The sequence below is a fragment of the Ascaphus truei genome, chromosome 7 (assembly GCF_040206685.1).
Source record: "Ascaphus truei isolate aAscTru1 chromosome 7, aAscTru1.hap1, whole genome shotgun sequence".
Classification (NCBI taxonomy): Eukaryota; Metazoa; Chordata; class Amphibia; order Anura; family Ascaphidae; genus Ascaphus; species Ascaphus truei.
The window spans coordinates 70,056,670-70,128,758 of record NC_134489.1 but is presented as its reverse complement, the minus strand read 5'-3'; the positions used below and the strand labels follow the sequence as shown (position 1 = coordinate 70,128,758).

General features: G+C 45.6%; 2 protein-coding genes across 8 annotated transcripts; one reads left to right on the top strand and one right to left on the bottom strand.

The window, feature by feature from the left end:
* Positions 1-15,435: 15,435 nt before the first annotated feature.
* LOC142498552 (cytochrome c, somatic A) lies at positions 15,436-28,819 on the bottom strand. 5 transcript variants are annotated; one of them, XM_075606777.1, is made up of 3 exons: positions 28,701-28,819; positions 19,647-19,834; positions 15,436-16,152 (listed from the first exon to the last, which is right to left on the bottom strand). In XM_075606777.1, exons 2-3 carry the CDS (start codon positions 19,813-19,815, stop codon positions 16,004-16,006), a joined length of 318 nt encoding a protein of 105 aa, XP_075462892.1. In that variant the 5' UTR covers positions 19,816-19,834; positions 28,701-28,819; the 3' UTR covers positions 15,436-16,003. The 5 variants fall into 5 exon arrangements, with proteins under 5 accessions (XP_075462892.1, XP_075462889.1, XP_075462890.1 ...); XM_075606774.1 differs by having other exon boundaries at positions 28,625-28,813; XM_075606775.1 differs by having other exon boundaries at positions 28,646-28,813.
* An 11,528-nt stretch (positions 28,820-40,347) lies between these two features.
* Positions 40,348-67,786, top strand: LOC142499516 (RNA-binding protein 45-like). 3 transcript variants are annotated; one of them, XM_075608982.1, is made up of 10 exons: positions 40,349-40,742; positions 44,090-44,212; positions 44,432-44,558; positions 46,515-46,637; positions 47,291-47,470; positions 56,500-56,629; positions 59,250-59,286; positions 62,358-62,524; positions 63,577-63,784; positions 67,502-67,786. In XM_075608982.1, exons 1-9 carry the CDS (start codon positions 40,452-40,454, stop codon positions 63,767-63,769), a joined length of 1,371 nt encoding a protein of 456 aa, XP_075465097.1. In that variant the 5' UTR covers positions 40,349-40,451; the 3' UTR covers positions 63,770-63,784; positions 67,502-67,786. The 3 variants fall into 3 exon arrangements, with proteins under 3 accessions (XP_075465099.1, XP_075465097.1, XP_075465098.1); XM_075608983.1 differs by having other exon boundaries at positions 64,997-67,786; XM_075608984.1 differs by lacking the exon at positions 44,090-44,212 and having other exon boundaries at positions 40,348-40,742.
* The last annotated feature ends 4,303 nt before the right edge of the window (positions 67,787-72,089 follow it).

Below are 72,089 nucleotides of genomic sequence, written 5' to 3'. Positions count from 1 at the left end.
GAAACGTTGGTGTTTTGTGCCTGCTTTACTAATACAATTCTTGTTGCTAATAAGTGTGCTGTCTCTTCCTTGCTGTGCCTACTTTGGATTCCCTGGATTCTCTGGTCTGCCTGGTAAGGAGCCTTTGATTATATTCATTCATATGGGACTAAGCACCTGTCTTCATCTGTATTTGTGTGCCATCTGCTCTGTTAGATAGATAGATAGATAGATAGATAGATAGATAGATAGATAGATATCTATCTGCAGAAGAGAGAGAGGAGAAAGCGCACGCCCCATAGTATAAAACCGTAAATTTATTGAGGGGAAGGGGGGGGGAAATGCACTCACAAGGGTACAAGGTTTAAAAGCATTTCGTGATCATAATCACCACCATCCGGTAACTGCACTTGATTCTTTAGAAGGCCCTCGATCTCGAAGATGGAGGAATCACAATCTAACAAGATGTCCAGGGTAAGTGGATAGTTCGGCAACAAGTTCCAGAGATCTCAAAGCATATCTCCTTGCTGGCAGGCCTCTGTGGCATCTAGCGCTCGAGTCGGTCTGCTCCTGCGCTCCGTGATGACGTAGAGTCTATGCGTATAACGTGATGACGCTCCCTGACGCGTTTCGTCACACACGGAGCGCAGGAGCAGACCGACTCGAGCGCTAAATGCCACAGAGGCCTGCCAGCAAGGAGATATGCTTTGAGATCTCTGGAACTTGTTGCCGAACTATCCACTTACCCTGGACATCTTGTTAGATTGTGATTCCTCCATCTTCGAGATTGAGGGCCTTCTAAAGAATCAAGTGCAGTTACCGGATGGTGGTGATTATGATCACGAAATGCTTTTAAACCTTGTACCCTTGTGAGTGCATTTTTTCCACCCCCTTCTCCCCTTCCCCTCAATAAATTTACGGTTTTATACTATGGGGCGTGCGCTCTCCTCTCTCTCTTCTGCAGATTCCTTACGGATGTGGTTAATCCTTTTGAGAGCAGCCGGAGACCCCTTGCACCAGCATCTATCTATATTATTGGACTATTGCCCTGAGGACTGGTTTTTACCTTCTTTATTGCTTTTTGCTTAATATTCCTGTCTATCACTGTTTATCACAGTGTATGTTATTCATAGGTTATTCACAGGTTGTTCATTTATTCATTTATATTCACTTTTTTGAAATGTTTGCACAGGCACTTAGTTAGTCATATTTGTTATATTCATCATTATTATATATAATTAGTACATTTATATTGACTATTATACATTTAGTACATTTACTATTCACCAATACATTTCATTTCTATTTTTACACTCTCACTTGTATTAATACCTTTATTAGGCGCTGCTTTATTGCTTTATTGCTTTTTTGTTTTTTATATATATATATATATATACTCAAACATAACCGCATCAAAACCAATATAACCTGAATATGATCAAAAACCACAAATATACTAAAATGCAGGTAAGTGGCGGTGCTATGGGAACATAGGTATTAGAACACAGAAAAAACAAAAAAATCCCAACACAAGCACTCTGATCGTGTTAAATAATTATATCAAAAAAGTTTATTAAACATGGACTAGGAAAACATTATGCACTTCTTTTTACCAGCCTCAGTATGTCTCTAACTCTATTCATATATCTCCATCTCTCCTTCCTTCATCACTTCCCTGTTCACATGAACTCCTTTCTTACCTGCATCCTCTGACACCACACAGCTATATCCCCTGCACTAAAAAACACCCCTACAAATCATCCTCACACATCCTTTCTATCCATGCTTCTCCTCCTTGCTTCTGGGGATATCTCTCCCAATCCTGGTCCCTGCCCTATTCCTACATGTGCTCGTCCTCGCCTGCCAATTGCAAACTCTACTCCCTCTGGTGTCAACCCCTCCAACCTCATACCCATCCCCTGCCACCCTCCCCTCTCCCTTTCTCCTGTGCCGTTTGGAATGCTCGCTCCCTTTCTAACAAGTTCCTCTCTGTACATGACTTTTTTCTCTTTCACTCTCTGCTCCTATTTGCTATACCTGAGACCTGGCTTACTCAGTCTGACTCTGCTCTGGAAGCTGCCCTCTCCTATGGTGGCCTTTCCTTCTCCCACACTCCGCACATTGATGTCAGGGGTGGAGGCGTGGGGCTCCTGCTCTCCTCTCTCTGCCGTTACCAAACCCTTCCTATTCCTCCATCTCTTGCTTTTCCCTCATTTGAGGCTCACACTGTCCAGATTTTCTCTCCTCGTCCTGTCCATGTGGCGGTCATCTATCGCCCACCTACCTCTACTCATCCCGCTTAAGCCTTTCTCTCTCATGTTGAATCCTAGCTCTCTTTCTTCCTCTCCTCAGACTCCCCTGTTCTTCTCCTTGGGGACTTCAATTGCCACATTGATGACCCCTCTCGCTTGGGCTTCCAGCTTTCTTTCTCTAACCTCTTCTTTTGGCCTTCAACAGTGGACTGCAGCCAGCACCCACAAGGATGGTCACTACTTAGATCTGGTTTTCACTAAAAACTTCTCTCTCTCCGATTTCTCCATTTCCCCTTTTCCTCTCTCTGACCATCACCTCATTCTCTCTATCTCGCTTCTCCCCTTCTCCACCTGCATCTACCCCCCGGTTCTGCAGAAACCTGCGCTCTATTCACTTACCTGACTTTGAGTCCACTATACGCTCCTCCCTCTACTCTCTCAGCTCTGCTACAGACCCTGACAACCTGGTCAGGAACTACAACTCTGCCTTGTCCTCCTCTCTTGATCTACATGCCCTGCTTTCTCTCTGCCGCCCTCGCCCTTCTAACCCTAGAACTTGGCTAAATTCCCACACGCGCATGCTGCGTTCCTCCACTCGTTCCTCTGAATGCCTCTGGAGGAAATCTCATACTCTCGCAGACTTCCTTCACTACAAATTTATGCTATCCTGTTTAACTCTGCCCTCTTGCAAGCTAAACAAGCCTACTTTTCTTCACTAATCAACATGCTCAAGTCTAATCCACGCCGACTGCTCTCTGTCTTTGATACTCTACTCAAACCACCCACAGCTGCCTCTTCTTCCTCCATCTTCGCTCAGGACTTTACGGACTATTTTAAGGAAAAAGTGGAATCCATACGGCAGAACAAGCCTGTGACGATAGCTTATCACAGGTTGTAATTTACACAAATAACTGGGTTTGAACTGAACGAGGGTTAGATATAATAAAGTATATTTATTCCTTTGGATAGGTGAACACACGAAAAATACAGTAACAGACAAGAAGTACACTTACTTTGGGGTTGGGGGATGAGAAGTATGTAGCATAGCAATTCTCTCGCAATCAGGTAACAATTCAGATGATATCAGAAGACAAAGGATAAAGGGTGGACAACAGTTTATAAACCTTTTGTGCCCTATCCTTAACATTAAGTACAGGTGATTGGTCTTCAATTACCTCTAGCCAGTCATTAACGTGGGAACACATTTTGATACATGCCCCCCTGCTAGCTGGTACATGCGCATTAGAGCTCTGGGGTCTCATTTCTGTAGCCCCTCATCTGCATCAGGAATGCCAGCTAGTCTACCAGATTGGATTCCTGGCAGGATATTCTTTGTTGTAAGGTGTTAAATGGGACACTTAAAGACTGCTCTGGTTTGAGTAATCTCCGCCCTCATGTAAACAGTGGAGGTGACAAAATCCTTTGAACAATACTTACGTCCTAGACATTGGGTCGCCTCTCTGGCCATATGCTACCCTGGTATGCAAAGGAATTTCCTCTGGGTTTTACCCATACCTTGGAACACAGCATTAAAGATAAAACACAACCATATTAAAATATCCGGTTCCGTTGGGTCCAGCCAGTCCAAACTTCCCAGTTCTCAATGCCGGAACTGGGATACCCTATGGTCCAATTTGCGACTGGCTACGACCTTTGGAACCGGAGATACACAAATACACTTAAAACCGTTTCTCATTTTAATACAAAAATCTCCGCTGTAAATTAAATCACGGTTTTTCACTAAATCCCCATTGAAAACAACGGGCTCCGCCGCCATAGACTTTCAATGGCAAACCGCCGCCGCTGGCGGCTATGGGAATCCGCCGCCATAGACTTTCAACGGGGCGACGCCGCCGTTGAAGTCAATGGGGGTTTTCCGCCATAGCCGGTCAACGGAGATTGGCCGCCATTGGAGTCTATGGGAAAAGTGCCGAACTTTCAAGGGGGTCCATACTCCGTCGGGTTGGTCCAAGAGGGTCAAGGATGGTTCTGCAGTGATGCCGGAGCAGTGACTACAAATACCCCCAACCCTGATCCTCTGGACCCTCCGGAACCGGAGCTATGGATTCCCAAATTTCAGCTTTTGACACTTAGCCGTTTTCCTGAGCCGTTTCTGCCGCCGCCATTGGAACCTATGGCGCGACCCGCTCTTCTCGGTTCGACCCTTATCGGGGGTCCAGGATACGGGGACCCGGTTGTGGTCGAGTGGGGGGAGGTCTAGGAACTAGGGGCAAAAAGAATTTTATTTCTATGTGCTCTAGAACTGTTTATTCCCACGCCACTTGTCGTTGAACTTGACTGTTAAGTGATCAAAGCTCTCCTATTGAAAATGTATCCTTTTTGCGGTTTAGCGGTTTGGACGGCAGCCAACTCGTTCCTGGAAAGCTCTTTCGAGGATTCTCCATTGAAGTCAATGGGCCCATTGACTTACAATGGGAAACCGCCGCTCCTCCTCTCGGACGCCATCTGCTGGTCTTCTCAGGAAACAGGACCCAACAGCAAGATTCGCCATTGAAACACATGGAACCTCAATGGCGGCTTATGGGACCCTGCAAAATGGTGCCTGAAAAGGCGGGAAAATTACACAAAGGGCTATAATCACTAAACAACTATTAACCCTTGTGCTCCCTGATGGATCCTAGTGTGTGTGTGATGCAGACACTGATTAAACCAGATATTACAATAAACATGGGAACAGGGGAATACACATTTACATGTCATAACAAGGGTTAAATCACATTTCTGGACCTCAGCCCAGTTAACCCCTTGTCTCCCTGGTGAGGTCAGAAATGGCCAAATGGGGTGCAACCCCTTTAATACCGGGCCACCCCTTTCTCCCTCTACAATCCCCCTCTGTTTCTTCCTCCCATCCTACACCTCTTCCTAAATCTCCTCCTGCCTTCCTTGACTCTTTTTCCACTGTCTCAGAGGAGGATGTGTCGCTGTTGATCGCCTCTTCTCCCTCTACCACTTTACCTCTTGACCCCATTCCCTCCCATCTCCTAAAACTTCTTGCTCCTACTATAACTCCTCCCTCTGCTCTGGAACCTTTCCATCCTCCTTCAAACATGCAACAGTCATACCATTACTCAAAAACAGCAAGCTTGACCTTTCTAACTATCGACCTGTCTCCCTCCTGCCTTTTGCCTCTAAACTTCTTGAACGTCTTGTATTCTCTCGCTTGCTCCATTTTCTCAACACCTATTCTCTCCTAGACCCTCTAAATCTGGCTAGCGCACTGCTCACTCCACGGAAACAGCCCTCACTAAAATAACTGACGACCTCCATGCTGCCAAAGACAGAGGTCATTACACTCTGCTCATATTACTCGACCTCTCTACAGCATTTGATACCGTGGACCACCCTCTTCTCCTTCACATTCTCCATACTCTTGGTATTCGGAACAAAGCTCTATCCTGGATCTCATCCTACCTCTCCCATCGTACTTTCAGTGTCTCTTCTCCTAACACCTCCTCCTCTTCTATTGATCTCTCTGAGGGGGGCTCTGTCCTGGGACCTCTTCTCTTTTCTCTGTATACAATCGCTCTAGGTGACTGTGGCAGGACGGCCTGTAGCCGAGGTCAGGGAACAGTCCACACGTGTAGTTTCAGGATAAATGAAAACGTTCAGTGGCTTTATTTCTCCACAGCAACATAACATGCGGGTACACTGTCCCTTTAAGCAAATAAATCCTGCTCCACGTTGGGAGAAAACTGACTAACACAGCAGTCCTAGCTAGCAGGCTGGCTGGCTAAACCATACCCAAACCGTAAGAGTCTTTTTAAGCAGTCATGCAAACAAATGAAATAAATCTTACTTTGGCTGCAGTAAGTAGTGTACAGTATCCTTCTGGCTAGTAGCACATCTATCCATGTGCTCTCATCTGACACGGGCCGCTACTGCTGGTAACAAGATCCTTTATGTACCTTGCTGGCTCTCAGGTGTCAGCTTACATCATGATTAGCTAGCTTCCACCTGAGTTAACCCTTATGAGTGCTGGATGAAGCACTCAGACATGTTTCCCAGGCATAACTGATAGGGGTTGACTTCACCCTGTCACATACCTCCCCTGTTTGTGTGTGGCTAGTGTCCCACACGGCTGAAGCCCAACCCTCCACTCCTTCTCTTGACAAAAAATCAGCATTTCCATGGTCTTTTCCAGGTCTATGCTGAATATCAAAAGAGAAGGGTTGGAGGGCCATATACCACCTGGTCAACCTTGGATTTGTGTCCTTCATGGTGTTTAACCACTTCAAGGGCGCATGGTCAGTGACCAGGGTGAAGTGTACTCCGGCGACATAATGTCTCAAGGCCTCAATTGCCCATTTTACAGCGAGGCACTCCTTCTCAATAACAGAATACCTCACTTCCCTTGGGAACAGCTTCCGGCTGATGAACAGTATGGGGTGTTCAACACCATCAAATTGCTGAGACAGCACTGCTCCCAGTCCTACCTCTGAGGCATCCGTCTGGATGATGAAGGGCTCTTTAAAATCTGGGCTCCGAAGAGCAGGGCCCTCTGACAGGCACTTTTTTAGCATGTCAAAGGCGTCTTGGCACTCCCAAGACCATTTAACTTGGGTCGGGGCACTCTTTTTTTGTCAGATCTGTTAGGGGTGCAGATATTTCTGAAAAATTGGGGATAAACCGCCGGTAATACCCTGCTAACCCCAAAAGGGAGCGGACCTGTGGCTTTGTCTGTGGGGTCGGGACTTCCTTTATGGCGGCCACCTTGCTAGCTAGTGGCCTTACTATCCCTCCCCAAATGGCATAGCCCAAGTACTTTCTAGTGGATTTACCCAGGGCACATTTTTCTGGATTTGCAGTGAGCCCTGCTTCTCTTAAGGACGTTAGGACTGCCCTTAACCTTTTTATATGAGACTGCCAGTGTCTGCTATAGATGACAATGTCATCCAAGTAGGCTGCGGCATATGCCCTATGGGGTCGTAGTACCTTGTCCATTAACCTTTGGAATGTGGCTGGAGCCCCATGTAACCCAAATGGCATAGTGACGAATTGGTATAAACCGAGAGGGGTGGCGAAGGCAGTTTTGCATTTGGATTCTTCCGCTAGAGGTATCTGCCAATATCCTTTCGTGAGATCTAGGGTAGAGATATACTCTGCTTTCCCAAGCGAGTCAAGCAATTCATCCACCCTAGGCATTGGATATGCATCAAATCTGAATACAGCATTTACCTTTCGCAGATCCACGCAAAACCTCACCTTCCCATCTGGTTTAGGGACCAACACGATAGGGCTACACCATTCGCTGTGGGACTCCTCGATCACGCCCAATTCCAACATGTCTATTATCTCCCTCTCTACCAGGTCTTTTCGGCACTCTGGCAATCTATAGGGACAGGACCATACTTTTACGCCAGGTTATGTCTCAATCCTATGGGACACTAAATTAGTCTGCCCTTGCAGCTCCGAAAAAACATCTGGGAACTGGTCACATAATTCTAGTAGGTCTGACCTTTGTTCCGTTGTTAACTGCCCTCCCATGGGAACCTGATGGTCATTGTACGTACTACCCTTTGGAAGCTGCGGACCCAAATCCGTCTCTCCTTCCCGAGGGTGGATGAACAGCGATCTCATCGTTTTCCAGGGTTTCAGGAGGTTCACGTGGTAGATTTGTTTACCCTTCCTGGACCCTGGTTGAGAGATCTCATAGTTCACCTCCCCGGTGCGGCGGAGAACTTGGAAAGGACCCTGCCACTTCGCAAGGAGTTTACTCTCTGATGTCGGTAGTAGTAGCATCACTTGGTCCCCAGGTTGGAAGACCCTCAAGCGAGCATTTTGGTTGTACTGCCTCTCTTGACGTTCTTGGGCAGATTTGAGGTTTTCCTTAGCAAACCGACCTATCATGTCTAGGCGGTTTCTAAGGTCTATGACATACTGAAGGGTATTCTTGGAGGGGGAAGGCTCCTCCTCCCAGGATTCCTTCAGTAGGTCGAGAATACCCCGAGGTTGGCGTCCATATAGGAGCTCAAACGGGGAGAAGCCTGTGGATGATTGGGGAACTTTTCGTACCGCAAACAACAGGAAAGGGAGAAGTTCATCCCAAGCTCGCTTTTCAGTGTCCACAAACTTCCTAAGCATGGTTTTTAAAGTACGGTTAAACCTCTCTACCAATCCATCAGTCTGATGATGGTAGACTGAGGTCTGGACGGATTTTACCTCCAATAACTTCAGGACATCCTGCATTAACTTTGCCATGAAATTTGTTCCCTGGTCAGTTAACATTACTTGGGGAAGTCCTACCCTAGAGAACAGTTCTAACAGCCTGTGAGCAACCTGTTTAGCAGTGGCTGATCTCAGAGGGAAGGCCTCAGGATATCTGGTGGCATAATCTACAACAACAAGTATAAATTTATGTCCCTTCGCAGAGGGTTCTAAAGGCCCGACCAGATCTACCGCAATTCTCTCGAATGGGACGGCTACCAAGGGCAGAGGAACCAAGGGAGCCGGCTTCTGTCCTTTTTGGCTAGTTAACTGGCATTCAGGACATGTCTCACATAGTTTCATGATGTCACCATGTATGCCTGGCCAGTAAAACCGGGACGAGATGCGGTCCGTGGTTTTATCTCTGCCCAAATGACCACCCCATGGGAGAGTATGGGCTAGGGTGAACACCGTTTTAATCAACCCTTTAGGGACTAGCATCTGTCGAATGACCTCCCCTGTTTGTGTAACCTTATTCACACGATATAGAATGTCATTTAACAGTTCAAAATGTGGAAATACTCTTACACCTTGTTCGTCCATTATCTTGTTGTTGACCTGTACCACCTTCTCATATTGTCTAGCCAGAGCTGGGTCCTCCCTCTGCCTCTGACGGAAGTCAGGAAGATCCACGTCTGGCAAAATTCCCGTATCTATCTGTTCCCCACCCTGGTCATCCCCGGCCATGACCGGCAGTCCTTTGGGCTGACTAATGTTACCAAGAGTCCCAGCCTTTCTTAACCAGTCCTCTTTTTCCGCACGTCTCTGTTTACGTGTCTTTGGGACATGGTGTCTACGGGGAAAAATCTCTGGGGAAAAAGGGAACAAGTCTCCGGGCTTCTCCGGTACCAGAGAAGTAGGCTCCGTAGGAGTAGGGGCCAACAATGTTTCGAGGTAGGGCCAGTCTCGGCCAAGTAGAACAGGAGCAGGTAGCCAGGGAGCAACTCCCACTAGTAGGCTAGCCTCTTGATCCTGGATACGCAGTAGAACGTTCGCCGTTGGGTATCTCTTTGTGTCCCCATGGATACACTCGATATTCCAAGGAGAGTCATAAGATAGTCTATTGCTTGGAATTAGGCCCTCTAGGATCAGGGTTTTTCCAGAGCCCGAGTCCAGCATGGCGTTTACTTTTGTCCCCTCCAGAGATGCTGGGACTAACCACGGATTGTGGTCCCCTCGGAGACAAGCTGTGGCAGTGGTTCTGCCATATGAACAGTCCATCTCATCTCCTGAATCCGCAACCTCGGTCGTCAGCGGAAGCTCTCGACGGGGCTCGGTGTTTGGACCTCTCCGCTGTTGGATGTGGTCCTCCCTTCTGGTTGGTGGGGTTATCCTCTCCACCGGGTGGGTGACAGGAGTCCAGGTTCTCGGGGAATACTGTGGGTGGCGGCCTCCCTTGAGTGATCCAGTGGCCTCGGACCCAGGATGGGCGTCTCTGCGGGAGTTTGTACCAAGAACCCTCCGAGATGGGAAAGGGTCTTCCGAACGGGTTGACTGGATCTCCTGAGCTGGCGGGTTGTAGACCCCTCGATTGTCTGCTCTCCTGCCTCTAGCATCACCGGAAGCAACTGGTGTTTGCACCGGCCGTTCCCAGCTATCCTGTTGGGTGTCGTCGCCCAGGACGTTTTCCACCAAGCGGACCGCTGAATTCAGGGAAAATGCAGCGTGTCTTTTTACCCAGGAGCGGGAGGAGGGGGGCAGTATCTGTATGAACTGCTCGAACACAAACTGTTCAAGGATCTCTGCCTTGTCATGTTTTTCCGGTTGTATCCACCTGGTACATAAGTCTACTAAGCGGTGGGCTACGACCCGGGGTCTGTCTCTGTTTGTATATTTGACTGTCCGGAACCGCTGTCGGTAGGTCTCTGGAGTGAGGCCTAGGCGATCCAGAAAAGCAGCCTTTAGTTGCTGATAGTCCATGGCCTCTTCTGCTGGAAGAGCCTGGTAGGCTGCCTGAGCTTCCCCTATGAGGAGTGGAGCCAGAGTCGTTACCCAGCGATCAACTGTCCAGCCGTGGGCCGTGGCTACCCTTTCAAAAGTGAGGAGAAATGCCTCTGGGTCTTCGTTTGGCTTCATTTTATGCAGCATCACCGGTGGGTTATTTGGAATCCCTGGTCTGCCTGGGGCTGGGCCTTCGGCCAACAATTGGAGTAGCTTTTCCTCTCGCCGGGCCTGTCACTCATCTTGCTGGGCCTGTCGCTCATCTTGCTGGGCCTGTCGCTCAGCTTGCTGGGCCTGTTGCTCAGCTTGTTTCTCTGCTAGCTGGAGCTGTTGCTCAAGGAACTGAGAAAAAATTGTCTCCATTTTTTTTTTATTATTATTTTTTCGTCTGTGTGTGTGTGGCCCTTCAGATACAGGGCCCGTCCAACATCCCACTTCTGACACACCTGTGGCAGGACGGCCTGTAGCCGAGGTCAGGGAACAGTCCACACGTGTAGTTTCAGGATAAATGAAAACGTTCAGTGGCTTTATTTCTCCACAGCAACATAACATGCAGGTACACTGTCCCTTTAAGCAAATAAATCCTGCTCCACATTGGGAGAAAACTGACTAACACAGCAGTCCTAGCTAGCAGGCTGGCTGGCTAAACCATACCCAAACCGTAAGAGTCTTTTTAAGCAGTCATGCAAACAAATGAAAGAAATCTTACCTTGGCTGCAGTAAGTAGTATACTGTATCCTTCTGGCTAGCAGCACATCTATCCATGTGCTCTCATCTGACACAGGCCGCTACTGCTGGTAACAAGATCCTTTATGTACCTTGCTGGCTCTCAGGTGTCAGCTTACATCATGATTAGCTAGCTTCCACCTGAGTTAACCCTTATGAGTGCTGGATGAAGCACTCAGACATATGTTTCCCAGGCATAACTGATAGGGGTTGACTTCACCCTGTCACAGTGACCTAATAACATCTTTTGGGTTTAATTATCACCTCTATGCTGATGACACACAAATATACTTTTCAACACCTGACCTTACACCTGCAGTACAAACCAAAGTTTCTGAATGTCTCTCTGCTATATCATCCTGGATGGCCCTCCGCCGCCTTAAACTCAACATGGCTAAAACAGAGCTCCTCATACATCCTCCCAAACCTGGCCCTACTACCTCCTTTCACATTACTGTTGGAACTACGATCATTCACCCAGTAGCCCAAGCACACTGCCTAGGGGTCACACTCGACCCCTCTCTCACATTCGTCCCTCACATTCAAAACATTTCTAAAACCTGTCGCTTTTTCATCCGCAATATAACAAAGATACGCCCTTTCCTCTGTTGCTCGACTGCTAAAACTCTGACTCAGGCCCTCATTCTCTCCCGTCTTGATTACTGTAACCTCCTGCTGTCTGGCCTTCCTGCCTCTCACCTGTCTCCCCTACAATCTATCCTAAACGCTGCTGCCAGAATCACTCTACGCTTTCCTATATCTGTCTCAGCATCTCCCCTCATGAAATCCCTCTCCTGGCTTCTGATCAAATCCCGCATCTCACACTCCATTCCTCTCCTCACTTTTAAAGCTTTACACTCTTCTGCCCCTCCTTACATCTCAACCCTAATTTCTCGTTATGCACCATCCAGACTCTTGCGTTCTTCTCAAGGATGTCTTCTTTCTACCCCCTTTGTATCTAAAGCCCTCTCCCGCCTTAAACCTTTTTCACTGACTGCCCCACACCTCTGGAATGCCCTTCCCCTCAGTACCCGACTAGTGTGTGTGGGGGGGGGCAAGCGTGTGTGGGGGTGGGGCGAGCGTGTGTGGGTGGGGGGCGAGCGTGTGTGGGGGGCGAGCGTGTGTGGGGGTGGGGCAAGCGTGTGTGGGCGGGGGGCGAGCGTGTGTGGGCGGGGGGCGATCGTGTGAGGGGGGGTGAGCGTGTGTGGGGGGCGAGCGTGTGTGGGCGGGGGGCGATCGTGTGAGGGGGGGTGAGCGTGTGTGGGGGGGCGAGCGTGTGTGGGGGCGAGCATGTGTGGGAGGTGTGGCGTGTGTGTGGGGGGCGGAGCGTGTGGGGGGGCGGAGCGTGTGTGGAGGGGGTGGGCGAGCGTGTGTGGAGGGGGGCGAGCGTGTAGGGAGGGCGAGCGCGGCAGATGCATGCTGGTCTGAGCCTGCAGCTATTAACCTGAGGATGGTGACCGTCATCCTGCACTCGTGCTGCCTGTCGAGTGAAGGTGTGAACAGCGAGGGCGGAGCCAGAGATGTCTCCTGGAAATAAGGTAAGGACAATTTTTTTTTCTTTGGGGGGGGGTTGGTACATGGGGTCCAGCCTGCCAGTTTGGGGAGATAAAAATGATGGGGGGGATAAGAAGGGGCATGGGGGCCAGCCTGGGGAGATAAAAATGATGGGGGGGGAATAAGATGGGGCATGGGGGCCAGCCTGGGGAGATAAAAATGATGGGGGGGATAAGAATGGGCATGGGGGCCAGCCTGGGGAGATAAAAATGATGGGGGGGCATGGGGGCCAGCCTGCCAGCCTGGGGAGATAAAAATGATGGGGGGGGGGAGAGATAAGATGGGGCATTGGGGCCACGTGGAATTTTAGTTGTCTGACATTAGTCAGCCTTTCTATAATGGCGCCGCGCGCGCACGGCAGGGAGCGGGAAGCCGACAGACAGCGGCAAGGACGGGGAAAAGATGATTTTGCGCCGCTACTGGCACTTAAATGTATGTGTGTGTATGTATGCATGTATGTATGTGTAGCCCTTTTTGTGAACCGGCCTGACCCACCCAATCTCACATTGGCCCCTTGTGGTCTAACCGGTCCCTTTCCTTGCGACACACCTCTTCTAAGGGACTACTGGTAACTGTATCACACCTGTGGCTCCAGGAGATCTGAGCCTCCGCTAGCTGGGAGCCTGGGGAAACCCTTACCATTTACCTGGTGCAGCGCCTCCACTTACCCAGGATCCCCATTATGAAAGATAGCCCTGGGTAAGAAATACAATAACACACGTATACGATAAAACAATAACTAACACTTTACTTGAGAACATATAACACATTACATAACATCATGCTCTATCCGCATCACCTTAACCATATCACCTCAGCCCAATGTCTGGTGTTCCCACCCAGTGTCCAGTGATCCCCCACACCCAATGTCCCGTACTCCTACGGAGGTCGTGGGTGACTGCGCAGTCACTAAATTATCTATTAGGCCTGTTGGTGCACATGTGTAGAAATACCTTCCGAGCACTCCGATGCTCGGGCCTGCTACACTCTTCTAAAAGGGTCAGACGTGCGAAGCCTCCGTCTGATCCTATCCAGGTACTTCTCCAGGACCCCAACGAGGGTCCCACCGCTTCACGGGAACACAACCGTCTCTCGGTAACACACCGTCTCACGGGAACAGCAACCGCCGCTATCCCTATCTATCCCTAACGTGACAGGAACCCTAACCTAGGGCCTGTCCCTGATGAACCGCAACCTGGGGTGGCTTGTGGAAAACTCCTAGGGCCTGCGGAGTAATAACCTGCCCCCCTCCCCTAGCTACCCAGTCCTATCTGTAACTTACTACCAACTAACTCCCAGATACTAATCGCCTGCAGCAGACACACCGCTCTCACCGTCAGCCTGCAGACATTCACACACGCTGCACACACTGCGCCCAGCACATGCAGCGACACACACACACAGCTGCAATCGTACACAGCCACCTGAATCCCGCATCAAATCCACTGTACACACTCTGTGCCTATTTGCCAGTGCGCACAGCACTACCCGCTGTGGCACTGCCAAACCTGCACCTTTCACTCCTAAGGGTGACCTCCTTATCTAGGGCCGTCCCTCTTCAGTTACCCCCTGCCCTTACCGGGAATTGGGGCCTGCCTGGGGACCTAAGGAGAACCCTTACCTGGTGCAGGAGCCACTCGCTCCCTGCACCCTTCCTTCTCCTTCCTCCTCCTCAGCCTGACTGCCGTGTGCAAAGCCCGGGAAATGTATCTCTTTTCCCGGGCTGAGCTTCCTCCAGCCCTATTGGCCGCAATGGAGCACCTGACCTCTGTCCCCCTATGCCTCCTGGGAGTTGTAGTTCCCAGGGGGCTGCCTAAGCATTGGGGCCGCGTGCGCGCTTCTCCCACGCATGCGCGAACGCCTAATGGCCGCCTCAACCTCCCTCTACACTTCCCTACTCTCGCGCGATCTCTCCCTAGCCCTGGGGTCCTATCTCGCGCTTGCCGCCTACTGCGCATGCGCAAGCTAACGCGCAATGGCGGCGCCCTCTGCACAAGCCGCCGGGCCGGTGGCAACGCGATCGCGGCCTTAGCGACGGCCCGATCGCGTCCCCGGCAACCGGCCTGCGCCTCACAGCAACGCTCTGCTCCCTGCACTGGCCCCCACCCTCGCGATGTGCCGGCGGGTCCGTCGCAGACTCCGGCGGCACCCGCTACCGCACGGCACTCGCGGAGGGGGGCCAGAACACGAAAATATACCTCGGGGCTACATATGTATGGATGTGTGTGTGTATGTGTCAATGATTGCAGAAATAAAATAAAAATATATTTATTAAACTTTTTTTTTCTTTAAAAAAAATCGTTTTTAGGGCTTTCTTCACTCACACAACCCATGCACACACATATACTCACACACACACACACACACACATACACATCTCTCCGTTGTGTTTCCATCTCGAGCGAGAGCTCTCCTGTGTTCCTGTTTGCCTTGTTCCCCGATTCATGCTGACTTTTCACTTACTTCTTGTAAGTAGGCAATTTGTACGAGCCAAGTTTTGTTCCACCATCCTTATGTGATTTTATTGCACCATCGTATTTTTTCTTGGTTTTTGGGGGTGTTCCTGACTTATTGCTCCCTTCATACCCTGGATGTATACTTCAAGAGTGGAGACATCTATTGGAGGGTACCGAAAACACAATTTCGGTGATAGGACAAAGATTAATAAGGGCGGAGATGTTAGCAAGGTTGATTGGATTTGGAATAAAACCCTAAGTAAAAATTGCACCTTGTTAGGTTTTTAGAAAAACTCTGCATCTGCACTCACAAACTTTTATTGTAGGTCGTGGCTTAATAAGATAAATTGTCCACACACTGTGAACAATTAATGGGTGATAGATTGTGATTCACAATAGTTACATGTTCTTAGTAAGACTATATCCACAACTTTATTGTATACCTAACAATATGGTTTATATGAAAAACAATATTCTGGATTTTGGTTGCTAGAATGGAAGATCTGCAGTTATTCCTTTATTAGGTGCAGGAGCCTGCAATAAATTAATGGCAAATTTGCACCAATATATATGCAATTCTTAAATACAGTACTATGTTTTTGTGCTATAGCCCTGTTAACTCATCCATAAGTTGCAGGGCACTTAAACAGAAATGTAGTTTAAAGAATACCCGTGTATGCTAAACACATAACAGAATAAACAGTTACAGTACAAACCAACTTTCCCTAAAAACAGCCAGCTTTATTTAACTTTTTAGTCTAGTAGATGCACACGAAAAGACCTAACACTCAGTATTCTTCTTGAGAATTTAGCAATTCATTTTTACAAGGCTGACATCTTGTTTCATGATACGAAACATTGTTCAACATGTCACTTCGATGTTGATTTCTTTAAATAGGCAATTAGATCTAATCGCTCATTCTTATTTTTAATACCAGCAAAAATCATTTTGGTTCCTGGTATAAATTTCTTGGGGTTCTCCAAATATTCTAGCAGGGTATTATCTCCCCAAACAATACCTGGAAAATAAAGAACAAATGATGTATGCATGTTTGATCACTTATTCATGAAATAAATAAGCTACACTTCATTTCACTAAACTAATTTAATTAAACTTTCATTCTCATTTTCTTGCTTCAGGTTATCTCAAACTAGAATACATGCAACTAAAAGATTTATTTTTTAGCAATATTACCTCCTTCTAAAGTTTATTCAAACTTATTACCTGTATTATTTATTAGGATAAAGTAGTACTGGCTCATTCCAATAATATATATTTAGAAAACATGTTGGTAGATTAAAAGTTTTGGTGCAATGTTACTTCAATAAAAAATAATTATAATTTTCATTCATGATGTTTCCTCAGCTAATTAAAGCTGCTTTATCAATATCGGAGTCTTTAAACTCAATTTTGGTGTTGGACATTAGTTTAAAATGTAAGCTAATTTCTTCTTCTACACACAGAATCTATTCCACAAATTAAATATTATATTTTAAGTTATGAAATATGATTTGTAAGCAGCACCATGTGAAAATGCTATCACCTTAAAACAACTTACTATTCCAGGGGTGGCCAACTCTGGTCCCCCAGGGTCATCAACAGGCCAGGTTTTCAGGATATTCCTGCTTCGGCACAGGTGGCTCATCTGTGGCTCAGTTATGACCGTGCCACCTGTGCTGAATCATGAATATCCTGAAAACCTGACCTGTTGGTGGCTTTTGAAGACTGGAGTTGGCCACCCCTGTACTATTCTAAACAAATCAGGAAAAGATATTGCACATAGTTATATAAAGACAATTCAGAGCAGGTTACATCTGGGATTTCTCATAAAAATAAAAAAAACATGCAGCAGTATAGAAGAAGATTAGACTGAATTAAATCCAAGTGAGTTATTGGTCCACCTAACATCTTTTTGTAACAATGTTTTTCAGGCATTTGATATATCAGTGAGACTGTGACGAGCTCAACAATTGTGTCATATTTTGTAAAAATTGGAGCAGTAGAGCAGGGGTGTTAAAGTCCAGTCCTCAAGGGCCACCAACATGTCCGGTTGTAATGATATCCTGGCTTCAGCACAGGTGTTCAATCAAAATGACTGAGCCACTTGTGCTGAAGTAGGGATATACTTAAAACCCAACGTGTTGGTGGCTCCTGAGGACTGGAGTTGGGCACCCCTGCAGTAGAGCATCAACTCTACGGCTCTCTGCCCCCATAGTATAATGCAAAAGCATACAACATAACTGTGACAGCTTTGATGCATAGTATTTATTTATAAAATGTTTTACCAGGAAATAATACATTGAGTTACCTCTCTTTCACAAGTATGGCCTGGGCACAGAGTTATGATAACAATACATGGTTACGTTAAATGAACAGGGTTATACGTTATATATAAAGATATTTAATGAACAGTTAAAGATAATGTTATTGGCGTATGCAACAGTTACAGACCAGATTCAAATGTGAGACAGCCTTAGGCCCTTATTCTGTAAGGTGTTAAAAATGCAGGTGATGTGTTATTGCCTGAAAAGCCCCATTAAAGTCAAAGGGACTTTTCATGCACTAGCACGGCATCTATACTATACTATCCCACCTTACAGAATAAGCCCCTTTGTCTTGAAAGAATTAAGAACAGTGGCGGATTTGAGTCTCAGGTAGGTTTTTCCAGTTGTGAGGTGCATGGTAAAAGAAGGAGCGACCGGATTCCTTGTTAAACGTTGGGGCCGTGAACAGTCTTTTGGAGTCAGATCTCAGGTGATAAGAGATGCGTGTAGTAGGGGCGATGAGGAGTTTGTTCAGATAGGCGGGTAGCTTGCCCAGAAAGTATAAGGCAAGACAGGAAAAATTAACTTTGCGCCTAGACTCAAGTGATGGCCCATCTAGTTCTTTGAGCATTTCACTGTGATATAGTTACATTGTAGGACAAAACAGCATATTGAGTTATAGAGGGGGTCTGGTTTTGCCATGTGAGAAAGGGGTTATGTACAATATACTATGTCCCCACAGTCTATAATTATATTCAACCTGGATGAAATCACATTAAAAACAAATAAATCAGGAATTCCTATTTTCAGATTTCATTACAGAAATGCCGATATTTGTATAAATATAATATTATTCACTGCTTTTAAATTACGTAATTAGTTTTATGCTTATTTTGTATTTCTTAAAGATTGTGACGTGAGCCAATTATAGAGCAATATGACTTTGCTTGAGTTGACAATCTCCACCGTTTGTCTGTTCTGTGTTTTACAGGAACTGCTTTAAGTAAAGCAATAATGTTTAACCAAAATAAATACCAGGAAAAAATATTAGGTAGATTGTTAAACAAGTATAAATCACTAAAAACTGAATTTCCTTAATAAATAAAAAAAACTAGTAATTTATTAGTAAAAATCTGTAAATACTGAAAATGCAGAACAGTACTTATGGAGTGGCACCATTTACAGCACACATGTGCTGCTAAAAAAGGCCTGAGAGTGACACACGGGAAGACATTTGTAAGAAAAACTAAGATCAAGTAAGGGCTACATTTTCAGATGAAGCAAAATGGTGGTGAATAGTCCTTTATCTTCCATACGTGTATTTAAAAAATACATTTTCCAGGAAAGATTCATTGATATGTGCATCTCATTTACATGCCTCTATGTTAGAAGTGATTGAATCTATTTTTCAGCTGTAAGAAAAATGTGCTTTATTAAAATATGATGAATAACGGTAGTTATCAACCGTTTTGTGTTCTGCACCCCTAACTATATACATGTGTCAATGTATCCGACTACCTATACTTAACATCTACATTTTCACCCTTTATCATACATATACATACATACCATACAATAAACACAGTATATTGCAGTTTAACACTATAAATACCTTTTAGTTTAAATGTTTATTTTTACTTTGCTTCTGATTTTCTGTCACAAAGGACTGTGGTGTCCCACTGTATAGGACCTTTATGTGCCAAAGATTGGCAGTACATAATGTAAACAGGTCATAAGGTGTAAACTTGTGTCTGTTAGACAGATACTTTACATTTAAGGTATTGTATTCCATGGTATGGAATACCCATTTTATTCCTGCATGGCTACTTGCTACCAGCCATCCGGATATGCCTCATGAATAATTAGCCTTATTCGGTTGGAAGCCCCCACATTTTTAACCCTGGTTGTGAATTCATTTTTTTTGTTGCTATTGTGCTTATTCAGTCAGTCATACAAAGATAACATTGTAGGTTCATGGAAATTAAATTACCATATTGTAATTGTATATTGTGCCAAATCAATGGGTTTATGTTGTGACAATCCTTTTTGAAACTGCTCTCAACTGCAAAGAGAGGGGAAATAATGACCCACGTGCTGGTTTCCCAGCTGAAAGTCTTGCATAGTTTAAGAAGCAAAACAAGGATTTGCCCAACAGCATGTGGCAAACTGGTAATGTAAGAAATCCCTATGGGACCTATTTGACTGTTTCTGCAGTCCTGTTTTACAATATACATCTTCTCCATTTTACCTTTGTTTTTATTTGCATCAGTGTAGGAAAATCCGGGAGCTTGGCCAGTTTTACGACCAAAGAAACCCCATAGGTTTGGTCCCACTTTATGTTTTCCATTCTTTTCAACTGTGTGACACTGGGCACATTTCTGAATAAATATCTTCTTTCCTTTTTCAACATCGCCCATTTTGTAATCTGGTACAGCACTATTGAAAAATAAGATTTTTTTTAATTACAGCTTAATATTAAATTGTTTATTTTATGAAGGTCTTCAAGTGTGCACACTCTACAAGATCACACAAGAACAAACTTAATATTGAACTTCCAACAAAGCCCTAGACTCTTATTCCAAATTCAAGTTACAAATATGTCATACAGAGACCGTCTTGCATTAGCATAGTTTACAATCTGATAACAGGGACGGCCATTTATTTTGGCTGGAGGGCCTCTTAACAAGCTTTGGTAAGCTTTGCGGGCCACATGCTTAATGTAGACTCTACATTAAGTCTGTGACATGCAAAGCTTACCAAAGCTATCCTCCTCACCTGAATCTCCCCTACCCTTTCTCTCTTACCCCCCCTCTGCCTCTGTCTCACTAACTCCCACCCCTTCTTTTGTCTCCCCCCTTCTCCCTCTCTCCTCCCTTCTCTCATTTTCTCCTTCACGCACCTTCTCTCCCTCCCTCACTCTCCTTCTCCCTCAGTCCCTACCTGTGGTGCGGTCAGAAGCAGAGAAGGGAGTAGTGCGTCTGGAGTCCACCAAGGCAGTGATTATGGATGTTGGGCCGGACTCCTGATCAGTCCTAATTTCCGTGATAGAACCACCTGGGTGGGTTCCCGCCTGTAACGCTTGCGCTCACCACGCACAAGACGGGACCCGGGTACTGAGGTGGGAAAGTATTAAACTATGCATCCACAGCAGCGGAGGCACGCCTGGAGGATGGATAGTCAAGATCGCCGGGTCTGGATTGGAGAGTTGGTTAGTGCTAATACTTGCCAAGGTCGTAGGTAAGTGCCAGTAGAATAGTCAGAGTTCGGAGTGCTGTGGTCTAGGGTTGGAGCCAGGGAGGATAGTAGATTGTCCGTTAGCCGTGATCAGGGATGGAGAAGAACGTAAAGTCCGAGGTAAGTCGGGGTCAGTATTCCAGAGAGTGGTCCAAATTCTAGCTTGGTCGGTACACAGAGAGCCAAGCAGGAAAAAGGCAGGCACAGGGAAGTGGGAACACAGGGACACCTATGACTATGCTCAGCCAAAGAGTGAATGCACTAGCTGAGCATATATAACAGGGAGCGACCAATAGAACAGAGGGGAAGAGCACAAGTGCGAGCACAGCAGAGGCAGGGATAGGCTGAAACGGTGCAGGAGACAGGTGAGGGAGATTAGTTGACACGCGGCTGGGGAGCGGTGCACGCGCGTCACATGTGCGCGCCACGCATCACAAGCGGAGGGGCGGAGCAAAGCTCCGTGGAAACCTTGAAAGCCCTCCGTGGGCGCGCGTGCTCTGCAAGGTGCACGGAAGACTGCACAGCAAGAGGCAAAGAGGCAGAACGCCGCGGGGGACGCACTTTCAGATTATTTGCATGAGAAGGCTGTGCAGCAGCAGGTAAGGATGGAGTGCGCCGCGGGGGACGCGTTCCCCGATTCCTTACACTGCCTCCTCCTCCACGCTGCCTCTTCTTCTGCCACCACCACCCGCACCACAATTTCTTTTATGTGTATGCATTTTTTAGCTTCCTTGTGCCATCTCCACATCTGCTAAAAGCCAATTTTCTACAGTTTTAATACATCCCTTTCTAAGATAAATGTGGACACTTTAGTATGTTACATTAAATTAAATTGGTAAGAACGTGGATCTGACTTACATGTATGGAAATACCTACTGTATGTGGTTAGATCCCTGCATGAAAACAAATCTATTTAGATTTTCGTACCTCCGACACAGAAAAAAAAAGCTGTGTGTGCTATGCACGCGCATAGTAAGTGAAACTTCTTTGACTTTTGTCACAGAAATTGACTTATAACGCGCGTGCTTGGCACACATGTGTCAGTCAGTGTATGTGTCAGTCAGTGAGTATGTATGTGTGTCAGTCAGAGAGTATGTGTGTGTTTGTTTGTGTGTGTGTCAGTCAGCGTGTGTATGTGTGTCGGTCAGTGTGTGTATGTGTGTCAGTCAGTGTGTGCATGTGTGTCGGTCAGTGTGTGCATGTGTGTCAGTCAGTGTGTGCATGTGTGTCAGCCAGTGTGTGCATGTGTGTCAGCCAGTGTGTGCATGTGTGTCAGTCAGTGTGTGCATGTGTGTCAGTCAGTGTGTGCATGTGTGTCAGCCAGTGTGTGCATGTGTGTCAGCCAGTGTGTGCATGTGTGTCAGCCAGTGTGTGCATGTGTGTCAGTCAGTGTGTGCGTGTGTCAGTCAGTGTGTGAGTCAGTGTGTGTGTGTGTGAGTCAGTGTGTGTGTCAGTCAGTGTGTGTGTCAGTCAGTGTGTGAGTGTGTGTGTGTCAGTCAGTGTATGTCTCTCTCTCTGTGTTGTGTGAATGTCTCTCTGTGTCGGTCAGTGTGTGTATGTGTGTCAGTCAGTGTGTGTATGTGTGTCAGTCAGTGTGTGAGTATGTATTTGTGTCAGTCAGTGTGTGTGTGCGTGTGTCAGTCAGTGTGTGTGCGTGTGTGTCAGTCAGAGTGTGTGCGTGTGTGTCAGTCAGTGTGTGTGAGTGTGTGTCAGTCAGTGTGTGTGCGTGTGTGTCAGTCAGAGTGTGTATGTGTGTCAGTGTGTGTATGTGTGTCAGCCAGTGTGTGTATGTGTGTCAGTCAGTGTGTTGGGGAATGACAGCCAATCACCGGTTGCCTCGCAGCAGCGCCCTCTGCCAATCACACCCCCACGAAACCTGCCATCCACAACATGGCTATGGACAGAGCCTCTACGCATGCATTGAGGGGGACGGCTGCCGGTGTGGAGGAGCGTTAAGGTGTTCAGCGGTTGGGGGGGGGAGCGGCACCACCAGTGTGGGACACGCACACACGCACAGTCACACGCACAGTCACACGCACACACACACACTGACTGACCCACCCACACCCCCACACACACTGACTGACCCACCCACACACTCCCACACACTGACTGACCCACCCACACACCCCACACACTGACTGACCCACCCACACCCCCACACACACTGACTGACCCACCCACACACTCCCACACACTGACTGACCCACCCACACCCCCACACAGCGCAGTGTCAGTCAGTGTGCGTATGTGTGTCAGTCAGTGTGTGTGTGTGTCTGTGTGTGTGTGTCTGTGTGTGTCAGTCAGTGTGGGTCAGTCAGTGTGTGTATGTGAGTCAGTGTGTGGGTGTGTGTGTGTGGGGTGTGTGTGTGGGGTGGGGGTGTGTGTGGGGTGGGGGTGTGTGTGTGGGGGGTGGTGTGTGTGGGGGTGGTGTGTGTGTGTGGTGTGGGGGGGTGTGGTGTGGGGGGTGTGGGGGGGGAGTGGAGGAGGGTGTGTGGTGTGGAGGGGGTGGTGTGGGGGTGTGTGGGAGGGGGGTGTGTGTGTGTGGGGGCGGTGTGTGGTGGGGGGGGGGGTCAGTCAGTGTGTGTGAGGGGGTCAGTCAGTGTGTGTGGGGGTGTGGGTGGGTCAGTCAGTGTGTGTGGGTGGGTCAGTCAGTGTGTGTGGGGGTGTGGGTGGGTCAGTCAGTGTGTGTGTGTGTGTGTGGGTGGGTCAGTCAGTGTGTGTGGGGGTGTGGGTGGGTCAGTCAGTGTGTGTGGGGGTGTGGGTGGGTCAGTCAGTGTGTGTGGGGGTGTGGGTGGGTCAGTCAGTGTGTGTGGGGGTGTGGGTGGGTCAGTCAGTGTGTATGTGTCCAGCTGCAGCCAGGGGCGGGGTGTAACATTGCGCACCACCTCTCTCCCCCTCTCTCTCCCCCCCCCTGCACGCAAATTCAGCACACACACACCCCCGCGGGGTACATGCGCCCGGCACGGGCATGAGTGACCGAGCCCCTGTGCCGCGCGGGTTGCGCCGTGTGCCACCGTTTCCTGCGGGCCCAGGGGGCCCGCGAACGCCCGCGTCAGTGGAGGGCTGAATGGCGTCACTGCCAATGGGCGTTAGGAGCGTGTGGGTGGAACGACGCCGTTGCCAGACGCTTCTGCGCATGTGTGGCGTCCGTCAGCGGCGCCATCACACCTGCGCATGCGCGGCATGGCAGCGGTCGTGGAACAGTTAGGCGGGCCGTTAGGAGCGGCGGCGGCTATCGCCGCCACATATTTCAGCAGCCGGGTGTGTGTGGGGGTGCCGCCGCATGTGACAGGGGACGTGTAAGCGGAGCGGCGTCCATTACGTGACGTCACTTCCGTTTCACATTTCGCCCCCCATCTATCCAGTTTTGTTCTATCAGGACTAGGTGCCACGAAAGAAGTTTCACTTCAAAAAAGTGAATCTCGCAAACAGGCGTAACTAACAGCTGAGATACTGCTCGCTGTGTAAATTGTGAGGGATGACAATCTTTCAGAAAATACAATCCATAACAAAATGTTGGTGACAGCATTCTATTTACTAACATGCTATGTGAAAGAGAAATCAAATCCCTGAGGAAGCCATTCATTTGGTAAAACGTGTAGGATTTGTGAACTACTGAGGACACCATATCCAGTGTGGGCGGCCATTTTGTTTCTCTGGAACAGCTGGACTAGCGAGAACCTGTAGTATACAAGCTGTTCTCCGACAGCGTCCATATTCCATTCAGATGACCTATCACCCTAATCCAAGATTATGTAGAACAAAAATTCAAAATGTGCATCTGTGATATTAGGATATAGCCTTATCTATTTACATCTCACTTAGGTCTATTGCATTCTTTTGAAGTTTTCTACAATTGTAGTTATTATTGTGCAATGTGATAATTATGTATTCTATGATGCCACCATGCTAATGTTATGAATTTGAGTTTCAGTGATAGATGGGTCATCTGAGGCAAACAAGGGATTAACGGGCTACAGCAGAGTATTTATATCCTGGCAAATCAAGAGAGGCTAAAACCCTGAGGAAGTTACCAGGAAGTTATGAAACATGTTGGTTAGAGCTTAAGCACATTGCAACACGTATGACACGAGAGCTGGTGAATCAGTGACGTCATTGGGGAAGGAGAGGCATCAGTCGCGGCCGCGAGGAGAGAGAAACTGACAACCCCAGCTGGAAACGTCAAGGCTCAAAATTATACACACTGGTGACGGCAATTCTTTTAAAAGCCACCAAACACTGGGAAATCTAAGTGTGATTCCGGGTTAAGTGTGCACATTGCATGTGGTTAAGTTTTTACAGTATATGTACTTTATTTATGGTGATTTGTGAGCTACACTATTAGGAGTGCAAGGGATATAAGCAAGAAAGAGGAGTCGAGTTTGCTTGAAGAGCTCATTTTATTTGTACATGCTTAAATGAAAGATACACAAAGAGCAAACAGTTCCTGTTGAAGAATAGACATATTGCGCTATATTCTTTCGTCTCCTTTTGTTTATCCTGTAGGACAACATTCCTGAGAGGATCATCTCGGAACAATGCACCATTCATAGAACGAAAGGAACGAATTGGACTTTAAGACCAAAGAAAACATCTGTATATATTAGTGATGTACCGAGTACCCGGAAATTACCCGTACTCTGCGCTTTTTCAGCTACCCGGAAATTACCCGGACCGGCCAGCAGGGGCTGGGACCAATAGCGGGTCGGAACCGGCGCCGGGTAATTTCAGTGCAGCTGAAAATAGTTCAACACTTACCTGCAGTCGGTGACGAAAAGGTGAGGAAGACCGGTGAGGAAGACCGGTGTGACATCTGGGTGCAGCAGCAGACGCTCTGGTGGCGGATGCAGCAGCCGAAGTCCTTGTTGAGCCGGCGGGAGCAGAAGGAACAGAGCAGACAGCTGATGCCTGTGGGAGTCGGGGAAACCATGTGACCGGAGCAGGAGCTCCTGCTCCGGTCACATGGTTTCCCGGCTCCCACAGGCATCAGCTGTCTGCTCTGTTCCTGCAGTTCCCGCTGGCTCAACAAGGACTTTGGCTGCTGAATCCGCCACCAAGACGTCTGCTGCTGCACCCAGATGTTGCTGCAACCGCCCACACCCTCCGCAGTGGTCTTCCTCATCCTGCAGGTAAGGGCCTTCCGGGTAACCAGGTACCTGTCCTGGTAAAATTATTCATTTTGCCAGGTACCCGTTACCCAGGTTTTAGAAAAATATAGGACCCAGTACAACACTAGTATATATCTTTCTTCAACAATCCTGCGCCAAGGAGAATCATTTTTTCGTTAAGTATTGCATGAATTGGCTTTTGAGAAGAACCTGTGGGTGACCCAGACTGGTGACCCAGGCTGCCCTTTCCTATCAGAAACATTTTACAACTGACTACTTTAAGGACATTTTAATTGGATGCAAATGTCAAACATTCTGTATTAAGTATCACAGGGTGATCACATCACTAATTGTAGTAGGTTACGTGCTGAGTGTATATATTAATTGCTCTCTTTGCTTCATCTAATTAAACGGCTACTTAAATTACACCTTTTGAAAAGGTGCGGACTTGCAGGTGCTCTAAATAACACGCACAGATACCTTTTCCAGCGATATTGCCATTTATCGTTCTAAAAGTCTATTCTCGCACTTTGATAAATAGGTCCCAGAAATGGTTTTGATTTGGGCTGTAATGGTAATGTAGCAGAGAATATCTCATTATTTTCAAAAACATATAGGATTAGTGTGTATCTGCCATCACAGATATTTTACAATGTCTAATTGGGATCCGTATCACATAATGTATTCAAATACTTTTGCTTCTGATATAGGCACTAGAGACAGAGCAACAGACTTCATGTGATGCGTAAGATAATCTCCATTAGGCTGAAGAGCGTGGAAGGGGAACAAGAGCATATGTGTGCTTAGAATGCGAACTAGGTCTGCTATTTCTGCATTCTGTCCATACCATAGTCCATCCTACTCCTAACCCAGAATGCAACTTTCAGTTACAAAACTGTTAGGAATCACCTTATTCAGGCCTTATAGGATCCACATATCCGTCACTTGTGTCCCACAGATTAGCCACCTTCCCTTATCGCTGCTGATTCATTGACCAATTTTGCCTGCAGCCCTTGTCTTCTATTCACAGACTAGCCTGCAGTCCCCATCTTCTCTGCCTCATCCGTAGGTATTCATCTCTTCTCAACCTTGCCTTCAGATCTCTTCTCTGCCTCACCTGGAGACTCCTCAACTCTTTCTGCCTCGGACTCACCCTTCCCCGCCTCACTTCCATGCTCAACTCTTCCCCACCTCAACTCTTCACTGCCTTCAGAACCCTCAACTTTTCTCTGCCACAACTGCAACCGACTCATTTCTTCTACGTCTCACGTCCAGATCTCTTCTCTACCTCACCTGCAAGGATAGAAAGTTCAGTGGAATTTGAGGCTCCAAAATATTCCTAGCAATAAGGAATGTTGAGGTCTCCTTAAACTTGAACAACTTCTTATAGAATTGGATAAGATCAGGCCCATAAATGTGTATATGGAGTATATGTTCGGGGGTGTCCAGTTTAGTAACAAATAGGATATAGCCTAATTGGCCCCACTCATATCAGAGTGTGCAGCATCCAGGGAGATGAATGGTGTAAAGTATTCCCATGTATCCTTAAAATTCAGAGTAAGCACTCCCCCAGACATCCATATGTCGTCTCCAGCAAGGCAAATGACTATTACTGCACAAAGTCAATATACGTTGTGATTCCTTGACTTCCAGGCCTGATCAATGTCCTCCGGTGTGCTGTCCGCAAGAATGGATGAACAAAAATGAAGAGGTTGCTACACACTACCAAAAATGAACGCGGGTAGCTTGGATACAAAAATAACTTTAATAGATCATAGGCATGTAGACCTGGTCTACCAGCCTATGATCTATTAAAGTTATTTTTGTATCCAAACTACCCTCCTTCCTTTTTGGTGGTGCAGCCACATCTCGTCCACCTCTTCCTGCAGCCTCCACGTCTCTTGTCCACCTGTTCCTGCAGCCTCCATGTCTCTTGTCCACCTTTTCCTGCAGCCTCATCTCTTGTCCACCTCTTCCTGCAGCCTCCACGTCTCTTGTCCACCTCTTCCTGCAGCCTCCATGTCTCTTGTCCACCTTTTCCTGCAGCCTCATCTCTTGTCCACCTCTTCCTGCAGCCTCCTCATCTCTTGTCCACCTCTTCCTGCAGCCTCCTCATTGCTTCTACATCTCAACGTCCAGATCCCTTCTCTACCGCACCTGCAGCCTCATCTCTTGTCCACCCCCCGCATCCCCTCCACCCCCCCGCATCTCCTCCACTCCCTGCACCCCCCCGCATCTCCTCCCCTACCTGCACCCCCCGCATCTCCTCCACTCCCTGCACCCCCCCGCATCTCCTCCACTCCCTGCACCCCCCGCATCTCCTCCACTCCCTGAACCCCCCCGCATCTCCTCCACTCCCTGAACCCCCCCGCATCTCCTCCACTCCCTGAACCCCCCCGCATCTCCTCCACTCCCTGAACCCCCCCGCATCTCCTCCACTCCCTGAACGCCCCCGCATCTCCTCCACTCCCTGAACCCCCCCCCGCATCTCCTCCACTCCCTGAACCCCCCCCATCTCCTCCACTCCCTGAACCCCCCCCCATCTCCTCCACTCCCTGCACCCCCCCCCCCCCCCCGCATCTCCTCCACTCCCTGCACCCCCCCCCCCCCCCCGCAAGTCCTCCACTCCCTGAACCCCCCATCTTCTCCACTCCCTGCACCCCAACCGCATCTCCTCCACTCCCTGTACCCCCCCATATCTCCTCCAATCCCTGCACCACCCGTATCACTTCTCAACCTCACCCACCGCCTCTTTTCTACCTCAGCACATTCATATTAACCTCTCTTCCCTCTCCAATCTTTTTCATCTTGCGTCCTTCTACAGTCTCCTGGTCTTCTTCATCTACACCACCTCCCGACACAAAATTATCCCGTACAACACCTTTCTTATGCTCTTTTCTACCTTCCTCCGTCAGTCCCACCTTCCGCTGCGTGCACTGTTCCCGCCTCCCTCTCACCCGAACTCTATCACGCTGGTCACTGGCACTAGAATATCTCGCGGAAAGTCCGAGTCGCACGTGACCTCGTGGAGCTGTCAATAACCCAACTCTCATTATGAGCCAACCGCTACCGCACGCTCAGCCTGTCTTATGACGACACTCCCATAGTGACACGCTTTCCCCTCGCTGCCTTTCTTGCAAGTTGATTGGACGACAAAATGTATGATGGGCGTGGTTACCTGTCACCTTGCCTTAAAAATAAACAGGAAGCTGCGGCTATGGTGCTACAGGGGTTACATGAAATAAAGCAGTAAATTAAATGCACGTGGTGTAGGATTATTTCACCCTAATCTTTTGTACGTTGTTGCCATACCTGCTTATTGCTTGTATTTTCGTTTGTTAATGTTATTTCCAGTGGACATAATACTTTTAAGGAGGCCTGTCACGTTTCAGTCCATTCGAAAGTCTCACAAATATTTAGCGTCATATTTATTTTATCGCCAGTTTTCTGGGCCTCCATTTTTATGAAAAAAAAAAAAAATGTGTGTGTGCTGAGTATATGCATTTTAAGTGAAACTTCTTTGTATTTTGTCACTGTTTTGTCACAGAAATTGTATTTGTGACGGTGATGGTTTTAATTAAAACTAAAAACACAATTTCAGTGCCAAAACGCAAAGCAGTTTGACTTAGAAGGCATGTTTTAGCTATTTGCACTTCTATATTTATAGTAACTGAATTTCTTTTGTGTGCGTCACTGTGTGTGAGAGTGTCAGTCAGTGTGTGCGTCACTGTGTGTGTGTCAGTGTGTGTCAGTCAGTCAATGTGTGTGTGTGTCTGAAGGCTTTCCCAGTGATCCCCCCCCTCCTCTGACACCGCGCTTAGTACTCTCCCCCCTCCCCCCCCCCCCCCCGAGCTACAGGGACACGGCGCTCTCCCTCCACCCCAAGCTACAGAGACAGGGCGCGCTCAGCGCTATCATCCACCCTGCCTCCCCCCTCCCACCCAGCTACAGGGACACGGAGGGTTGGTGACTCCTGACGAAGCTACGAGCCTTAGTGAAACGCGTAGAGTCGCTTGTGTGACATCATCAGAGGACTCCCGATTGCTTCCCTTGCTAAGCTGCACGGTGCTGCATTGTTCGCGCAAGACCCTCCTATTTCAGACATCCATCCCGACAAGCGTTCCGGTTCGGAAGCAGTGTGGGACTGAGAGGTCTGAGACGGTGGCAGCGGGGAGTTACCGATCTAGTGATGATATCATGTATTATGTGTCTGATATTTTATTACACTGTGTAAGTGTTGAATCTTAATTACCTTTATTAAATTGTGTATATTTGACTGGATTACACTATGGATACTTTTCTCTCTTGATCCTGACTGACGCTATCCCATGAGTGGCACTGCATCACACCACATCAGACCGTTTCCGATTGGGGTTCCAGTATCTGCATACCAGAGTCAAGCTCAGTGCCAATGATCTCTGAAACGCTCTATTTTTATTGAAACCACGTGAGTCTCCACTTGACAGAGTTTCTACAAGTACTGTTTTAGGAGTGCCAGCTAGCGGGGATGTGCAGGGCGTAAGTTTCAGGGGTGATTTTATGGTATGTGTTTGGGTAGACAGAGGCCATTGTTGTGGGGTACCCCAAAACATGTACTCATGAATCCCCCCAGATTCCTGAGGACATGAGTAACACAGATCAACGGACAAAATCCTCCCTAGAACGCAGTTTGCAGCTCACCGCCAAATCCCCCTGCTTCAGCACAAACCAGGACAGTAAAACCGGGCAGGGAACTGAATTACATTAAAGGTTCTCGGAATATGCCCAAGCCCCAGACCCCAGTGTGGGGTTCAGTACATCTCTCACCAGGGATAAGGTGAAGAGAGTTATAGGGGTTTTAAGTTAATAATAAATATAATAATATTATTATAATAAAATGTAGAATGTCAGCTCTTGGGCCCAGGCATTGTGTATGCATTACTGTGACAATGGGAAAAATGCCCCCCAACCTACACAGGACATAAGGGGTTAATGTTTATCCCCACACTCCAGTCAGGTATAAGACTGAGCAGGTTTGTTTGATTAAAATAAAAGATTAAAACCACATGAAAGCTGATAGCTAACTTTAGCTAGGAGCATCCTAGAAAGATGATATTTGGTGTGGGCATTACTGAGGTACGATCACATATAGGGGTTGTTTTTGAGCATTAACGTTCACCCCCAGTATTAAATGAATGTCCCCTATAATTTCAGTATTTTAAAGTTATAAGAGTAAGGAAATTAACATTATAGACAGGAGGGGATTCACCTTCCTTCAGTTCAGAACAGGAGATGACACTTAGGGTGTGTAATCCTGGGTTTTGAAATGCTTAGCAGGAAACCTCTGAGCTTCAAAGAAATAGAGGTGTGAGAGCCATTTGTTCACAGGGGGACTTATGGCTACTAGATCAAAGGGACATTTGTCCTAGAGGTGTTAAACTTTTTGTGGACACGAATGGTGTGTAATACTGGGCTTTGAAAGATGTCTTTCAAACTTCAAACTTTCAAACTTTGAAAGATGTCTTTCAAACGACTTAGCAGATGTCCTGGGAAGTAAGCTTGGCTAGGTATACTAAGTGGCAAGTGGCCAGTGGGGGGAAGATTACATTTTTGTTGCACATGCTCAGTTGTGATACTGAGGCTTTGTGCCAGTTTTTGGAGTGCCTGGCACACCCTTGATATAGGTGAGATAATTGGTTCCCACGCCAGAGATTGGCTGTACATTATGGAAATAGGACACGTGAAGTTTTTAAAAGGTCATGCAGTCAGTCAGAAAGTCAGTTCCATCTAAGAGTCATCTGAGATTAAGATTCATCTAAATTCCATCTTGCAAGCAGATTCATCTAAGCTTCAGCGGGCGGTTCATTGCAACTAAAGATTTGTATCCAGCTTCCAGTATTCGCAAGGACTAAGGATTGGTTAATTAATGCTGCATTGGGGGGAACGAAAATATTACTTTTGGCGAAGAAACGGGTTGCCGCTAGCGCCCCTAACCAAGGACTGTTACACGTCTCTTTTTGTGCAGCAACCCCACGTGTGGGAATTCCTGCCTAGAGACGTAATTTCTGTGGATTTCGTTCTATGGACATTTTATTTCATTTGACCCCATTTCAGAAAGTGTTATTCGTGATAATGTTTTAATTCAAGATGTGTGTTCTTTATGTGAATAAATACAATTTATTTTATTTCATGCTTTATTCAATCAAAGGATCCAGATGGTAAAGTATTAGTAAGTTTGGTCTACCATGACAATGATCTCCCAATGATTTAACGGCTTTCTAGTGGCTATTGGAACACAGCTGACCCCAGGGGGCCATGTTGTTCTCCTGGGCAAACGGGGGTCCGCAGAGGTTATAGCAATGGCAAGAAAGGTGCTTGGTGTGCCTTGCTGCAAAGGTAAATGTACTATGAGTTTAACTTTTTGTCCCCCCCCCCCCCCCATCGCAATCTCCTGCATCTGCCACAGATCGCAGTGAAGCGCTGTGCCATCTCCGCCACCCCGCTGGGGGCACGCGTGCTACAGTGCAAAATGGGACTGCGGCCTAAGACTTACATAGTTACATAGTAGATGAGGTTGCAAAAGACGTACGTCCATCAAGTTCAACCTATGCTTAATTTAGACAACAGATACTTTATCCTATATCTATACTTACTTATTGATCCAGAGGAAGGCAAACAAAAAACTCCAGTGTCATATCATCCAATGATATCTCATAATGGAAAAATAAATTCCTTCCTGACTCCAAGAAATGGCAATCAGATTAATCCCTGGATCAACATCCTTCCGATGTATACTTATTTGGTATATCCCTGTATACCTTTCCTTTTTAAAAAGATGCTCAACTTGAGATGCACCTTGAGAAAGAGGCAGCTCGAAACGGGTTGGTGGGGGCCTTGGGGCTCCGTTATGTCGTTTTTGCCTGAGTATCCATGAAATAATTTTTTATATGGGCTGCACACTCTCTTTGCCATTATTTTCCTATGGATGTAAGCTGTGCTCCAAGTTTCCTGCGATCAACTAACCTGTCAGCTGTGGAAATCGGAAGCACGGAAGCACACCCGCACGGAGGTAACCATCATCTTCACACGTGAGTTCATAATTCTATATTCCTACACATTTCATCCACATCGATATTATATGCTTGGACACTATGTAGTGAGGATTCTTACAACATTGAAGGTGGAATCCTGACCAGCTAGTCGATATATATAGTGGACAGTTGCTGTATATTGGAACTGTTTTCATAAGATGATACTCCAGGGTGTTACACCATAGGATATTTATCTAAGGCATAAGAAGTGTGTTTATTACTAGCTATTGACGCCATAATAGAGCACCATACAGTTGCTTCGATTTATTCAACTTGTTTTTAACACATTTATTGTATCTGCCATCACAGTCTCCGTGGGTTATGAATTCCACATTTTACTGTAAAGAACCCTTTCCTTTGTTGCTGGTGAAATCTCCTTTCTTCCAACCTAAAGGGATGACCTGAGGACTTTGTACTGCCCTTGGGATGAATAGTTCATTTGAAAGCTCCTTCTACTGTCCCTGAGTATATTTGTATATAGTTATCATAGCCCCTCTCAGACACCTCTTTTCTAATGTAAATAAATCTACCTTAGCTAGCCTCTCCTCATAAATTAGATTGTCCATCTCCTTTATTAATTTGGTGGCTCTTCTCTGCGCACTCTCTCCAGTTCCAGAATGTCTTTTCTAAGGAGTGGTGCCCCAAATTGTACTCCATACTCAAGGTGTGGTCTTACTAATGCTTTGTAAAGGGGCATCATTATGTTTACTTCGCTTCCATCCATTGTCCGTTTATTGCAAGATAAGATCTTATTTGCCTTTGCAGCAACTGCATGACATTGGACACTATTGCTAAGCCTGCTGTTTACAAGCACTCCTAAATCCTTCTCCATCAAGGATTCCATCAACTTCAGTTGATGTTTCTGCATTGGTTTACTTTGTGCATGGTATTAGATATACCATACCTAAAGGACAGTAGACATTACATACTTCCTGATATTCAATTCGCTTTCCATTCACAGGGCAAAATTTATTTATTTCTTTAATCGAATACAATGGTAAGGATTATAGACCTAAAAGTAACTTGGCTAAAATTCAGTTAACATTATATTCTTCCCGGTTTTCAATGTGTTTTGCGTTATGTTGGGAACATGGAACGCACAACAGAAGTGCCCACCTTATACCCGCTCACTGTAGCACAGCTTGTTTACAGGTGCTGATTGCAGACACATATCTGCCTGGGCGATTCCTTCAAAAGCGGCTCCACGTGCAGCGTTGTGGTGTCATGTGAAGTAACGTTTTTATGACATATCGCCACATGATATCGGATCTCCGTGACAACACGACGCTGCAGGAGGAGATGTCGTTCCGAAGGAGGTAAGAGGCACAAACACCCCACCCTCTGCAATCAGTTTAATTCTTGTGGGGAAGAGTGTGGGGCCTCTGTTATCAAGCCCCCTTACACTCCACCCCTCTCTCCCCCCTCCACCATCTTTTTTTTCATACCCCCTGTAAGAGACGTGTTCAGAGGTATGCAATGGAGACTGTTTTAAGGTGAAATTAAAATAAGGCTTTATTGCGCCTGTTGCTTTAAACACAGCAAACATGTAAATCAGCAAACAAAATCCGCTCCACTCTGGAGTATATATACACTTTTGATCCAGCTCTCTAACTGCATGGTTAGCCCAGCGATTCACCAGCCCAAATCATAGAGAAATTCATATTCTTAGATAGACATAGAAAATAGTCTTAAAAGAAAAGTCTTATCTGTTAGCTGGGTTGCTGTAGGGGAAGGCTTCTTTGTTCTCCTGGTGTCCACACCCATCTGTGATAAGGCAATGTCAGGATCCAGATATAGAAGTATTATCCCCTGTGTCTTGTTGTCAGCTTGCAATCTCTTTTGGCAGGCTCATGACGTCTGTCTCCTTGTTCAGCCCAGTTGTGGACTAAGGAGACTCACTTCCTGTCTCAGAGGCAGGCTTTTTCTAACCCCTGTAATCAGCCAGGTGGTGTTAGTTAATTGCCTACCAGCAGTTAACCACCACACTGCTGGATTAGAGGCACATTTGTGAACAGGGATAAGTCCCCTGTTACACCTCCTCTGTCACTTCAACACACAGACACACCCCAACAATCTAACCTTGGAATGAGGAGGTTTCAATGCTGCTCCGGTCAGGGACTCCGCAGGTCGCTCCTTCGGTGGGGCGGCAGTTGGACCCAATATTCGTCCCCGACAAAAGGAGGGAGAGTATTACAGATAGTAACCGTTGGGCTGCTGCATGGGGAGCCGCAGCACAGGCCCACCGGAGCAAGCCCAATAGTGCAATCCGCCCCTGCTTGTTTGCACAAGTTTATAATGTTAAGTGCACTTTAGCCACATTTATTTTTACTTTTATGTGTATAATCCTTAACATTTTATCACATTTATATAAAGCAATTTTTGCCATGTGATAAACTAAAAAAAGATATACCCTATAACTCAGCGCAAAAAAAAATATAAAGTGTAAATACAATATGTGAATAATAAGCTTATTGCTAAGTGAAAGCTGCCACGGGGTCTCTGCCAAACAAATTCCTCACAAACTCATTACAGATAATTATACAAAAAATGCAATGACCCGGCGCTTCAGGCTACAACAATACCCCAGTCCAATGATTAGTCCATATGGATATGGAAAGTTCTTTTCAATATTCCAGCTGATGGAGCAATGGTGATCCAATTGCTGGCTGCTGGTTCCGAACTCCTCCTAGTATGTAATGGACAAAAAGGAAAAGACCATTGCGCAGCCACAAGAATCCATAAATAACTCCACAACAGATTAAAGTAATGAACTTACAGACTTGCTGTGTTATTGCTCCTTTGAGACAATCTGTGCTTTTAACCTCTTCTCTTCCAGATATCACGAATCCCACGTGTTGTATGTCTATCCTCCAGGTTTTCTGTCTGTTCACAGCATTACCACTTGGTCATAGTTCCCATGTGTTCCCAGAAAGGAAATAACATGAAAGATGATGGTGCAGATTGATAAAAATTTATTACAATAAAAATAAAAAACAGCCAAGGGCTTACTCACATAAACCAGGCTGTATAAAAACAGCTGACAACGTGCCGTCCGCAGCTTGATACAATCAGGTAGGCAGGCTTCTGGGAGGATGGCGCTATTGTTGTTTGCAAACCCTGAAGTGGCGTCTAACTCTCAGTAGTTACTCTGCGAGATTCGCCCCCTCTATTTGCTATAGCTTCCTCTATCTCAGCTTGAGGTGGCCAGCACTGCAGAATGTGCTCTGCTCACCTCTCTGGGTAACTGATGAAGTGACCACATTATGTCACGAAACGCGTATGGAGAGGGAGGAGCTAGAACTGACACGGTCTTCAGAAGCAGGAGCATAGAGATCAGGAGAGACGCCAGAGTGTGACATCACGAGGCTTAGCGCGGGCTGACGGCAGTTACCCAGAGAGGTGAGCAGAGCACATTCTGCAGTGCTGGCCACCTCAAGCTGAGAACAATAACACAGCAAGTCTGTAAGTTCATTACTTTAATCTGTTGTGGAGTTATTTATGGATTCTTGTGGCTGCGCAATGGTCTTTTCCTTTTTGTCCATTACATACTAGGAGGAGTTCGGAACCAGCAGCCAGCAATTGGATCACCATCGCTCCATCAGCTGGAATATTGAAAAGAACTCTCCATATCCATATGGACTAATCATTGGACTGGGGTATTGTTGTAGCCTGAAGCGCCGGGTCATTGCATTTTTTGTATAATTTTTGCCATGTGATGGTTGATCTACTCCTTTATATGTTTAGAGGTGGGGTAATTCACAATGCAGTAACTTCCATTAATTGGAGTGAAAATAATAATGCTTTGTCAGCTATATGGTTGTAACGCTTGCGCTCACCACGAACAAGGTGGGATCCCGGTATTGAGGTGGGAAAGTATAAAACTGCGCACCCACAGCAGGGGAGGCACGCCTGGAGGGTGGATGGTCAGCGTAGCCTGGTCTGGAGAGAGTGGGTTAGTCTTTGTACTTGCCGAGGTCGTGGGGAGGAGCCAGTAGAGTTGTCATTGTCTGTAGTGCCATGGTCAGGGGTTGAAGCCAGAAGCGTAGTATAGTGTCCAATAGCCGTGGTCTGGGATTGGAGAAGAGCGGGTAGTCAGAAGCAAGCCGGGGTCGTTATCCAGAGAGGGGTCCTAAGTAAGCTGGGTCGGTACACGAGAGATCAAGCAGCAAGGAGAAAAGGCAAGGCAGAGGTTAGCACACAGGGATATGGACGTGGAAAACACAAGGCTACAAGGAACTATGCTCATCAAAGTGCCAGTGGCACAGCTGAGCATATATGAGGCAGCAATGGGAGAGAGGGGTGGAGCGGCTGATGCGGAGACAGGGATAGGCTGGAGATGCAGGAGACAGAAGGCAGTGATTGACACACAACTGGGGAGTGGTGCATGAGCGTCGCAATCGAGGGGGCGGAACCAAGCTCTGTGGGAGCAGTGATAGCCCTGCGTGGGTGCGCACGCTCTGTAAGCTGCGCAGAGTGCTGAGAAGTGGCAGGTAAGGAGGGAACATGCCGCAGGGGGTGTGTTCCCCAATTTTTTACAATGATACCCTATGAGGTCAGAGGAAGGGGGAGATGGGGGTGGGGGGCTGTTTGTCCTGACTTCCCCCGTCACCCCCACCACCCCCCCCCCCCCACGCGGCACTGCTTATTGGGGGGTGGGGTGCTACCCGCTCGCAGGACCCCGGCCTGGCCTCACCGCTGGCTTCTCCTTACCCCCCCCCCCCCCACCCGGCGGTAATACGGCGGTAATACGGCGGTAATACGGGGCCCGCAATGTGAGGAGGAGAAGAGGCGAGTGGGCGGGCGGAAGCCGGTGGCGTGAGTGTGAGAGGCGGCGGCGTGCGGGAGGCGGCGTGTCGGCGTGAGTGCGGCGGCCAGGAGGCAGCGTGTTGGCGTGAGTGCGGCGGCCGGGAGGCGGCAGCGGCGGGCTTGAGGTGAGGGAGGAAAGGAGGCGGGAGAAGGTGGTGCGGCAGAGGCGGCGCCCATGAGGGGAAAGTGAGGATGTACCGGCGGGCCTGATGTGAGGCGGGGGAGGGTGGTTTGGCTGTGGTGGCACCCCTGAGGGAAAGGGAATCTTGAGGGACGCAAGAGGTGTGGGGGTGTGAGACAGTGAAGGGCCGCAAGAGGAGGGAGGGGAGACAGTGTGCCGTCTTGGCAATAACCCCCTGAGGGGAAGGGAATCTTGAGGGACGCAAGAGGTGTGGGGGGGTGAGACAGTGAAGGGCCGCAAGAGAAGGTGGGGGGGGGGCGGGTGAGACAGTGTGCGGTCCCGGCAATAACCAGACATAACAAGCGCTCGTAGCAAATGGAGGAGTAGGAGTAAGTTGCTTTCCTGGCAGTCACCAAATGGAGAGTGAGGCCAAGGTTGTGAGGGGTTGCGTAGGCGTGGCCGTGACGTCAGGCCACCCCGCAGGCCAATGAGGTGTTGCCGTCCGCTGGCCAATCACAGAAGGTGCAGAAAGACAAACATTTTTTCACTCATATATACTGTATATATATATATAGATAGATAGATAGATAGATAGATAGATAGATAGATAGATAGATAGATAGATAGATAGATAGATAGATAGATAGATAGATAGATAGATAGATAGATAGATAGATAGATAGATAGAGGCTAATGTATCTTTCCTGTCCGGATGTGTTTTGTAATGAATTATATATAACATGTTATTGTTATACTATCACCACCAAACATATTAAGATAGATTTGGGGCAGGATTAAAATGCATTAACATCTGTATTATTATATTTTAATTGTGATTTAATCATTGCGATTTACATGTCACACTTTGAGAAAGTTGTTGACAAATTAGGACAATTATTTATAATTACATTTTTTGCAACAAGAAGGTTTATAGCTTTGCTTAAAGCCAATTTTTTTTGTAAACTAATCTCTTAGTGATTATCAGTTATCATTAACAATTGCAGAAGGTGTGCTATTAAATAAAAAATAACCAGTTGAGAGTTTAATAGGAAAAATAAACTGTTTGAATTCATTTTCTTTTTTAAATATTCAATAGTCCGCCCAGGTTGCATTAGTGTTTATTCACAATTTGTCATCATTGCTGGATCTCCAGTTTCCGCAGAAGACACATCGAGAATATACTCTGCAAATAGAACAGTACATGCTGTTTTCTTTACATGAGGATAATTCTTTAGTGTCCCAAGTGGCCATTTGGGGATGAAAATTCCCATCTGATTACATGAATTTGTAAAATTAATCTCCATTTTTTATTTTTTATTTTTAAGGGTCTAGTAAGGAAACGGTGGACGATCCCTCTTCTGTTTCCATCCAAAATGGCTGCCATGGTTATCTATAAGATGAGTCTTCAGTCCCTCTGACGGCAACGAGCTGAATGAGTAGATTAATGCAGGGGTAGCCAACTCCAGTCCTCAAGAGCTACCAACGGGTCAGGTTTTCAGGATTTCCTTGCTTCAGCACAGGTGGTGCAGTCGAAGACTGAGCCACTGATTGAGCCACCTGTGCTGAAGTATTGTTATTCTGAAAACCTGACCTGTTGGCAGCTTTTAAGGACTAGAGTTGGCTACCCTTGGATTAGTGCCTTTAAAGCAGTTGGTTCCCAGTGTCGGCTCCTTGTAATTTTAAGCAAGTCACTATGCACCATGAATCAAAAGTTTGATTGTAAGCTTCAGAACAGGTATTCATTGTGACGGCAACATTTCTATGTACAGCATTGTGTAAATTGGAAGCCGATGAAACATATTATTAATAAGGAGTTAAGATTTGGAGCTACAAAATATTTGCATTATCTAACTATCTGGGATTTCAAGTTCTGATAGGATGTTAGAGAATCTTTTATTTATTTTCTCATCAGTGTGACTCCATTGAAGTGTAGATGATGTGCCGTTAGCCGCTCCGCTTGGCAGGGATCACGTAACGGCCCCTTTCAAAGCTCCCGAGCCTGCAGGCCAATAGGAAGTTGTGGCATCATCTGGTGTGGCTTCCTGTTGGCCCATGTGACGCGGGAGCATTAAACTTAAGGGGGAAGTCGGTGCCCCCTTTGGAGGTGGGTGTCTCTGAGGGCAGGGGGTCCCTGGAGCTGAAGTTAAATGGGTTTGGCTCCCGGTACCCCCTGCTTCAATCTTGTGCTATAAAGGGGAAAGGTTTTTAAGGGACGTCATCATTTGGATTGCACCTTTAATGTTGATTCGTTGAAAGGTACCACAACCTCCATCAAATCTGCATTTTCTTTCAGGGTTAAGACGTCTACTAGAACTTTGAAGTAAAATATAGACTGGAGTGTAGATGATAACAATTTAGTGAGACTGACTGAAAATCAGTGAAAGTAGATAGGTGTGTTTCATGAGGGAATGGAGGAGAAGGGGCGGCTCAGTGAGTAAAGCTAGCAGCGCTATACAAGAACTTGTTATTATTGTTATTATTGTTATTATTATTATTGTTATTATTATTAAATGCCCCTATTGCACATGTAATGCATGTGATTCCTCTAGCCAGTAGGTGGCGCTGCTCAGACAACCACCGGCCAGCAGCTTCTATAGAGACTGTTAATTCTTGACGTCACCGGAAAAGGCGGGTTCAGCTCACATTGGCCGGAGCAGCGTATATGTGTTGGCGCGGCCTTGCTCGGAGTCGGTTTGTGTGTAGGCGCAGGAATGTCAGACACCATAGAAGACAGGAGCGGGTTCCGTCCCTCGACGCAGAACCTGGATGATCCCCCGAACAGCCGCGTGTTCCTGGTGGTGAGTAAGTCGTCGTCGGTGGATACTATCCGGGGCCGGTTCTCCAAGTACGGCGACATCCAGGACATTTGGGTGGTGAAGGACAAGCACACCAATGAGTCCAAAGGCATCGCGTTCGTGAAGTACGCCAAGTCATCGCAGGCCTGCAGGGCGTTGGAGAGGATGAACGGCCGGTGCCTGACTGATGACACGAAGCCGCTCAAGGTGAGGGCCCTGCGGGGGGCAGACGCGGGAGGGATTGCAGCACCAAATATCTAAGTGAAGTTACCACGTTGGGTTGGCGTGACCCTTTAAGCTGCTGATTTGCTCCTACAGCATTAAATGTATTCAAAGTGCTTAGGGGTTCACGCAAAGGTGCAACCCCCCAACACATATCTGATTCATAATTAAGTTGTGATGCAGTGTATATTGGGATCAATGTACCCATTCAGCAACTGAAAGGTATAATAGCCTCCCACCCCCAACATGATATATTTTGAAAATGAGCCTAATGTGATGTAATTTAAAACCTTATTTTAATTTTATTCCATGGCAGGCTGTAGTCCATTCTCATAGCAACGCCTACTGCTTAGTCTTTTTGTCCATCAGTTAGCACACATGATTCTTTGTCTGCGTGAAAAACGGCTATCAGAAAAGTCGTATGTCTTTATTTATATAGATCGATTAATATACACAGCGCTTCACAGCAGTAATACACGTGACAATCATAAATAACAAATAATACAAATAAGGCTGCTTCCATAGAGGATTCAGCCGTGCGGAGGCTGAGGGAAAGCGGATGCTTCCCCTGGCCATAGAACGCGTGCAAATGATGTCACGGAGCTGGTTAGCCCTCATTGGGCGAACCGCTCACGAGACCGCACTGATTTCTCGCGCCTCAGCGCGCCCGCACGCTGCATAGACGCTATCACTGCCTTGAGGCCATCTGATCGCGCAGCGTGCGGACGCATCCGCGCAGTCGTACCCTCTATGGACGCAGCCTAATAGATCATGGGAAGACGTGCTTAAGACAAAAGTAACATTTAGGAAAAGGAGTCCCTGCTCTGAAGAGCTTACAATCTAATGGATAGGTAGGAATAACATACAGACACAGTAGTAGGGCATTCTGGTAAGTGCGTCTGCAAGGGGCCATGGTTTAGGCTAAGGCCTGGGACATGGTGATATGAAGAGCGCTGGGCAGCGCTGACGCTCATGCTCTCCTGCTCAAGCAGGAGATTTTTCTTGTCCCTGCATGAGCGTCAGCGAGCGCGCTTGTGTGCCGGGTGGGAGGCGGGCCGGGAGGCGGGGCTAGGGCGCAACGTCACGCAACTGCCATTGGCTTCAGGCAGTAAACTTGCCTGTCTCCTGCATTTCCACACGCCTCCGCACGCCTGCGGAAGCGCCGTCTAAAGCCGCGCTGATAGGGATAATGTTTCCGCTCAGCGCGCCTCAGCACGGTCTTTTTGACCATGTCCGAGGCCTAAGGCCCCAGTGTTGGCTGCTGCACGCGCGCCTGGCGGGTCTGTAGGGAGCGATGGGGGGTGGCCGTGACTGCTGCCCCCAACCCCCTAGGCAACATGCTTGTGCTACTGGGTGTATGACAGTACTTCTAACAGTAATGTGGAAGGAAGTAGTAGGGCCAGGTTTGGGATGAAATGAGGTCTGTTGACATTTTAAGTTGGCGAAGGGCCACCCAGGATGATACAGCATAGAGACATTCAGAAACTTTGGTCTGTAGAGCAAGTAAGGTCGGGTGTTGAAAAGTTAATTTGTGTGTCATCAGATAAGGTTCTTTGAGGTCTACAAATGTCTCTGAGGGCATAGCTGTCATATATTTTAGGTTTTGGGCTAATTTTTTAAGAGCTAAAATAACTTTATAAATCAGTCAGCAGGGAAGAACTAGATGGATGAATACATAGCCTTCTGTACAGTGTTGTGGTGCAATATCTAGACCAGGGGGGCGCAATCTTTTTCCCCTGCTGGCTTTCCCCCTTTCCTCGCGCATCCCCCGCCCCTACCTTGATTCAGATGTCATGACGTCACGTTGTCATGGCAACGTGACACCACATGACCCTGCGGCGTCATTTGATGCTTTGTTGCCATGTCATGAGGAGTGTCTGAATCAAGGTAAGTAAGATTTACAGAGGCCCTTCAGCTCCCCCGGCATTATTTTAAATGTTTTCGGGAAGCGCGAGCGGGATCTGTTTAAACCCTGCGCCCCTGCAGCAAATCTCGTGCACCGCTGATCTAGACAATAAACCTGTAGTGGGAACTGCCCTTATATTATCTTCCACAAGTCCGCTGTTTAAAGAAAAGAGCATAAGCATATGAATCTGACATTTTGTCATTAGTATATTACAGAAGTGATTCTTCCAGCATGTGTGTATATCAGGCCTGCACAACTTTTAAAGTGAGAAGGTCCGAACTGCTCCAAGGAAAACAGATTCGGGCCGCACGGGTAAAATCATCATATCTTCCCCAGCACCCCTCATCATCCTCATATATCCCTCCTGCATCTCACATCGCCCTCCCCCCTTGCATCTCACATCGCCCTCCCCCCTTGCATCTCACATCGCCCTCCCCCCTTGCATCTCACATCGCCCTCCCCCCTTGCATCTCACATCGCCCTCCCCCCTTGCATCTCACATCGCCCTCCCCCCTTGCATCTCACATCGCCCTCCCCCCTTGCATCTCACATCGCCCTCCCCCCTTGCATCTCACATCGCCCTCCCCCCTTGCATCTCACATCGCCCTCCCCCCTTGCATCTCACATCGCCCTCCCCCCTTGCATCTCACATCGCCCTCCCCCCTTGCATCTCACATCGCCCTCCCCCCTTGCATCTCACATCGCCCTCCCCCCTTGCATCTCACATCGCCCTCCCCCCTTGCATCTCACATCGCCCTCCCCCCTTGCATCTCACATCGCCCTCCCCCCTTGCATCTCACATCGCCCTCCCCCCTTGCATCTCACATCGCCCTCCCCCCAGCACCCTTCATCATCATCATCTCCCCCAGCACCTTTCAGCAGTTCCCCCCCCCAACACCCTTCATACTCTCTCCCAGCACCTTTCAGCAGTTCCCCCTGCACTTCCCCCCAGCACCCTTCATGCGCTCTCTCCCCCCCCACCCCACAGCACTCTTCATGCTCTCTCCCCACGCTACCCCTCTACCTGATCGAGGCGGTGGCAGCGGAAGCGGGACTCAGCCAGGAGGTTTTAGCCGCGCGGCTACCAGGGCACGGTGAAGCGCGGGAAGGGGGGGGGGGGGGGTTGTGTGTCCGCGCGTCAACACAAGGTGCTGGAGCAGGCTCGGCGGGGGAGGAGAGTGAGAGGAGAGAGAGCACGTCAGTGCATCACCGCGCCACCCTACCAAGGATGGGAGGTGGAAGGGGCCGTCGCGGGCCGCACAGGGAGTCCCAGCGCGCCACCCGTATGTTGTGCAGGCCTGGTGTAGATAATTGTAGTTTGTGTAACAGGATGGTCGTTGGTACAACTCCATATAGGTTACAGTGTTTGTTGACTGTGTTTAAGGGTCTCTGCAGTAACTGCAAAAATATTTGAACTTCTTAATAGGTGTTTATTGCACAGTCACGGGGTTCTTCATGTCACAGGGATGTGGAATATGAGGATCTGACGAAGATCTTTATAGTGATCCCTATATCATACACAGAAGGAGATGTAATGGACAAATTCAAGGTATGAACTTGCTAATCTCTTCGTTTTTTTCCCCCCTCAAAACTAAACAGAGGGCTTTGATTTCCAAACCTCAGATTCACAATTGTAAAGCTATGACTGATTGTTTGGGGCCATGACAAGGCAGTAGTGTTCAAAGCATTTGCTGTTTTACAGTGGTAAGGTTAAATATGTAACTTGCATATTTTTTGTTTTAATTTGAATGTTTTATTATTTTTTTAGGAGTATGGGCAAATACAACACTGCTCCATTATGAAGAACAAGGCCACTGGTGAAAGGAAAGGTTGTGGATTCGTGAAATACCTCAAGCCTTCCCAAGCTGCCATCGCTATAGAAAACTGTGATCGAAGTAAGCATGCAGCCTCTATGTATACATGATCATGGAAAAAGATGTTGGACCACGTGTAGTGTGTGGGTCAACTCAGACCAGTTATTAGTGAAACGAGACCAGGGGTGCAAACGTCCCTTTCTGTTACCCAACAGTGTGGCCTCTCTAATGAAGAATAACCTGTTTTACTGCAAACTTGCTGCAGGTATTGGCATTTTCAAAATGTGACCATGTATCAAGCTGTTTTGCCTCTTACTCACACTGTACAACCTTACAATTTGAGCAGCTCTAAGGCTAAGACCCCGCTCCCTCAGTCAGCGCGCCCGCACTGCAGACAGGCGGCGCGCTGACAGGCAATTGACTGCTACTTGCGGTCTGTAGGGAGCGGGAGATAAAAAAAATTCTGCCTCTCGCACATCACCGCTCCCTCCTCCCAAGCCGGCCAAAAGTTAACAAAAAAACCAGGACACACACCCGCAGCTCCTTCTCTGCTCCCCTCCACTCACACACACACACACACACACACAGGCACTCGCACACACACAGGCAAATACAAACGGGGGGTGGGTGAATCGGAGCTAGGGGGGATATCGGAACGGGGGGGCAGGGGGGAGCAGAGGGGAAACTCGGATTGGCTCCCTTGCGTGTCACGTGACGCGACACTCGCCGAAAACACAAGCTCCGGCTGGCTGATGCGTCACAGCACGCAGTCAGCCACACCGGAAGGAGCCAGCGGGGACCTCCAAAACGGAGGCAAGAAGCTGGTGGCCCGCGGCCGCGTGCGCCGCCGGCCGCAGCGGGACCAAGGCCTAAAGCTGCTGTTGCCAGTTGATCTGCAGCATTTGGAAGCCATCTTTTATATGGTCACAGCCCTTGTTGATCAAATAACAAAACTAAAAGGTGACAAAAGCAGGCTGAATGGGATGAAATCGGATTAATTAAAAGTAGTGTCTCTTATTCAGTGTGCTGTATTCAAAGGAATAGGACTAAAATCTTTTCCATTATGATGGTGGTTTCACAGCATATTGAATATGGCACATAAGAGGCTTTTGTGCAATTTAGCCAGATGCATGTTTTTTTACCCCCATATTATAAAAGACGTGTTGCTCAAGTGCTATACATTAAAGATAAACTGCAGCACATGTATCACAATTCTTCAATATAACTTGGAGAGGATGCAATCTTTACAGATATTTTGAAACGCATCTAGACATACGTTTTCATACTACACAGATGCTTGGTAATGGCTGCAACGTTGCATGTCTTGATGCGTTTCAAAATATCTGAAGATTGCATCTACTTCCCCTCCAACTATTCTATTGATGCGAGTATTGCAAAATACATGTGTTGCAGCTTCTGTTTCATGTATTGTATTAGTTTGTCATGTTGGAGCCCATTTGCTAATGAGTATACACTTGATTTGTTATATCATTGTGAAGTTCCACACTTGTATTTATTAAAATGTCACACAATCCAAAGATTGCCTCAACTTGATCCATCTGAACATAAGTTTGCTTGGTACCTTCCAAGTACAACTTCTGTAACAAGAACTGACAATGGTTAAATACTTTAAAATGAATAGTCCAATTTAAAAAATAACCAAATCAAAAGTAATGAAGCATATTTGTGAGAACAGATGGAGTGTGACTAAACCTTCAGAAACCGTTATTTACTTCATGTGCACTAATGTGAAAGGCAGGGAGAAATGATTAGTTCTGAACATTGCTTCAGCATTAGAATTTCTTAAATTACATGGATTGAATAGGTGGTTTTTTTTTGTTTGTTTGTTTTTTTGAGGGACACGCCCAGAATGAAAACACTTCTAGGTCTTGTTTGTCCTTTCAGTGAAATATATTAGATTTGCTATGACATTATTACATTTGGTGGATATAATATCGGGATGAAGTGAAGATAATCGTTTGTCAAGTCACTTTTGACAAAATTGTTGACGGGCACAAAATGTTATTCTTTTCCTAGGGTTTAAGGCAATCCTGGCCAAACCAAGAAATAAAGCCGGAAGTGCTACAGAGCCTGACTACCACAGCAGTGCAAGGCGGGACACGATGGCGCCTGAGCACACCGCTGCTATGTATTCGTATGGTTAGTATTTTCTTGTTGGGCTTTTTCTGAACAATTACAAACCATTTGAAGCTTTGTGGATCTGGACGCATTGCATCAGTATAAAGACCTTAATTTGCAAATGTGCTATTCCTGGAATATTGATGGTTTGCTATTCTAAATTACTGCTTCCCTCTTTCTCACAATATTAACAGCAGGAACTTTCCCGCAGGAGCGGTTTATACTGTATATTCCTGTGAGGGGGATTGCATAATGCACTTTTCAAATAAGGATTTATCGATCTAGAGAGGACTACTATTTCAAATGTGTTTTGGGGAATAATTTCCTTTTTTGTACACTAAAGTTTCAAACTCCTTTCATATCAAGATTAGATAATTAGTAATTTTATATTTGTGTGTGCACTCACTCAACATAAATTTGAGGGGGAGACTTTCTTCAGAATCTTGTTAAAATTAAATATTTCCTAATATTGTTGCTTTAAAAGGTATTTTCCTCATCACTTCATGTTTATCCAAACAGTTTTGCACACGTTTTTGAAACTGTAAGTCTTTCCTCATATGAAGGTGGTACTACGCCTTTTTGATTTATGCCAGAATCAAAAAAGCGTATTGGAAATCGGAGTTAAACGTCAAGCACCACAATGAAGTAACCAGTTCCTTTTCTTCTTTTAATAGAACAATTTGATTATTCAGCATATGACAAGAGTGGGGAGGCCAGAACCCAGGAGGCGGTGTCCAAGCGTCTGATTGTTGTCTCACGACTTCCCCTGGTCCAGGAGCAGATGTATAGTTTGTTTAATCTTGTGTCGGGGCTTGAGTACTGTGAGGTCCAGCCGGATCTGTACATGAGTTATGGTAAGAAGCGAAATCGTGAAAATCTTGTTGTCATAGTGTTGAAACCACAGTTCTTGATCTTACTACAGTGTCCATCACTTATGCCAGTTATGTTAAAGAATTAACCAGTTGGCCCATGTCACAGGTATGCTTTGGTGTCTAAGCAACCCAAAAACCTTTATTTAGGAATGGTATAATAATGACCATGGCAATAACTTCTAGTTTTGAATAAGTAAATTTGAGCCAAACATTGTGTATTTCGTAGAGGAAGCTCTTAAGAATTGAAATCCCATATAAACATAGCTTCAATCACATTTCAGAGCATTGCTGCTTATGGTTAGTAGTACTTTTTTTTAGGACCATGAATGCTTTGGACATATTCAGTGCCCATGTTGGTGCTTTGACAAATTAGTCTTATAGTATTAAGCAAATAAATAACCCAACGAGCATTTATTCACGAGCTGCAAAGCAATTGCATGTAAAGTGTCTCACTTAATTTAAACCATTTATTTCTCAGTAATCTACTAAACAGGCCACTTACTAGTGAAGTCATTACTAGAGTGAACTAGTTGGGGATTTTTAAATCTGACTCTTCTCTTTAACACTACCAGCTGTGGGTGTGAGTACAGGATTCTGCATGATTTTCCAATGTACAGGAGACTAGCCATCAGTCCTTATAACTTTGTACTGGTAGTGCCTTACAGGCAACTTTTTTAAAGCAGAATTAATATACAAATATAATATGCTTAAAATGTTGTTGCAAATCCTGCCAAGCAGAAAGATTTATTAGGCTGACAAATGGGGGCTGAGCGTTTCACGACTAGATAAGTCTGTAATCTGTAGGATGGAGCATTCTGGTTAGTCGGATGACTGTGCACGAGTTCATATATCTGGCTTAGACTGGTAAAGGTTAATGATTCTGTCTGAGTTTAGTCAGCTGTGCATAGGCACAATATTGAGGGCAATGTCTGTGACTTAAAACACTTATTTTGCTTCCTGTTTCTTTTTAAACTAAAGGCAACAATTTGCATATGTTAACAAGTCCAGTGGAAACGTTCCTTTTTTCTTTTCTGTGATGGGATGTCTCCTACATGGTATTCCTGGAAGTGATGAGGGCTCAAATGAGCTTTGATTTTAGTCCTTTACCTCATTGTATGCGTTTCCACTAAGCTTATTAAATTGACCATTGTCCTTTTTAACTGTGCTTTGCATGCTGTTTTTTTGTTTCCCCCCCCCAAAGATGACAGGCATCAATATATTATGTTACACTTATTATCTTCTGTAAGTGCCACCGTCCTGCCTTCGGACTTAAAACACAACAACTGATAAGACACTGATGGGGAGAGGGAGGCTACAGGAGGAAGGGAAATGGAGGGGGTCGCTGGATTCTTTTGCTGCTGGATCTGCGATCTGCGGTGGTCACCGTTTAATAATTTATCCTTTTTTTCCAGTTCGTGGAAGCTCTTCTGTAGCCTTCTGATGTTAAGAATAAACCCGTTCTCTTGTACCCATCCCTAATTCAACTTTTTTCTAAATCCCTGACCGGTCTCGTCTGTCTCAAACTATTATTTAATACCAAACATTAGAGGAAAACTCACCTTATCCTATTGTAGCCAAACAGAGGCATTGTTCACCCCCGGAATGTCTGTTTGTGCCAGCCAAGGCATCCAGAACTTTTGGAAATTTGAGCCAGTGTCATTGACCAAGCTTGTCAACTTTTCCATCTGGCAGACAAACCAAATTCTGTTCCGAAACTTTTCAATAGTTGGAATCAAATTCCGCATCTCGCACTCCATTCTTCTCCTCACTTTTAAAGCTTTACACTCTTCTGCTCCTCCTTACATCTCAGCCCTAAATTCTCGTTATGCACCATCCAGACTCTTGCGTTCTTCTCAAGGATGTCTTCTTTCTACCCCCTTTGTATGTAAAGCCCTCTCCCGTCTTAAACCTTTTTCACTGACTGCCCCACACCTCTGGAATGCCCTTCCCCTCAGTACCCGACTAGCACCCTCTCTATCCACCTTTGAGACCCACCTTAAGACACACTTGCTTAAAGAAGCGTATGAATAGCACTGGGAATAATACTGGACACGTTACATAAAGCTTGGCCCCCTGCAGACACACTTACCAGAATTCCCTCCTACTGTCTCTGTACGATCTCCCTACCTACCAATTAGACTGTAAGCTCCTCGGAGCAGGGACCCTTCTTCCTTAATGTTACTTTTATGCCTGTAGCACTTATTCCCATGACCTGTTATTATACTATCTGTTATTTATTTGATTACCACATGTATTACCACTGTGAAGCGCAATGTACATTAATGGCGATATATAAAAAAAGACATTACAATACAATTGCTCTGGTTAACCCTTCAATTGGCTTATTTAGCAAGAACAGTCAGGGATCAAACTGAATTTCGAGGCCCAAAATCCTCTGCAGCCAATTTCGAATTTGTTCCCAAATCGGTGGCCAATCGGGACAGGACCACAGCATGTGTAACAGGTCCCCCGGCTCTCCACATTGTCTAGGGCACAAGGGTGAGTAACCGGGTACAAATTTAGATAATTTGACTGGGGTGCGATACCACCTCATTTTATATGAGTTCTCCTTTAACGTTGTGCAAATAGAGCTTTTAGCCGTTGCGTTGAATAACTGTATAGTCCTCGTCTTCTAACGTCCTACCTAATTCTGATTCCCACTGAGTCACGAAGCTTAGCTTCTGTTTGTAGTCTTTACCAGAACTGATCACTCCTCTATAGTCTAGTGGTTAGTCCCCGTGTGTCGTGTCCCCGCACACAGAGCGTTTCAAAATTCGTCAACGGAGGATGTATTGTGTACTTGGTGTAGAATGTCCGAATCTGGAGGTATCTAAAGAATTCAGTGTTGGGAATGTCCTTTTCTGACTTAATCTGTTCGAATGTTTTGATGGTGTTTCTACCCTCCAGATCCTTTATCCTCTTATACCCGGGCGCTACCTCACAACTGGGATATATATGGAAAATCACTTGTTCTTTTTGGAACAACACAACCTTATAAATCCTACAAGGTTCCCATCTGCTTCTCGGTCTCTTCCTATGACTCAAACAACCCCAAGAAGGATCTATCCAGGATCCTTAGAAAATATGGAGACAAAAGAGAAAATTGGGGAGCACAGGTTGAGGTACACTAAACCGTAACAAATAGTTTAGCTCTGGAATATATGTCCCCGAGCTAATGAACGTGGGGATAGTGGAGTGTGTGATAACAAAAACACTTACACGGCCTTGTGTAAATGCTGTCACATCAAGGTTTCTTTTCTTCTCTTTCTTTCTTCTGGGTTCTCCTTGTGCGAAGTTTCTTTTTTGCTTCTCGGATCTTGATGGTGGATTCTTCAGGTAACCGGCTACCGTTAAATGCAAAGTTTCCCTCCAAAAATATTGATAACACAAAGTGTTTAGAGACAATGCCGTTTCAGAAGATCAATGGTTAATTTCAAAAGGTAAATTGAGTATATATAAACGCAGAAAAAATGCTGCAAACACTCACACGGGCAGATGTGAGTGCAATCTTGAGGGAGGTATCTCTATCCTCTCCGCATCCAAATAATATGAATGCAAGGGATTCTCCTGTTAAAATAAAGGAGATGAGGGTTAGGTGAATAAGGGGATAAAATTATAATACTCACACGGCCACGTGTGAGCTCACACATGGAATGGTATCTTTTCTTTCAATCCCCAAAGTGAAATGAACTGGTTCCTCCGTGTGCTTGCACCAAATTATAGATGCACTTGGAAACAAAGTTCAAACAACGTGGTGACTTTATTAAAAAAACATATATAAAAAACGTTTAAAAACAGAAAAAAGCCCTTAGGTCTAACACCAAAGGGGCTGGGAATAAAAACGCCAACCAGTCCTTAGGAGATCTGTTTGCAGGGCGCATGGTGCGCAAATCACTCAACCAGCGTCCGGGTATGGTGCTTGGCTCCTTTGCCATGCTCCTTGACGGTGGCCTCACTGGTTCAAAAGGCTCAGTTTCGAACAACGCGTTTCGCCCTTTCTAGGGCTTCCTCAGGTTCCGTATATGGGGGTTGACCGTCTATTGGTGTTATATACACAATCCTCAACCAATCCCATGCTACCCTCTAAGCACACTCCCTACGATCTATGGTTTTAAGTAGAAAAAAGCCTAAAAACATACTGAAAAGGTCGTTTTGGACTCTAAATGTTAAAACCCAAATAAATGGTTGTCTCAATGCATATTTATACAAAACTGAATAAGTTAATAGACATGTGAACTGTGTACAAATACATAAATAAATAAATACATAAATAAACTTAATATTGAAAACCTGTGTCACTCAATAAATGATTATACAATCAATGAGTAATTTAATTATTAAATAAACAAAGTAATACAACACATATCTAGTGATGTGATATCCCTGGATCTCCAAAGTGCTCTAGAAAGCAATAGTTTAGATATAAAAACCCATTGTTTATAAATGAAGTGACTTGATATAAAGTGAATTATATTATCGATAATGATGTAAATCAAATGTGATTTAAGTGAATGACCCTCAATATAGACATAGATTTAATTAATATTATTTACAATAACTTTTATACAAAAAATTGTAATTCGAAATAGTAATAAAAATAAAAAACAAAATGATCAATACATATACAGGAATTCGATATTGTTCAAGACCTGATAGTTAACTGATGGCAAAGTGGTAGCCATAAACCCTTTATAGAAATGCTTATTAAAAAGAAGTGTGTGTAATGTGACTATAAATAAAGGTGAATACATATATGCATATAAATTAATTCAAACTATATGGAAAGGAAACTATATTGTGTTAGGAAATATCCATAAGACGATATACTAAAGAAATCTTATAAAACAAAGGTAAAACATTATATACCATCTCATATGACGAAAATTTTATTTTACATTTTTAAAAGCATTATGCTCTCAATGGCCAAACATTAATGAGACCTGCAAAGTTTCAGACCTATGTACTGTCAATAGTTCATATAACGGCAAGAAAATTTGTGCTACAAAGTGAGGTAATCCTCATGTAAACCTTGATGTGTCAGCATTTACACAAGGCCATGTAAGTGTTTTTGTTATCACACACTCCACTATCCCCACGTTCATTAGCTCGGGGACAAATATTCCAGAGCTAAACTATTTGTTACGATTTAGTGTACCTCAACCTGTGCTCCCCCTTTTTCTCTTTTGTCTCCTCATACCCGCCTTGTTTCCAAATGGTAAATTCCCTCTCCTCCAACCCTGGAGCAAAATCTGGATTACCGTACAGTTGGGCCATCAGAGAATGCCTCGACGTCAATAAGCATCTAAATTTGGTAAACTCCCAGGTTGAGCATTGAGGAAAGCGGTTTCTTTAATGATTTAAGTCTAGATTTAGGGTACCAGATTAGGTTGCGAATTTCTAACGGGGCGCATAGTTCGTTCTCTATTGTCACCCATCTTCGCAATTCCGGGTCAATGTGCCATTGAATAATTTGACTTAATTGGCCGCTCTATAATAGGAAAGCAGGCAAGGTACCGCTAGCCCGCCGGTCTCCCTGGGTCTTTGTAGGAGCTTTGTTTTGATTCACGCCTTTTTGTTCCAAATAAACGTACCCACCGTTGATTGTATTTCCAAAATGTCTGCTGTAACTATGGGTAATGTCTGAAATAGGTATAATAACCGGGGCAAAAGGTTCATTTTAACGCTGTAAATTCTTCCAATCCACGAGATGCCGAATGAGGACCACTCCTTCTGCTCTTCCTTCAAGGACTGCAAGAGTTTAGGATAATTTGCCTTGTATAACAGTTTCACATCTTTTGTCAAATTGACCCCAAGATATTGAATGGCTTTGGATTGCCAGTTAAGGTTAAAGTTAATCTCTATTAATTTTTATGTGTCTTTTAGTAAGTTTAAACTAATTGCTTCCGACTTCGCCTGGTTTATTTTGAACCCTGAAATCCCATTACATTTTTCTAGTAGGTCAGAGGTTGGTTAGAGAGACTAGAGGCCTTGATAATGTCAGAATAATATCAGAATATAATACTTTGTATATAAAGTGCTTTGATTGCCCTCGGGATTCTACCCCCGAATCCAAACGCTTCCAGGGTGGCATCTAGATATGGCCAGTCTATTCTGTCAAAGGCTTTTTCTGCATCTAAACTTGGTATAATCCCTGGGATCCTGTTGGTGTTAATATAATCAATTGTTAATAACTCTTCTAGTATTATCGGCCGCTTGCCTATCTTTAATAAATCCAACTTTATCCGGGTGAATCAGCCTGGGCAGAATAGCGTTCAATCTATTGGCCAGCATTTTTGCATATTTTAACATCCAAATTCATTAATGAGATTGGCGTATAACTTCGGCAGTTTGTAGGGTCTTTGCCCTATTTATGGGTCACCGAGATAGACGCCTGTAGCATCTGGTCCGGGAGTGGGGCCCCCGCTAAAATAGAATTGTACATCTTTAGCAAGCGAGGGGCCAGAATCCCTAGACATTTTTTTATAATATAAATTGGAAAATCCATCTGGGCCCGGGGCTTTTGCGGGTTTAAGATTTTTAACTACTTTGTGTAGTTCTTCCGCTGAAAGCTCTTTTTCTCTAGAGACTCTCGCTCCAACCCACCTAACCTCGGCAAATCAGTCAGCTAGAAAATGCTCTAGTGCTTTGCGTTATGTCTCGCCTTCTCCCCGTCATAACTTTTCATAATATTTCTTAAACTCTGACTGTGTTTGGGGTTAGATGTAACTTCCCCGCTATGATTCCTAATTGAGTGTTATCATTTTGCTGTTTGTTGCAGATTTTTTTTGCGAGCATGGTATCTGGCTTGTTTGCTTTTTCAAAAAATGTCCTCTTTGTCCAGCTCAGTGTTCTCTCAGCCTGGGAGGTGAGGAGTAGATTAAGTTCAATTCTTACATCTTTTAACTCCTGTAACGTATCCTCTCCACCTGTTCTGTTATGTAGAATAAAGTGTTCATGAAGCTTCTCTCTCAGCTGATTTAGTTTTACCTCCTTTTTTTTACCCCTGCCTGCCGCTATCTATATTAGTATCCCTCTAAGTGTGGCCTTGTGAGCCCCCCACAACATAGTGAGATTCCACACTGCCTTTGTTAATCCGGAAAAAAAAATGAACAATCTCTTCCTTAATATCTTGCGCTAACTCTGGGATCTTGAGTAATGATTCGTTACGTTTTCCAATTTGCTCCCGGGCTAGCGAGTCTAATTTGGGAGCACCTTAGCTCTATAGGTGCATGATCCGACCATGAAATATCATGTATCCCTGAGTAGGAGATCTGCGGAACAAGTCTATTAGACACAAATAAGTAATCAATCCTGCTGTAGCTGTCATGTGAGTGCGAATAAAATGTGAATCCCTTCTCCTTAGGGTGCTGTTCTCTCCAAATATCTACCAGCTGTCTGTCCCTGACTCCCCGGAGAAGGGCTGCAGTACCCTCGTTCTTATCCCTTTTTCTTTGTGTCGATTTTATCCATTGACAGGTCTATGTGTTTATTAAAGTCCCCCGTCGGGATTATATTACCTTCTGCTATTCTGCTTAGCGCCACAAAAAATGAGTGGAAAAAGTGGGGGTCGTTTACACAGGACGCAAAGATCTTTGCTAAAGTTATCCTGCAACTATGTATGGTTCCCATCAGTATTGGGTATCTGCCGTCTTTGTCCCTTTTTTGTTTTTTCTAGTGTTTAGCTAGGTATTTAGGATTATTTCTAGAACTGAAGTGGGTCTCCTGCAGAAACAAAATATCTACCTTTCTTTTCCTATATTCTGAGAATGCCACCCTTGTTTGCGGGCTATTAAATCCCTTCACATTATGTGACACAAAATGTACTGCCATCTGCTTGTGTTATAGAGTTCGCTTACCCTTTTTATGTACACAATCTGGTTCTACTCGGAAAGATTTATTAGGGCTGGGACCCGCTGCGCGGGCGGCTGCACGAGCGTTCCCAACCAGCAGGGGAATCCTCCTGAGCCGGTCCCAGCCCCCCCTCGCTGCACAGCTCACTACACGCTGTGACGCATCAGCCGCCAGGGGATTCAAAAGAATTGTAATCCCAAGCGGCGACGCGTCACGTGGTGTGGCTGTGAGCCAATGAGGAGGGGACGCTTCGGGCAGCGGGGAGGAGAGTGTGGTGGGAAAGCAGCGATTTTAAATAAACTGCAGCACCAAGGAAGTCCCCCCTGCTCCCTCCCACAGACTCTCTCCTCTTGGGGGGGGGGGTCTCCCTTCCGATTCCCCCCCTGCTCCGATTCACCCCCCCTTCCCCGTGTGTATTTGTGAGTGCCTGTCTGTGTGTCTGTGTGTGTGTATGTGTGTGCCTGAGTGCCTGTCTGTGTGTGTGCCTGTATGTGTGTGTGCCTGAGTGCGTGTCTGTGTGTGAGGATTTCAGGGGCTGAGGATTTCAGGGGCTCAGCGGCTATGGGGCTGAACGCCTCGCAAAAATGGTCCCTTTGGACCGGAAAAAGGCCCAAGTGCCTCTCCACGCGCCACCTGTCTGCAGGGCGCGTGGTCTGAGGCAGTGGGGCCTTAGCCTTAGGCTGACAAATGGGGGCTGAGAGTTTCACGACTAGATAAGACCTGTAATCTGTAGGATGGAGCATTCTGGTTAGTCGGATAACTGCACAAGTTCATATATCTGGCTTAGACTGTTACAGGTTAATGATTCCGTCTGAGTTTAGTCAGCTGTGCATAGGCACAATATTGAGGGCAAAGTCTGTGACTTAAAACACTTATTTTGCTTCCGGTTTCTTTTTATACTAAAGGCAACAATTTGCATATGTTAACAAGTTCAGTGGAAACGTTCCTTTTTTTCTTTATTCTGTAATAGGATGTCTCCTACATGGTATTCCTGGAAGTGACGAGGGCTCAAATGAGCTTTGATTTTAGTCCCTTACCTCCATTGTATGCGTTTCAACTAAGCTTATTAAATTGACCGTTGTGCTTTCCATACTGTTCTTGCACATCTACGTTCTTGACATCCTACGTGTACATTTTCTCCACCTTCTTCTTTTTGGTAGGAGTCGCTGTGATTCAATATCAGAATATCGCTGCGTCCATTTATGCCAAATATAAGCTGCATGGATTTGAGTACCCACCTGGAAATCGGCTTGGTGTCACTTTCTTAAATGACGGTGGTGATGGCACGGAGTAAGCATTGTTATTAAATGGGGCTGGGGGAGAGTGACTTTTTCCAACCTTTTGGAACAGAGATTGACTCGTGACAAAGCGAGTCCTAGTGACGTATAATTCTTCCTAGTTTGGTGCCTGTGAGGTGCTCAGTAGGTGCACTGTAATGATCGTGACTCGTCTGAGAAATTAAAACGGTTTTATTCTTTGGTTTCCTCGACTTGTGCATTCAAATGCTGGTCCCCTTGCATTTGTTTATATAGCGCCCACAGTGTGCTCAGCACTTTACAAAGAGCATACAGTACAGGGAATTATAATTCGAGTGCAACAAAGTCAGACAATAGGAAAGGAAATTCCTGCCCTAGAGAGTTTACAATCTATGTGGTATGTTGGGAGATTTACAGAGCGAGCAGGTGAGGGAATAAGTGCAGTGAATGACTGTTCTTGGCCGCAGTGACCGGGTGTGTGACAGTAGCCATGAGCTCAGGCTATTGTAATACTTCATTTTATATAGACTTCCTCTTTCATGCTACAGAAACATTTCCAGTCGTATCTTTATATACATTGTTAATCTAATTTTATAAGCTGAGTGGTCCTTCAATACTTCATACCTACTTTCCAAACTTATTTTTTCTCTATATAGTCCTTTTCGTGTATGTGTATATGAAAAAATGTTTCTGTCTGCACTGTCTGTGATTGGCCGGCGGACGGCAACACCTCATTGGCCTGCAGGGTGGACTGACACCACGCCTACGCAGCCCCTCACACTCACACCCTTGGCCTCACTCTCCCATTTGGTGACTGCCAGGAAAGCAACTTACTCCTCCTTGCTACGAGCGCTTCTTGCGCTCTGGTTTTGCCAGGACTGCACACTCTCACCCCTCCCCCCCTCCTCTTGCAGCCCTTCACTGTCTCACCACCCCAACACCTCTTGCGTCTGTTCCAGCCTCCCTTCCCCTCAGGGGGTTATTGCCAGGACCGCACACTATCTCTCTCACCCCTCCCCCACCTCCCCTCCTCCATCTCTTGCGGCCCTTCACTGTCTCACCCCCCCCAACACCTCTTGCATCTGTCCCAGCCTCCCTTCCCCTCAGGGGGTTATTGCCAGGACCGCACACGATCTCTCTCACCCCTCCCCCCCCCCCCCCCCCACCTCCCCATCTCCATCTTTTGCGGCCCTTCACTGTCTCACACCCCCACACCTCTTGCTTCTCTCAAGATTCCCTTTCCCTCAGGGGTGCCACCGCAGCCAAACCACCCTCCCCCGCCTCACATCAGGCCCGCCGGTACATCCTCACTTCCCCCTCCGGGGCGCTGCCGCTGCCACACCACCCTCTCCCGCCTCCTTTCCTCCCTCACCTCAGGCCCGCCGCTGCCGCCTCCCGGCCGCCGCACTCACGCCTCCGCTACCTTCCACTCGCCTCTTCTCCTCCTCACACCACATGCCTTGTATTAACGCCGGGGGGGCGGGGGAAGAGAGAAACCAGCGGTGAGGCCAGGCCGGGGTCCTGTGAGCGGGTAGCACCTCCTCCCCCCAATTGGCAGTTCCGCATGGGGGTGACGGGTGATGAGTCGGCTCCCGTCTTCCCCTTCCTCCGCACCTCTCCGGGGGGTGGAGGGGAACAGTCGAGAGAGGGGGCGGAAGCACCACACACTGACTGCCGCGCGCACACACACACACACACACACACACACACTGGCTGACACTGACTGGCGCGCACACACACACACACACACACACACACACACACACACACACACTGACTGGCGCGCACGCACACTGGCTGACACTGACTGGCGCACGCGCACACACACACTGGCACGAGCGCACGCACACACACACGCTGACACTGACTGGCGCGTACACACACACACGCTGACACTGACTGGCGCACACACATACTGACTGACGCGCGCACACACACTGACTGGCGCGCGCGCACACACTGGCTGACACTGACTGGCGCGCACACACACTGACTGGTGCTGACTGGCACCCGCGCGCACACACCCCCCACTCGCTGACACTGACTGGCACGCGCGCGCACACACTGGCTGACACTGACTGGCGCGTACGCGCACACACACTGACTGGCGCGCGCGCACACTGGCTGACACTGACTGACGTGCGCACACACACTGGCTGACACTGACTGACGGGTGCGCACGCGCGACTGACTGACTGACGGGCGCACACGCACTGACTGGCGCGCGCGCACACACACACACACACACACGCACACACACACAGATGCACACGCACACACTGTATGAAGCTGTAAAGGGGGGTGTGGGGGACCTGTAAATGGGGGCGGGGGGGGACCGGATTGATGGGAGACAAACAGAGGGGGGAGACAGGAGAGAGAGATGGAGGGGGGGAAGGGATAGAGAGGGGAGCGGGAACATTACATCCCGGGCAACGCCGGGTACATCAGCTAGTTTTAAATAAAACTGAAGTGCCAGAATATCTGAATTGGTGAAACGATGACTTTACAATGTAAGCTTACATTGCGGCTTGAGCACCATCCTGACATGCAAGCTAAAAATACAATATCTTTGTATTTAAAAGACTGCAGAATTTTTTGGGCCTTTTTCTCCTCTGAAAATTAATATAAAACATGTTTTTTTTCTGTCTCTACAGTCTTAGAAAAATGGCATCACAGAAGAAGGCTGCTCAGGTAACGCAATGGTGTGGAGTACCCCGGTTACACCGCAATATCCTTTACAGGCATACCCTGCTTTAAGGACTCTCACTTTAAGTACACTCGCGAGTAAGGTCATATCGCCCAATTGGCAAACGGCACTTTGCGCATGCGCTTGTCAGCACGTCTGGCTCCCTACCTGTACCGAAGCTGTGCGCAAACGGGGAGACTATAGAGCCTGTTACATATGCGTTATTTACATCAGTTATGCACGTATATGACAATTGCAGTACAGTACATGAATTGATAAGTGGATAAACAGTAGTGCTTCACTTTAAGTACATTTTCGCTTTACATACATGCTTCAGTCCCGTTGCGTACGATAATGCGGGGTATGCCTGTAATTATTATTTTTCTGTCCTCTTATTGTTTTATATGCACACAGCGGTTCTCTCCTCTCCTGGGCGCCCTGAGCCAAACCAGGTTACTGAGGCAACCGCCTGACATAATATTCATATACGCGCAATGTACATTCAACTCTGTACAAGTGGTTGTTCCTAAAACCTTGTGTGACCTGTGCTCCCTGAGGGGTTTGAGAACCACTAGTGCAAACTGTCTACATAGCCCTGTGAAAATACAAGCAGTACTCAGTTTTGCTCTTAAACTCTTACAACCTGATTTGTATTAAAGTATAGCTCAAAATGTGTATAAATCATCTAGCATAGTATAACTATACAGATACAAATGTCTGATTTTGCTTTGTTTCATTGTTTCTCGAAGAGCGCAGTTAAAATGTCTGCAGCACACAAATTTGCAGTACATCATATATTTTATTGTATAGCGCAGACAATGTGTGCAGAGCTATACATACTGTAGATGTTTGAAGCCACAATGAATTCCTGCCTTGAAAAGCTTGCCATTTGAATTTTGGGGCCTGAGGCACACACGGGGATTGACCCTCCCAAAGTCGCGAGGAGAATGTGATTTGAACCAGGTGGTGATGTTACCACTGAGCTCCTTTAATCTTATTTGCATTGGCCAAATTGCCCTTGTGCAGATGTGAAATGTAGGGGCTTTGTTGAGTGAATAGCCATTCTACCAGAGGTAAAAACCTAACCTGGTGAACTTTTTCACACAAGGTGTGTGTATGTAAATGTTCTTGCCTGTGTTTTCGCTCTCAAAACCCCATTTTTAGTATATGTATGTAGGTTGTGGGCAGGTCTGACTGTGCCTGTGAAAATGTAAGGTTGTCATGACTACAGTTAACTAGGGATCTGCGTGGACTCTTCCAACTGTGGATTCAGCTCTAAAGTGACATTGAGCCTAGAGCAATGTCCTTTTTATGTTCTGCATAATTAGATATTATGACAACTTTTCTCCTTGATTACCTAGTAAGTGGTTAATTAAATGCTCCTCTTTTTCCTTTAGGATCCATAGGCAGAAAATTATAGGTTTGGAAGTAAAATGCTGTACTGAAGAGATATTCCGTTCAATCCATCTATGAATAGTGCAAATTCACTATATAATATTTTTTAAATATTAAAATTTAATTTATATATATATTTTTTTAATTAAAAACATTTTTATATTTAGATTTTTTTAATGCCTTTCAGATATGCAAGATATTGGATACAAATACAATCTCCTTTTCTATTAAAGAAGCTGGTGTGCTTAAATGTTTCTTTGCACACTAAATGCATCACTAGTTTATGTGACTTACTTGGTAACTTTCTGTACTGTAAGCGCCTCATAAAAAACATCCTTTTCCATTTACTAAGTGTTGCTGCTTTTGCAACATTTTGGACCTTTTAATGTCACAGAATGTTTGCAGAATGTCCTAGAAAGGACAAAAGAACCTTTATAAAGATTGACATTTAATGTAGTATTGCTAATGGAAAATACTGTAAACAAATGCATAACATTTATTTATTTTCCCCAGACCTGTCATAAATTCTACTTAAAAGCAGCAGTCCAAGCGACATTCTATTTATTTTTTGTTATACATAGGATTGAAACGGGGTCTCCGGAGCTGAACTGCGTTTATTTCAGCTCCTGAGACCCCCTGCTTCAGAGATACTAGCACCCACGCAGATAAAGGTCTCTGCCGTTTTTTTTTAAGGTCCTGGTGAAGCGCGCCGATAGACACGCGATGACATTACGACTTTCTATTGGCCGTGGGTCATTTAAGGTGCCATTTCGATATCCCTGCCCAGCCAGAGCTGCTACCGGCACCCCCCATGGACGGAAGTATGCGCTGCACTGAAATCCATGCAGTTCAGCTCCGGAGACCCTCCCCCACCCCCCTGCTTCAATCCTATAATTTTATTTTAAATTACGTGGTCAGCTCCTTTAAGAAATGTAATGCAACAGGATTACAGTTTAGTAATAATCTGGGTTACTGCTCTAGTCTCAGTGGTCCCCAAGGACCCCCAACAATCTGTTTTTGAGGATGTCCCTGCTTCACCACATATGGCTTAATCAAAATGACTGAGCCACTGATTGAACCACCTGTGCTGAAGCAGAGGTGACTTGGGTGCATAACTCTTGCGCCCCCTCCACTCACAACAGGGTGAGGTTTTCAGGATATCCCAGCTTCAGGACAAGTGGCTCAGTCTTTGGCTGAGCCATCTGTGCTGATGCAGGGATATCCTGAACCTGACCTGTTGGGGGGCTTGTAGAGGAGTTGTGCACCCCTGTCCTTGCTCATTAGTATCGGAAGAAATATTGCTTCATTTACATACTTTATCGATCAGTTTGGAAAGTGCTGAAATGTGATGATAATAAATATATATATATATATATATTATATCTATATTCCTAAAATAAAAGTATAAATGTTTTAACTGAAACATGAAGTTCTAAATATAATCAACTTTATAGCACTATTTTTTATTATTCCATGGAAAATAGGAGTACATTTGCGAAGGGGTCTTTGGTACACTTTACCCTCTTAAGGTACAGCTCACTTTTGGCATGGAAAGGTTTAAATTATTAAACCTAATTGGTTGCGTTTTTTCACTCTAATACATGTTTGTAGGTGATGCTGTGACTTTCAGTAGACTATAGCCCGTGCGTGTGAGGTTTTGAAGATGAATTTTTGTCTGCAGGCCTATGAAAGAGGATACGCCACCCCTCAAGCCATGCAGCTCCTGTCAGACGCTATCCTTCCAGCATGCAAAAAGAAAGCACCCAGCGACTCGGAATCAAAGGAAAGACTTTTCGTTCTTTTCAAGCCTCACACATTAACCATAGATGTAATGGAAGATGTCTTCTGGTAAGTTGTCATCTGGTTATTTGCACGCTTTACATTGATGAGGTTGAAAAAAATACATATGTCCAATTTCAACCCATGTTAAAGGTCGACATAATGTAAATACAAATATAGAATAAGTATTTTGATGCAGAGATGGGCAAACAAAAAAATCCCAATGAGGTCTCATAAAGGAATAAAATAAATTCCTTCCTGATTCCAATAATGGCAATCGGATTTCTCCCTGGGTCGGCATCCTTCCCATGTCTATTTATTTGGTATTCCCTGTATACCACTCCTTTCTAAGGCCTTGTTCAGGGTGCTGGCTTCGGAGGGAGGGCGTGCTTACGTGCGGGCGGCCGTCCGAAACAATGTATTTAAAGTTAATTGTGATTGTCAGGGTAGCAGCTGCCCTGTCTCCGAAGTACGGAGTTGACGCTGGCTACAGTTTCACTAAACAACCCAGGTTGTTTTTTGAAGCTGCAGCAGCGTCACTGGTACCTCGGCAGCCAATGAAATCATTCTGGAGAATGATTTCAAGACAGCAACTTCGAACCCTAAGCTGCTGTCTGTAGCCCCGCCTCCGCCCCGCCTCCTCAACTCTTGAAAAAGTCTGCTAGGGATGATGTGCACACATTGCCCAGCAGACTGCCGCTCGCACACGCGAATGCCAGCCCTCCAACTCCTGCCTCTGGCACCCTGAACGAGGCCTAAAGATGTTCAACCATTTTCTTACAGATATTGTCTGCCATCAGATAAAATGTGGAATGTATTAACTGCACTTACTGTAAAGAACACTTTCCTTTGTTGCTGGTAATCGCCTTTCCTCCAACTTTAAGGGATGGCCCCCTTCGCATGTAAGGTGTTATAAGGAGCAACACTGCTTCATAGATATGGGTCTTTATCGCCCATTCTTTCTAATTGAGCCATAGGCGGTCTTCCAACACAGAGCAGAATACAATAGTTTCTGTTCAGGTTGTATTCGGGATTTGTATAGTAATAGGTATACACAAACAAGTATCTGGCAATATAAACTGACCTATATGGAAATAAATTGTATTCCTGTTCCACTGTAGCCGTTTTGGAAACCTGATTGAAGTGTTCCTTGTGCGGGGAAAAAACCTTGGATATGCCAAATACACCGAGAAATCTAGTGCTGATGAGGCAATTGCTACCTTACATGGGAAGACCGTGAACGGTGTGAAACTGAGAGTGACGGTAGCAGAGTCTCCAAGAGATAAGTCCAACAAGAGACAGAGAACCTACTGAGTTTATCCTCTTTGGGTAAGTGGTTTTTAAATCACACACTGAAACCGTATCACCTCATGCATCTAAAGACAGTCACCCACGTGCCCCCCTACCTTTTCTCTATATAAATTAAGTCACGCCATATTTTTAAACGTGCAATAAAATAATCTATCTGATTTTTTTCCTCTCTGGTGGCAGCGGGGTTTTGACTTGTGATATTGAAATTCATTCATTGAAGTAGTTTTTTTTCTTCTAGTTTTGTCTTATTTTTTGGACCTGCACAAAACTAAGTTTTCCTGCTGGTCTAAAACCATTTGACGTGTGGGTGGGCAGGCTTGTTATACAGCAGTGGAGCGGGACGGTAAATGCCTGTACTTCAGCATTCTAGTGTCATAAATAATATTACAAATGGAAGATCACTGCCTCCAGGGTCCTAGGAATAAAATGGATACCTAGTACAGGAATGCACATGTCTTTATATATACATATACACATTACAATTTTATTACACCCCTATTAAAACATAGGTTCTCTTTATAAAGTGACCAATAAGAGGTCTTTAGAATTACTTAAACAGCCTCTTGGGCCTGTTGGTGGGTTTTTCTCTTTCAGCAGAAACTTTAACATTTCATTACGGGTACTCTACTAATAAGATTGATTGCTTGGTATCTGATACTATAGGGAACACACTTTGGGGTTGGGCTATTATATATATATATAATGTGTGTGTGTATGTATATAATTTTTTATTTAGTGGCATACTGGAGATTTAAAGCAGAGGAGAGACCTTGCTGAGTAGTATTACTTTGGGTCATAGAACCCGTGGGAACAGCCCTGGGATTTATGGCGGTGCACAAGTAATTATCTATTTTCTTGCTGTCTAAACAACTGGTGCAGACGTCTGACATAGGTCATGTCGTCTAGAATAAGTTGTGCTTCATAGTAATTTTTTTTTTTTCCCCTCACTATCTGAATTACTACAGGAATTGTTTTTCCTATACTCCCAATAAACACTTGATGCTTAGATCCACTTAAGTTTATACTGCAGACATGTACATTTCCTCACTGGTTGTACATTTAGACTCGTGTGTTACACCACTTCATAGGTTTCTCCTTAACAAAATTCCTTCCAAACTGTTTCACATGCTGTTCCCTGCATTCACAGTACTCCATAATGGCTCAGCGTTAAGTAATCTAACTGACATTAATGTTGGGAGTCCCTCTTTAGCTGTGTTCACACTTTTTCAGAAACTCTCTACGTCCCAGCAGCTTGGACAGTGAAACATTGCAGATATCGTCATATCTGTGTGGGGCAGTGCCTCCAAGCCTGCGTCATCATAAATTAATTCCACAGCAGGTTGACATCTGATGTGTAGCATTTAGTTACGTCACTGGAAGGCCCAGCAGAGCATTGTCCGCATTAAAATAAAGGACTTTGGATGTTTAGTCCATCTTACTCCAATGTGCTGTCAAGAAGAATGCATGGTCAAAGTAATGGTGCTTAAAGCTTCTCTGACCAGACCGCTTTACAGTATATTGCACCGGGGGCCAAAGACCTTGGCATCATTGCTAAAGGGTGTTTCAATAAGTAAAGTGGACGGTCGCAGTTCAAGTCAATCGGCTGCTTGCGGGCCTATTAAATCAGCCCTAAAGTGCCTTGATCACATGGATGTGAAAAAAAGCACTGAAAAATTGTTTGCACATGTATTGCAGTGTGACATAGGAACATTATACAATGATATATGTAGTAAAATAGGTACATCATGACAAAGCATGCACTTCCACTGTGCTCCACATGTCTAGTGCGTATATTGCTGCAGGGTCATCCAGAAAGAAAGCAGCAGTGTCCTCCAGATTAATGTTGTCTGGCAGTATTAAATTATACACAGCTCTCTGCAACCTGGGGCTTCCTGAGCCTGAAATCCTGAGATTGTATAGAAATGAAGGCCGGGGTGCGGGAAGCTTTATAGGAAGGGATCGCGTTCTTTTGAAGATCAATAAAAATGAGGTGGTTGCACAAAGTATTGCATACATTTATGTACTACAATATGTAACACTGCTTATTATTACAAAACAAGTAATCTCTAGATCAGGTGTGGGAAACTCCAGGGACACAAGGTTTTCAGGATATCCCTGCTTCAGCACAGATGGCTCAGTCGAAGAATGAGCAACTGATTGAGCCACCTGTGTTGAAGCAGCAATATCCTGGAAACCTGACCTGTTGGTGGCCCTTGAGGACTGGCGTTGCCCACCTCATATCTAGTATATCCTTATACCAAATTATAACGTGTTTAAGCAATGTACTACCATGTTAGTGAAGCTTTTCACTCCTCTAATATTCTGGCATTCATTCAGCATTAAACTCTGCCTCAGTTTGGCAGAATTATCTTACAGCGCTATCATTTTCTCCTGTACACTTTAAGGATATCAGCCAAAAATGTGTTTTTATTGCCCTACAAGAATGTTTGAAACTTAGTGCCAAGCTTTGGTTGTTTTTACAGTTCAAATATCTACTGTGCTTCCACTATTAATGGCGTTTCAGCAGTGGTTTGCGTTTAATGGAGGGTATATATATATATTTTTTATGTTTACAACTTTATAACAGACAGTACAAACTATATAGTTTCAAAATAATTAGTTCCATAATTTATTTTAATAATGCATCAAACCATGTGCAGAAAATTTAATATACAGTGAACTACAGTTGCTGTTCAGTAAAAGCCACCCAATAGTACTCCATAGCTTAGACCCGATCACTGTAATTTTGGAACTACTGCTCCATTATTTCCACCGTTACATATGAATCCCTAGTAAGCCTGTATTGGTGGTGAATAGTTGAATTCTATTCTGTGATGTTATATTGTGCTTAAATTGGTGATACAAGTATAATGTAGATTACAAAGCTACTATTAAAATAGTGGGAATTTTGGGAAATGGAAGAGTGCTTTCCCTTTATTGTATCTACAGTATAAGTTAGATTTCTGTTATTTTAACATCCCAATCAAAGTGGCTAATGGTGGAAATGTTAAGAATGGATGTACCACCGTCAAGGAATCCATATATAAATATTGCATGCACTTCCAAATGATGTTGCAGACACAACCACCCACTGTTCTGTAACGTTTTATTGGCTTAACACTGGCAACTTGCCAATATGCAGTAGGTGCACATAGTTTAGTAAAATTATCTGCCGGTGTTCAACTACTCATGGCATGTGCCTCATCCTTGCAAAGACATACACTAGTTGGAGGGCAGGGCATTCTGGATGAAGAAATGGCCACAGTGTAGGCCCCAACACTTAAATTACCTGGGGAATAAAATCCAAAAATCAGTGATACTACAGTTGATTAAATGTTTAATCCATGTATGTTCTTTGGCATTTCTGCCAATTTCTTAGGCCTTTCTGTAATGGGACGTGGAGCACAGGACCAAAAATGTTAATTTGTTTGACTGAAGGGTTTATTTTTAAATGTTAATATTTAGTCTCCAATAAATGGAAAATAATTTAGAAATTGCACATCAAGAAAGGCTGGTTATCGGTAAGAAATGTGACTAAAAACAAAACCAATATAGCTTTCTTTGCTCAAGAAGTAGTGGGAAACCCTAATATAACCAGAAACACCTGAGAAGACTATGTCTATATAACGGCTAAGTTATTACATTTGGTACATACACTTAGTCAATATTTGATTGAATATGTGTTGACTTCATTCAGATAATTATTTTCATACTTGTATTTTGCTCTTTCTGCAGAACAGAGAGTAAGTTATGACATGACCCTCGGCTGACTGACTGAAACGTGACTGGAAACGGCTTTTATACAATGGTTTAGTAAAGTTTTGGTTCAAAAGTCATTTCAAGGGAAGAAAAAAGTAATGATCTGCATTTTCACAAACTGTCTATTTTTTTTTTTAACTTGAAAGTTGCCATTTTTATCCGTCAGTCGTCAGTTGTTTAACCTTTTTTTTATTATTATTATTGTTGGTTAATCATAATCTGTACTGCATTGAATGAATAAACTTTTCCTGAGTTAACTGAGTGGGTTGTTTTGTTTAATGGTTATTTGAACTAAATTAAAGCCAATTTTCTACAGTTTTAGTACATCCCTTTCTAAGATAAATGTGGCCACTTTAGTATGTTACATTAAATTAAATTGGTAAGAACGTGGATCTGACTTAAATGTATGGAAATACCTACGTGGTTGGTTCCCTGAATGAAAACAAATCTATTAAGATTTTCGTACCTCCAACACAGAAAAAGAAAGTGAATCTCCCAAACAGGCGAAACTAACAGCTGAGATACTGCTCGCTGTGTAAATTGAGGGCTGACAATCTTTCAATAAATACACTCCATAACAAAATGTTGGAGACAGCATTCTACGTTTACTAACATGCTGTGTGACAGAGAAATCAAATCTCTGAGGAAGCCATTCACTTGGTAAAACGTGTAGGATTTGTGAACTACTGAGGACACCATATCCACTGTCTGCAGCCATTTAGTTTTTCTGGAACATCTGGACTAGAGAGAACCTGCAGTATACAAGCTGTTTTCTGACAGCGTCCATATTCAATTCAGATGACCTACTGTATCACTGTAATCCAAGATTATGTAGAACAAAAATTCGAAATGTGCATCGGGATATTAGGATATAGCCTCATCTATTTACATCTCACTTAGGTTTATTGCATTCTTTTTAAGTTTTCTATAATTGTAGTTGTTATTGTGCAATGTGATAATTATGTATTGTATGATGCCACCATGCTAATGTTATGAATTTGAGTTTCAGTGATAGATGGGTCAACTGAGGCAAACAAGCGATTAACGGGCTACAGCAGAGTATTTATATCCTGGCAAATCACGCGTGGCCAATACCCCTGAAAAAGTTACCAGGAGGTTACAAAACATGTTGGTTAGAGCTTAAGCAACATTGCAACACGTATGACATGACAGCTGGTGAATCAGTGACATCATTGGGGAAAGAGAGGCATCAGAGGCGGCCGCGAGGAGAGAGACGCTGGCAACCCCAGCTGGAAACGTCAAGGCTCAAAATTTTATACACTGCTGACGGCAATTCTTTTAAAAGGCACCAAAAACCCGGAATCGCACTTTGATTTCCTAGTCAAGTGTGCATATTGCATGTGGTTAGGTTTTTACATTACATGTACTTTCCTTTATGGTGATTTGTGAGCTACACTATTCAGGAGTTCAAGGGATATAAGCAAGAAAGGAGTCGAGTTTGCTTGAAGAGCTCATTTTATTTCTACATGCTTAAATGAAAGATACATAGAGCGAACAGTTCCTGTTGAGAATAGACATATTGCACTATATGCCTTTGTCTCCTTTTGTTTATCCTGTAGCACGACAACATTTCTGAGAGGATCATCTAACAATACACCATTCATAGAACGAAAGGAACGAATTGGACTTTAAGACCAAAGAAAACATCTGTATATATTAGTGGTGTACCGAGTCCCCGGAAATTACCCGGTATTCTGCGCTTTTTCAGCTACCCAGAAATTACCCGAACCCGACAACAGGGGGCTGGGACCGGTACCAGGTCGGAAGCGGCGGGTAATTTCAGTGCAGCTGAAAATAGTTCAACACTTGCCTGCAGCCAGCGACGGTCGGTGAGGAAGACCTGTGTGACATCTGGGAGCAGCAGCAGACGCCCTGGTGGCGGATGCAGCAGCCGAAGTCCTTGTTGAGCCGGCGGGAGCAGAAGGAACAGAGCAGACAGCTGATGCCTGTGGGAGCCGGGGAACCATGTGACCGGAGCAGGAGCTCCTGCCACGTGGCTCCCACAGGCATCAGCTGTTTGCTCTTTTACTGCGGCTCCCGCTGGCTCAACAAGGACTTCGGCTGCTGAATCCGCCACCAGGACGTCTGCTGCTGCTGCTCCCAGATGTTGCCGCAGCCGCCCTCACCCTCCGCCGTGGTTTTCCTCATCCTGCAGGTAAGTGCCTTCCGAGTAACCGCTTACCCGTCCCGGTAAAATTATTCATTTTGCCCGGGTACCCATTACCCAGGTTTTAGAAAAATATAGGACCCGGTACAACACTAGCATATATCTTCAACAATCCTGCGCCAAGGAGGATCATTTTTTCGTTAAGTACTGCATGACTTGGTTTGTGAGACGAACCTGTGGTGCCCAGGCTGGTGACCTAGGCTGCCATTTCCTATAAGAGACATTTTACAACTGACTCCGTTAAGGACATTTTAAGTGGATGCAAATGTCAAACATTCTGTATTAAGTATCACAGGGTGATCACATCACTAATTGTAGGTTACGCGCTGAGTGTATGTGTTAATTGCTCGTTGCTTCATCTAATTAAACGGCTACTGAAATGACACCTTTTCAAAAGGCGCGGCCTTGCAAGTGCTCTAATGAACACGCGGAGATACCTTTTCCAGCGATATTGCCATTTATCGTTCTAAAAGTCTATTCTCGCACTATGATAAATAGGTCCCAGAAATGGTTTTGATTTGAGCTGTAATGGTAATGTAGCAGAGAATCTCATTATTTTCAAAAACATGTAGGATTAGTGTGTATCTGCCATCATAGATATTTTACAATGTCCAATTGGGATCCGTATCACAATGAATTCAAACACTTTTGCTTCTGATATAGGCACTTGAGACGGAGCAACAGACTTCATGTGATGAGTAAGATAATCTCCATCAGGCTGAAGAGCGTGGAAGAAGAGCACGTGTGTTTAAAATTCGAACTAGGTCTGCTATTTCTGCATTCTGTCCATACGATAGTCCATCCTACTCCTAACCCAGAATGCAACTTTCCGTTACAAAACTGTTAGGAATCACCTTATTCAGGCCTTATAGAATCCATATATCCGTCACTTGTGTCCCACAGATCAGCCACCTTCCCTTATTGCTGCTGATTAATTGACCTCCCCCACCCCCCGGCATCACTTCCCCCCCTCCCCCGCGCATCACCCCCCCCCCCCCAACTCATTATGAGCCAACTGCCACCGCACTCCTGTCCTATGACGACATTACAATAGCAACACGCAAATCCCGGCCCTGCGGCGCCACACCTATCTAATTATATTCCCCTCGCTGCCTTTCTTGCAAGCTGATTGGACGATAATATGTATTGTGGGCGTGGTTACCCGTCTCTGCCTTCCAAATAGACAGGAAGCAGCGGCTATAGGAGTTAAACATAGAATGCAGTGTGTGCTCTGATTCAGTAAAACAGTCCATTAAATGCACGTGGTGACTGGTGGGAGCTGCCAACATTGTCCTCGCTAACGTCACTTCCTGGTCTGTACTTCTTTCCCCATTAAGGCAATTTACTGCCAGGGAAATTTTCAGGTGGTAGGTGCCACTAAAGAAGATTCACTTCAAAAAATTAAATATGGCTTCTGAGGTGACATGATCTCCTAATGATTTAACGGCTTTCTAGTGGCTATTGGAACACGACAGACCCCAGGGGCCCTGCTGTTCTCCTGGGCAAACTGGGTCCACAGAGGTTATAGTAATGGCAAGAAAGGTGTTTGGGGTTCCTTGCTTCAAAATGTATTATGAGTTTTACTTTTTGTATCCAATTATACTACAGTATAGTACAAGCATGTCAAACTCAATATACTATAGAAGAGATGTAGATAGATTTATTTATTTATATATATATATATATTTATATATATTATGTAGCCCTCTTTCCCTTTAACATAAAAGTGTCTACTGCTGCTAGCTTCAACTGCTGTCTCAGAGATCTGAGCCTGGGGCAACAAATATAATTTCTCGCAGCGCCTCCACTTACCCAGGATCCCTATGGTGTGAGATTACCCTGGACAATAATCAATAATAACAATCCACAGATGATAATAACAACCTTTACTATTCCCTTGAACTGAGTTAGCATAGAATAAACAATGCACTACTGCGTACAGCTATACCTTCGCCTCGCAGGGCCTTATCCCACCACCGTGCAACACCCACACTGTGTCCACAGTATCAGTGAAACCCCCTTGGTCACTTAACCAACCAAGTGTCCCCAAACGGAGACCACCCCTCTAGGCGTGATCGGCGCCTGTACTGTATAGAGTTGTTGGTGCACTTTGGTGGAAGGTACCTGCCGGGTGTGTCCACACCCGGGCGCACTAGCGAAGAAATCAAGGATCCGCCGATCCAACGATATCCTCCACAACGAGCTCCCGCCGCAGGAAATGCCTCCGACGTGAATATAGTCTGGTCCCAAACTATGAGTATCGGGTTACTCAGCACAGCAGCTGTGTCCCTATCTGTCACTGAGCACTAAAAGGGCAAGGTCCCTACCTAAGGGGCCTTTCCCTACAGCAGCCATAAACTGGTGGTTACTCAGCGC

Excerpts from the sequence above, each read along its gene's own strand:
- LOC142498552 (XM_075606777.1), bottom strand. The coding sequence starts at position 19,815 with ATGGGCGATGTTGAAAAAGGAAAGAAGATATTTATTCAGAAATGTGCC. Across the intron at positions 16,153-19,646 it reads TGATGCAAATAAAAACAAAG|GTATTGTTTGGGGAGATAAT; the intron begins GTAAAATGGAGA and ends TTTATTTTCCAG.
- LOC142499516 (XM_075608982.1), top strand. The coding sequence starts at position 40,452 with ATGTCAGACACCATAGAAGACAGGAGCGGGTTCCGTCCCTCGACGCAG. Across the intron at positions 59,287-62,357 it reads CACAGAAGAAGGCTGCTCAG|GCCTATGAAAGAGGATACGC; the intron begins GTAACGCAATGG and ends TTTTGTCTGCAG. Across the intron at positions 62,525-63,576 it reads GTAATGGAAGATGTCTTCTG|CCGTTTTGGAAACCTGATTG; the intron begins GTAAGTTGTCAT and ends GTTCCACTGTAG.